The sequence below is a fragment of the Salvelinus fontinalis genome, chromosome 2, assembly GCF_029448725.1.
Source record: "Salvelinus fontinalis isolate EN_2023a chromosome 2, ASM2944872v1, whole genome shotgun sequence".
In the NCBI taxonomy this organism is placed as follows: domain Eukaryota; kingdom Metazoa; phylum Chordata; class Actinopteri; order Salmoniformes; family Salmonidae; genus Salvelinus; species Salvelinus fontinalis.
Genome location: NC_074666.1, coordinates 54,236,195 through 54,308,283, shown reverse-complemented (window position 1 = coordinate 54,308,283; position 72,089 = coordinate 54,236,195). Strand labels below are relative to the sequence as shown.

Here is a 72,089-nt window from a genome sequence, read left to right as displayed (position 1 = left end):
AAAGTATTCAGACCTTAAGAGGATCTGCAGAGAAGAACGGGAGAAACTCCACAAATACAGGTGTGCCAAGCTTGTAGCTTCCTACCCAAGAAGACCCGAGGCTGTAATCGCTGCCAAAGGTGGTTCAACAAAGTACTGAGTAAAGGGTCTGAATACAGTGCATTCGGAAAGTATTCAGACCCCTTGACTTTTTCCACATTTTGTTACGTTACAGCCTTATTCTAAAATTGATTAAATCATTTTTTCCCTCATTAATCTACACTCAAAGCCCCCTAATGATGAAGCAAAAAAAGGTTTTTAGAAATGTTTGCACGTTTATAAAAATAAAAAAACGAACTTATATCACATTGACAGAATTATTCAGCGTCGAGTCTTTTCACACAAGCGATTACAGCCTTGAGTCTTCTTGGCACACCTGTATTTGGAGAGATTCTTCCATTCTTCCCTGCAGATCCTATCAAGCTCTGTCAGGTTGTTTTCATCAAGGATCTCTCTGTACTTTGCTCCGGTAATCTTTGCATCGATACTTACTAGTCTCCCAGTTCCTGCCTCAGATAAACATCCCCACAGCATGATGCTGCCTCCACCATGCCTCACCGTAGAGATGGTGCCAGGTTTCCTCCAGACGAGACGCTTCAGGTCAAATAGTTCAATCTTGGTTTCATCAGACCAGAGAACCCTGTTTCTCATGGTCTGAAAGTCTTTAAGTGCCTTTTGGCAAACTCCAAGCGGGCTGTCATGTGCCTTTAACTGAGGAGTGGCTTCCGTCTGGTCACTCTTCCATAAAGGCCTGATTGGTGGAGTGCTGCAGAGATGGTTGTCCTTCTGGAAGTTTCTCCCATCTCCACAGAGGAACTATGGAGCTCTGTCAGAGTGACCATCGGGTTCTTGGTCACCTTCCTGACCAAGGCCCTTCTCGCCTGATTGCTTAGTTTGGCCGGGCGGCAAGCTCTAGGAAGAGTCTTGGTGGTTCCAAACCTCTTCCATTTAAGAATGATGGAGGCCACTGTGTTCTTGGGGACCTTCAATGCTACAGAAATGTTTTGGTAACCTTCCCCAGATCTGTGCCTCGACACAATCCTGTCTCGAAGCTCTACGGACAATTCCTTCGACCTCACGGCTTGGTTTTTGCTCTGACATGCACTGTCAACTGTGGGACCTTATATACTGTAGACAGGTGTGTGCCTTTCCAAATCATGTCCAATCAAATTAATTTACCACAGGTGGACTCCAATCAAATCAAATTGTATTTGTCACATACACATGGTGAGCAAATGTTAATGCGAGTGGAGCAAAATGCTTGTGCTTCTGGTTCCAACAGTGCAGTAAAATCTAACAAGTAATCTAACAGTTCCCCAACAACTACCTAATGCACACAAATCTAAAAGAGGTGAATGAGAATATGTACATATAAATATATGGATGAGCGATGGCCGAGTGGCATAGATGGTATAAAATACATTATATACATATGATATGAGTGATGTAAGATATGTAAACATTGTTAAAGTGGCATTATTTAAAGTGGCATTGTTTAAAGTGATTAGTGATCCATTTGTTAAAGTGGCCAGTGATTGTATATGTATGTAGCCATGCAGGCAGCAGCCTCTGAGTTAGTGATTGCTGTTTAGCAGTCTGATGGCCTTGAGATAGAAGCTGTACTTCAGTCACTCGGTCCCAGCTTTGATGCACCTGTACTGACCTCGCCTTCTGGAGGGTAACGGTGTGAACAGGCAGTGGCTCGGGTGGTTGTTGTCTTTGATGATATTTTTTGCCTTCCTGTGACATTGGGTGCTATATATGTCATGGAGGGCAGGTAGTTTGCCCCCGCAGACCGCACCACCCTCTGGACAGCCTTGCAGTTGAGGGGCGGAACAGTTGCCGTACCAGGCGGTGATACAGCATGACAGGATGCTCTCTCTCGATTGTGGATATGTAAAAGTTAGTCAGGGTTTTGGGTGACAAACCAAATTTCTTCAGCCTCCTGAGGTTGATGAGGCGCTGTTGCGCCTTCTTCACCACACTGTCTGTGTGGGTGGACCAATTCAGTTTGTCCGTGATGTGTACGCCGAGGAACTTAAAACTTTCCACTTTCTCCACTGCTGTCCCTTTGATGTGGATAAGGGGGTGCTCCCTCTGCTGTTTCCTGATGTCCACAATCATCTCCTTTGTTTTGTTGACGTTGAGTGAGACGTTGTTTTCCTGACACCACACTCCGAGTGGCCTCACCTCCTCCCTGTAGGCTGTTTGTCGTTGTTGGTAATTAAGCCCACTACTGTTGTGTCGTCTGCAAACTTGATGATTGAGTTGGAGGCATGCATGGCCATGCAGTTGTGGGTGAACAGGGAGTACAGGAGGGGGCTGAGCATGTACCCTTGTTGGGTCCAAGTGTTGAGGTTCAGCGAGGTGGAGATGTTGTTTCTTACCTTCACCACCTGGGGGCGGCCGTCAGAAAGTCCAGGACCCAATTGCACAGGGCAGGGTTGAGGCCCAGGGCCTCCAGCTTGCTGATGAGCTTGGAAGGCACTATGGTGTTGAATGCTGAGCTGTAGTCAATGAACAGCATTCTTACATAGGTATTCCTCTTGTCCAGATGGGATAGGGCAGTGTGCAGTGTGATGGCGATTGCATTGTCTGTGGACCTGTTAGGGCGGTGTGCAAACTGAAGTGGGTCTCGGGTGGCCGGTAAGATGGAGGTGATATGGTCCTTGATTAGTCTCTCAAAGCACTTCATGATGACAGAAGGGAATGCTATTGGGCAGTAATCATTTAGTTCAGTTATCTTTGCCTTCTTGGGTACGGGAACAATGGTGGCCATCTTGAAGCATGTGGGGACAGCAGCCTGGAATAGGTAGCGATTGAATATGTCCGTAAACACACCAGCCAGCTGGTCTGCGCCTGCTCTGAGGACGCGGCTGGGGATGCCGTCTGGGCCAGCAGCCTTGCGAGAGTTAACACGTTTAAATGTTTTACTCACGTCAGCCGCTGAGAAGGAGTGGGGGGGGGGGGGGGGGGGCGCAGTTCTTGTTACCGTGCCGCGACGGTTGCACTGTATTATCCTCAAATTGGGAAAATAAGGTGTTTAGTTTGTCTGGAAGCATGATGTCGGTGTCCGTGACGTGGCTGGTTTTCTTTTTGTAGTCCGTGATTTCCTATACACCCTGCCACATACGTCTCGTGTCTGAGCCGTTGAATTGCGACTCCACTTTGTCCCTGTACCGGCATTTCACTTGTTTGATTGCCTTGCGGAGAGAATAACTACACTGTTTAAATTCAGCCATATTCCCAGACCTATTTCCATGGTTTAATGTGGTGGTTCAAACTTTCAGTTTTGCGCGAATGCCACCATCCATTCACGGTTTCTGGTTAGGGTAGGTTTTAAAAGTCACAGTGGGTACAACATCTCTAATGCACTTCCTTATAAATTCACTCACAGAGTCAGCGCATAGGTTGATGTTATTCTCTGAGGCTGACCAGAATGAATGGTTCTAGTCACTGGTACATCCTGTTTTAGTTTCTGCCGATAAGACGGTAGGAGCAAGATGGCGTCATGGTCGGATTTGCTGAAAGGAGTGCGGGGGAGGGCTTTGTATGCATTGCAGAAGTTAGAGTAGCAGTGGTCGAGTGTATTACCCCAGCGCGTAGTGCAATCAATATGCTGATAGAATTTAGGTAACCTTGTTCTCAAATTTACTTTCTAAAAACCAAAATCCCCAGCTATAATAAATGCAGCCTCAGGATATATGCTTTCCAGTTTACTTAGAGTCCAGTGAAGTTCCTTTAGGACCATCTTGGTGTCTGCTTGAGGGGGAATGTACGCAGATGTGATGATAACTGATGAGTATTTTCTTGGAAGGTAATATGGCCTGCATTTGATTGTGCGGAATTCTAGGTCGGGTGAGCAAAAGGACTTGAGTTCCTGTATGTTGTTATGATTACACCATGAGTTGTTAATCATGAAGCATACACCCCCCGCGCTTCCTTTTCCCAGAGAGGTGTTTATCTCTGTTGGCGGGATGCATGGAGAAGCCCGGTGGCTGACCCGATTCCGGCAACATATCCCGAGAGAGCCATGTTTCCGTGAAACAGAGAATGTTACAATCTCTGACGTCTCGCTGGAAGGCAACCCTTGCTCGAATTTCATCTACCTTGTTGTCAAGAGATTGGACATTGGCGAGTAGTATACTCGGGAGTGGTGGGCGATGTGCATTTCTACGGAGCCTGAAAAGGAGGCCGCTCCGTCTGCCCTTTCTGCGGCGCCGTTGTCTTGGGTCGGCTTTTGGGATTAGATCAATTGTCCTGGGTAGGGGTCCAAACAGAGGATCCGCTTCGGGAAAGTCGTATTCCTGGTCGTAATGTTGGTAAGTTGACGTCGCTCTTATATGCAATAGTTTTTCCCGGCTGTATGTAATAAGACTTAAGATTTCCTGGGGTAATAATGTAAGAAATAATACATAAAAAAACAAAATACTGCATAGTTTCCTAAGGACTCAAAGCGAGGCGACCATCTCTGTTGGCACCATCTTACTCCAATCAAGTTGTAGAAACATCTAAAGGATGATCAATGAAAACAGGATGCACCTGACACCAATTACGAGTCTCATAGCAAAGGGTCTGCTAGTTGCTAGTTTTTTTGTTTAGAAATTTGCAAAAATAAAAAAAAACAGTTTTTGCTTTGTTATTATGGGCTATTGTGTCTAGATTGCTGAGGATTTTTATTTATTTAATACATTTTTGAATAAGGCTGTAACGGAAAGAAAATGAGGAAAAAGTCAAGGGGTCTGAATACTTTCCGAATGCACTGTATGTACATCAAATCAAATCAAACTTTATTTAACTTTATGCGCCAAATACAAGCCCTTAACCAACAGTGCAGTTCAAGAAGAGTTAAGATAATATTTACCAAATAGACTAAAGTAAAAAATTACAATAAAAAGTAACACAATAAGAATAACAATAACGAGGATATATACAGGGGGTACCTGTACCGAGTCAGTGTGCGGGGTAAAGCAGGGTAAAGTGACTAGGCACCAGGATAGAAAATAATAAGAGTAAAATAAAGAACAGAGTAGCAGCAGCATATGATGAGTGTGAAAGTGTGTGTATGTGTGCATGTGTGTTTGTATGTATGTCTGTGTGTTGTGTTGTGTCCGTATGCATGTGTGTGTTATGTGTGCGTGTAAGTATGTAGATAGTCTGGGTAATCATTTCAAATCCTGTGCGTCAATCTAATTCCCTTCAAAATTTGTCTGTTTGAACACAATCCATCCCAGCCGCCATCGGCCTTCCGCATCTGCAGTGGAAAGTGGCAGAGCTACAGCACTGTTTGTCAGACCAGTCTGTAGCTGAAAACGTCTGTAGCTGTAGCGTCCGAACGGTTTGGCCGACTAACTATTATGACACTCTACGGAAAGATGAGACTCACGAGCACGCTGGTGTTCTCCGTTTTGCTCTAGGACAACCACAAGTGTCACTGGGCTCGTCTGAAAATAACCCTTACAAACGAATGGAAGTATGCAGGTAGTTTTGTGCCAACAAAAGAAAGGGGTAAAAAAAATATATATATATATATATTTTCGGGGCTTTCTCATATCTCCTAGATATAGGAGAGAAACTATAAAACCTTATTCCTTAAGATTTTTGACTGTCTTTTTTGCCATTTATGAAAGTGTTATTCAGTGCATTTCTATATTTTATCAAATCATTTTACATACAGAGGTCCTAAAATTCAAAATCAAATAGCTTAATGATCCATTGTATGACCATCTTAAAATAATTCCATATGTTAGCTTAGTAGATAGCAAAGCCCTTCTTTCAACAGAAGTGTGTCACCAGTCCTCCACCTATAGAGGACTTTGTTCTGTTCAGGCCACATGTGCCCTACTGTAAGGCCACACCTTTCTGGAAGTCACAGAGAGAGAAAGCCACAGCCACAGCAGACACACAGTTGGACTGTCAAAACAGATCACCCTGTCCAACTTTGGCCACATAACATCCGTTGATCCTTCTCTTTTTTGGGGCTGTTTTCTTTGCTTGGTGTTTCTCATGTTCAGCAGCCATTTTGTGCAGCCAGTCAGTTCGTGCTGTGACTGGAACAGACCTGTCTGCACATTTCTCAAGTAAACTCATCCATGTTGATTTGGTTCAAGTAAATGTCCCCTTGCAGTTTGGATGACATATTGCAAAAGTCCTTTCCACATCTGGTGTAGTACTCATTCCCCTCTCTCCCTCCCCCTCCCCTCTCCTCCTCCCCTCTCTCTCCCACTCTCTACTAGTAGTGAATACAAATGACATGCACTAGAGAGAGAGAGTCAAACAAAGTGCCTCTGAATGATTTGTGAGGTCAGGGAATTGGAGGAGAGATCATTCTGGGTTTTCCTACGGGACATGTGCAGGTCTGCAGGAATGCACGCTCAGATGGGAGGAAATGGCAAGTGCACGCTGTTTGGAAATGTAACTTTGACATTTAGACCTGGAGATTGCAAAAGCCGTCCTGCACCATTCTTTTACTGGTATTCAGAGCCCAACGAACCAAGTGTGACAGGAAGACTTCAGCGCAAGAGAAACACACTTCAACACTGCAAGTGGGAGAGAAGAAATAGGGGAGCGAGTTGTGGAGAGAAAATGGAGGGAAATTGGGGCGAGAGCGCTGGGGGGGGGGGGGGGGGGGGGGGGGGTGCTGGAGGGAGATAGAGATAGAGAGAACGGGAGATGGAATTCAGAGTTGGCCAAAAGTTTCAGAGTGCACCAGCCAGACTCCTTCATTATCCGAACTCCATGGCATCTGACCAAGCAGCAACTTGAAACAAAGAGCTACTGTCTTGCATCATTTCCCCTTTCCCGAGGCTGGTCAGGCCAGCACTTCTTATCACCATTTATTGCCGCCCTGTATCAGAGCTTCCACTCTGCTAACACCCATTCCAAATGGATTTGCACTGCTCAAAACACAGACAGTTGTAAAACGCATAGCACTGGTGTCTTGCAAGAGCATTTCATCTTAGAAATATGTCCTCTTGTTCCCATTATATGATTTCTTCCATTCACTACTTTGTGCAGAAGGAAAACATTATACCAAGAAGGCCAACCGTTTCAATCAGTGTTTGTGTGCAAAGAGATGCAGCATATTCACACACAAAGCCTATAAACTGGTGGATCAAAGTCGTAGCTCAGTAAACTGGATTTTTTTCATCTTTTAAATGGCTCAAGGAATGGTAACAAAAGTGAATTGAGGTGAATGGTAGGGGACAGGAATCTTAATGAGGCTCTTCGGTCCACCACCATTATAAGTAGTCAGACCGTGTAGTTTAACAATTTAATACCTGATACTGTTGTATATGTCATGTGGATGAATCTTTCAACTTGAATGTCTTATGCCTGAGAGAAGGACATGTGTAAAAGAGCATTTCTGTGACACAAGCACACACACGCACAAGTGCACACACACACACACACACAAGTGCACACATAAGTGCACACACACGCACACACACACACACACACACACACACACACACACACACACACACACACACACACACACACACACACACACACACACACACACACACACACACACACACACACACACACACACACACACACACACACACTCATTCAGATACTCAAAACACACACACACAATTCTCCGGCCTATGCACTCTCTGTGCTGCGTGAATAACAGCTCTTCCATAGAGCGCAGCAGTCCCCCGAGGCGCCAGAGGGGCCAGAGCCAACCAAACTTGGCTTCCGACCCCACAGCGCTGACACGCCCACTTGGACTTAGCTGCAGTGAATTCTTTGTAAGCGCATTGTCAAAGCCCAACACTTCCTCTGGAGCTCAGCCAAAACAACCGCAATAACATTTCATACATTTATTTCTCACAGAGGACACTGTTGCAAAACCTTCCCTCTCCATGTCTCCTCTCTTCTCCTCCCCTCTCTCCTCTCCCTCCCACACCCAGTCCAACTCTCACTGACTTCTTCTTATGTTGATCCCAGGTGTTGTTTGTTCCATTGCTTTATGTTGCTAACTACTTTGAACCCATGTTTGGGAACATGTAAAAGGGGAGTGATGACACCAGTCTAGTGATTGTCAGTCTCTTGTCCTCTCTCAGTGCATTCCATAAGGATAAAGGAATTTAGTGTATGTACCTCGCTATATGATGCAAATCTGTTTTTTATTTAACCTTTCTTCCAGTACCGCTGCCCTGCAGATCTACCATAGTAGTAGGCTAGAGACTCCAAGGCCATAGACTCAGGAAGCTGCTTTCTCTAGGCCCTGAGGGAGTATGGGAAGTGTAGTTTTCCAGTTTGCCCTGAGGTCCTGTATACGAGGCCCATGAACAGAAGGATAACCAGTCAGACGATATGATCTGCTATTTATTCAGCCCTCAGTGGCTCCTCTACTCAGGCAGCCGGCAGCTGTACTATGGGTCCTCAGCCACATTGTCTTCACTACTAATGTTTCTTGCTCTCTATTGTGTTTCCTCTTTTTACCAAACCTGTCTGAGGAGGTGTAGCCTGGCTGCTGTGGTTGCATTGTGAACAGGACATAAAAGGGGAGGATTCCTGAGGTGAATGGTCAACATTGTTGTGTCTGTCCTCCTCACCTAGATAGATAGAGCTCTGCAGTTGGCTGAGATGTCTACTGCCGGGGGATAAGGAGGCGTTCTATGTGTCTGTGTGTGTGTACACACGAGTGTGTAATGTAAAACAGCTCAACTTCTCAATCAGTGGAGGCTCCTCAGAGGAGGAAGGGGAGGACCATCCTCCTCAGTGAATTTCATAAAAATAAAAATAGCGAAACATAAAAAAATGTGTCCGTTTTAAACTAAAAACTATAATAAATATATACACGTCACCAAATAATTGATTAAAAAAACTGTTTTGCAAGAAGGTCTACAGTAGCCTCAACAGCAGTCTGTAGGGTAGCACCATGGTGTAGCCGGAGGACAGCTAGTTTCTGTCCTCCTCTTGGTACATTGACTTCAATACAAAACCTGGGAGGCTCGTGGTTCTCACCCCCTTCCATAGACTTACACAGTAATTATGACAACTTCCGGAGGACGTCCTCCAAACTATCAGAGCTCTTAAACCATGAACTGACATGTTGTCGACCCAATCAAAGGATCAGATAATTAATCTAGTACTGAAAGCATAAGCTATAGCTATCTAGCACTCATTGCAAAATGTGGTGAGTAGTTGACTCAAAGAAAGAGAAAGACAATAGTTGAACAGTTTAGTAGGAATAAAGACTTACTAAAGTGCCAAAATTCAGCATTTTGACATGTCCCTGTGTCAGCCCTTCTAGGAATTTTAACACACTTAACCCCAAAATGTATGCAAGTTTTCACCATCATTGTAAAGCCGTAGTTATTTTGTTGCTTTGACAAAGTCGTTTCTGAAGATTAGTATTTATTTTATGTGATTAGTGATTTATTTACATCTGTCCCTCATTTTAAGAAAAAAAAGAAAAACCCTATCACTCATTTTAAGGTCAAACCTGTTATGTGAACTGAACTCTTGTTTTAATATGGTGAAAAGATTCATTCAAAAATATTTTTTCAAAAGATACATTGACCATCTAATAGTCAAATCAATGGCAATTTTCTGGCGTTTTGTGGTTGAAAACTGAGCGGATCGAGCATAACACGTCAACCCTGTTACCCATTGAAGCTTGCATTCAATTGCCACTCCCTGTTGCACACAACAAATTTGTTGTGTGCAACTGGCTGATTTAAGATTAAATCGTCAACCCTGTTACGGTCAACCCTTACTTTATTTGGTACTTAATAGGCACTTACTATAGTATTTGTTTTTATTTCATCTCTTGAGATGAGGAAATAACTTTTTTTTTATGAAGTTTAACATGTGCTCTTTGTTATAGAATGTACAATTAGGCTAAATCCAAAGTTTTCTTTTACCAAGTTACATTTCTTAAACGGCACCGAATTGGTGGAATGACCCAAATGCAAATGTGATTTTCACGTGTAAACATCTTTCACAAGTTGAAACTGCAATTCACATTTGAGGTGAAACCATTTTATTCTCCTAGCATGAAAAGGTGGTGTTAGCATATGAATTCTAATTGTAATACATGTGAAATTCATGCTGAACATGCGAATATGGCCATTTCACATGTGAAAACTTTTTTTGTAAGGGATACAAAGGGCCCTGTGGGTCCTGGTCAAAAGCAGTGCACTATAAAGTGAATAGGGTGACATTTAGGGTGCAGTAACTAGGTCCATGAGGTCAAATCTTCCTAGTCTTATAACATAAAATGTTGAAAAATACCCCCAGCCCTGTTTGAGGATGGGAGTGACCATGGCTCAGAGAGAGAGGGTGGTTGGTTCCCAGAGAACACAGAGAGGTTTGTAAATCCAGGATGTGAGTAGGGTAGGGTAGGTGGTGTGTGTTGCGTATGAGCGAGCGGTGGCCTGGTCTGGAGCTGGCCGGAGGGCGGCTGGCAGCGTGCTTCCCTGGCCTAAGCTGCTGCTCCTGCGGCTCCTAGCGTAGGATGTGGTGTGTGAAATGCTTACGAGACACATCCTTCAGCGCGCGTCCTGTCGTCCAGGAGCATCGGATATTGGATTAGTGTGTTAATCTCTCCCTTACTCTTTTCTCACGTTCTTTTTTCCTGTGTCTTTCTCTCTCTCTTCTTCCCTCCAATCCCCCCTCCCCTGATCCATCTTAAAACCTCTTAACCCATCCTCCGCTCTCTCTCTCTCTCTCTCTCTCTCTCTCTCTCTCTCTCTCTCTCTCTCTCTCTCTCTCTCTCTCTCTCTCTCTCTCTCTCTCTCTCTCTCTCTCTCTCTCTCTCTCTCTCTCTCTCTCTCTCTCCAATAATCCCCATCCCTCCCTCCCCCCCTTCTTCTTCTCCTCTCCTGGTATTAGGGTGCAGAGGGAGGAGAGGGGGGTCAGTTTAATAAAGTCCAGTTCATGTGCTTGAGGATTTCCTTTATTTGTGTGAGAGAGAGATGATCAATAATGCCCTTCCCGTCTGACGATCAGAGCGGCATCTCTCTCTTTCTCTCCTCTATTCTGTATCATACTCGCTCCATCTTTCTGTATAATTTCTCCATCTCTCTCTCTCCCTCCATCTCTCTCTATCCCATGGGAGAGGAGGGGGGCCAGCTGGGAGAGAGGGGGCTCTCATCCGCCCACCCGCACGGTTCTTTCCTGCCCCCGGGGGGCTGGATACAGGAGCTCCCCACAGCGAGAGGAGAGTGGGTAAGACAGCACCTGCTAGGCGACGGTGCCCCAGACAAAGGTACCTCTGTCCTGGCCTCACAATGGTGGCCCCTGCCTGCCTGCTCTGGCAGCCCCACAGCAAGCCATCCTTACAGTCCACATGTATACTCCCCTCCACAGCCCTTGCACAATGACTGACTGTTGTTCCCAGGGTCCCTCATATTTGGCCTGAAACCCTTCCTTTATAGCATCTCTGGTCGTGTGAATGGTTGGTGGTGTACCCCACACAGTTTGTCCAATGGGATGGTGCCCTGGGCCGGCGTGAGGGAGAGCTGATGGTCTGAGTGACTGGCAGAGAATGTGGAGCCGCAGCACTGACCACTACATCTCTCTGTCTCTGGCCCTCTGGCCTTTGTTTTGGATTCAAAGATGTCACTGGGCGGAAGCAGCCCAGGGAATTGATTTCTGGCCACTGGGTCTAGTGGAATGACTTCTTCTTGAGCAGCGGCTCCTAATAATGCATGAAGGAATTTTCACTCAGCCGAGGTCTGCCTCTCGCTGGAGTTCATGTTTAAGGTTTCATAACCCCCCCTCACACCTCGACATTCACACACAAACAAACACGGAGAGCCTGCTCAAATTTTAGACAGGATGTTGCTGTTTTTTACGGGCAAAAGTAGGCAGGTCACAATAGTCTTAGACCAATCCTCCATACAGAATCTTTCCAGATCCTTGATATCCTTTGTCTGCTCTTATGGGCTGTCCTCTTCAATTAAAACCACAGGTTTTCAATGGGGTTCAACTCCGGAGACTGAGATGGTCATTGCAAAATGTTGATTTTGTGGTTAGGTAACAATTTCTCTGTGGATTTTGATTTGTGCTTGGGGTTATTGTCTTGCTGGAAGATCCACTTGCTGCCAAGTGTCAGCTTCCTGGCAGAGGCAACCAGGTTTCTATCTAAAATGTCCTAGTACTTGGTAAAGTTCATGATGCTATTGACCTTAACAAGGGCCCCAACACCAGTGGAACAAAATAGCCCCATAACATCAAAGATCCACCACCATATTTTACCATACGTACGAGGAACCTTTCTGCACATGTTTCAATGTTTCAATGCCAAACCCACCAAAGAGCTCTATTTTCATGTCATCTGACCAGAGCACCGCCTGGAGTTTGCTCAACGGCATTGGCACTTGGATTGGAACCTGGAAGCTATGGTCGGCAGAAAAGTACTTCATACTAAACGGTAAAGTATGGTGGTGGATCTTTGATGTTATGGGTCCCTTGTTGAGATCAATGGCATCATGAACTTTACCCAGTACCAGTACATTTTAGATAGAAACTTGGTTGCCTCTGCCAGGAGGCTGAAACTTGGCCGCAAGTGGATTTTTCAGTAAGGCAATAACCGCAATAATCTAAAATTTGGTAGATTAAAAAAATATTCTGATCACGTATATTATTTAGGGTTAGGAAAGTATTAAGGCTCTACAGGTTTGTGGAGCCTTTACGCTCTAAATATATTGGTGAATCAAATATTGATTCATCCTGAATGTTGACATATTCAATTGTTCAGTCCATTAAATATTGGAAGGTGAGAAGTGTACAATAGGTGTTGAACAGTAGTCCTATAAATCTACCCTAATAATCCTCACTAATCATGGAACTGTGATGACAATGGTCCAGTCCTCGTCAACTGTCTGCCTTCCATAATGATTCAAATAGGCTACATGTCCAAAATTATTGCACAACTTGTAATACGTCAGCCTAATATGATCCACTTTTGCTAGCGATCCTCAGGAACAACAACACAGACGTCAGTGAGGAAAGAAAGGTAAACTAACGATGTAATGGAATGATGCAAAATGTAAGGAAACAAACACTAAAGTTACAGTTATAAATGTATTTGGGAATAATTAAGTGATAATGCCCGAGAAGCCGGGATTATGAGGATATATTGGCACGGGTGTTTTGCGGTCCGAGACAAAGTCAAAGTAAATGTTTAAAAGTATGAGAACAGCCATAATTCATATACATCGAAAGGGACCCATGAACATTTGTTTAAGATTTAAAAAAAATGTAAATGTGAAATATTGGCGTTTATCGCGTTTTGGAATTAAACCCATCGATTTCTCGCGTGATTTGTTCACGCGTGTCCAAAAACCATGTGTTTTTTAAAATGTTTTTTTTTTGTAAGGGTATACTCTGAGGGACTAACATTTCTCTGTCCTTGACTTTATGGTATGTTCCATTCATAATAATCCTCCCATAACAGTGCATGAAGTCGAGGCAAAGGCCAAACACATGCAGGAGGTCCAATAGGACCCTAATCCCTATTGCAGCACCTGTATATCACCAATTATTTCAATACGGTGGGCAGCCTTTCCTGCAAACAGAACCATGTCTGTCAATCAGCTTTGAGAGAGAGTCCTCCGAATGAATTAATGTTAGCGTCTCTCTCTTTGCTTTCCCCCTGAGCTGGGTAACACTGGGTATTACTCTCCCCCTGCCTGCTCAAATGGCACCCAGATGAGGTTCTGCTGGAAATGAATAGCGAACGGAAACAAGGAAGTGAACGTTACATGGACATGCCAGATGATTGGTTTAATTAGCGGAGGTGTATACAATGTGATTGCTAATCGGGGGAGGGATTGTAAGCAGCGCTTGATCCTGCCTGCTAATTATGCGCCTACTAGGTTTCCTAAACCGGTGCCTCTGTCTTTCATCCGACCCAGGGAAGAAGAGGAGGGGGCCGGGAGGGTGGGGAAGGGGGGAAGGGAGGGGTGGCTCTGGGAAGGCTCACATGCATCTATAAGCGTAAACATAGACCGTATGTACATAGCTTAGCTCACATGCACCGTCTCGTCTCCTATCATCAATAACATCGTCCCCAAAAAGACTATCCACACTGGTTGAAGGGGATGCACGCCATGCCAACACAAATGCGCAGTTTAGCCAATAAGCTAACGTTGGTCATGTTCTCTCTCTCTCTCTCTCTCTCTCTCTCTCTCTCTCTCTCTCTCTCTCTCTCTCTCAATGATGAAGGCGTTTAAAATTGTGTCTACATTGGCCTACTCGGGTTGGCGGTCAACCATGGTTGGCTAAATAATGTCTTGAAAGTGTTGCATAGCTCATTGGAGTTTGTGGACAGTTGAGGCTGATTTATATGCGAGTGTACAGTGTATCCGCAGTAATTTTTTTTTCTGTATGAAACCATAGTGCCTCGTGGAGCAGATATTATTTATGTGTGCCGATGTGGCCGTATGCGGTCTTGTTTTACATCAAGGACTTGGCCTGAGCTCTCAACAGGAGAGTGGAGGTATAATTCAATTATGAACACAGTACAACACAGTGTGAACGTAAGAGCACAGAGTGAGTAATGGGTCGTTGTGGTAGCGTGCGGGATGACAAATGAACAGTCATAGCTGTGCATGACTTCTGGCCCCCTCTCTGGAGTGTACACTACTGCACTTTCCCTCCGTCAGACTGGATCTGGTCCATGTAACAGAGGTGGTTCAGGGAAACTCGCTCGTGTGATGCATAATTTGCCTGAGACTTGAAGACTTGCGTTAGCTCCTCGGTGGGCTAGCACGGTCTTGTGGGGCACATTGTGCAGATACTCTTTTCCAGAGCAACTTACAGTCAGTGCATTAAACTGAGGTAGGTAAGACAACCACATATCACAGTCATTAAGTAAAACCTTGATGTGCTGAATGATAATGGCAGCATGGCTCGAGCTGTTCTCTCTTTCTCTCTGTGCTCTAGCTAGCTATCTGCAGTGATTCCCTGCAGAGTTTTCAGACTTGTCCGTCCGTCACACTAGAGCCTCTAGAGCTCACCGTATGGCACCACTGACTGATTAACCCATTGAATCTTATTTGCTGTTATTGCACACTGAGGGCTCTCTTTGAACGAGTCTATGGCTCAGTCAGTACAACCTATTGGATTAGAATACATTACCTTACGCCAGTCTCAATGGCTGTGTTTGTACTATAAAGGAAATGTGTTTGGTCTTAAGTGTGAAAAATGTTGCACCCGTTATGTTTGACCCAGTAAACATTGTCCAATTTATTAAATCACTTAAATGGGACTTGTATCCTTACTGATGCAGGATGTGATTTATCACTTGCTATGTTTAAATTCCAGCCTTTCCGTTGGACATAGGGGAGAGTGGGGTAAGTTGAACCATTTTTTACGTTCAGCATCACCCTGTCGAGGAAAATATAGTATTCTTTCTAACAAAGATATTTACATATGTTTCAGCATGTTGTGTATAACTGGAATTAATCAGAACTAATGCCAAACATTACAGTTTTGAAAACATAGCTTGTCCAAAAATGTAGTCTCTTGGAACGACTTACCCTGGGTATGGGGTAAGTTGAGCCAAGGGAAAGGGTCAATTAAGCCGCCTACACATTTCTGTACTGATTGAAATAATACCACTACCTTTTTAAAACCATGTCTATCTATATTTCCCAAACACAATCACAATCGCTTTTTTGTCTTTTAATCATTTTAAACATATTTTAAACACAGGCGTAACACCTAAAAAACACATTGTACCTTTTTTAACATAGGCCAGGCCCTGTTGTTACCTCATATCCCAGCGATAATGCCCTGCAGTACACTTGGGAAGAAGACACTTGTTATTGGCTCAACTTACTCCATGGCCATTGGCTCAACTTACCCCATGGACATTGGCTCAACTTACCCCATGGCCATTAGCTCAACTTACCCCATGGCCATTGGCTCAATTTACCCCATGGCCATTGGCTCAATTTACCCCAAGGCAAACATGTTGACTATATTATCCCACACAGCTACAAGGATGCACTTTCATGCTAGGTTTAGGACCTCATATTGAAGCTTATAGAGACCCCAACTGATGTACAGAACAATCTTAAAATGATCTACTTTGGTTTACATACAAGCATCGTGAAACCTCTAACACAAGACATTCATTTGACTTGGTGAAAATCTTTTTTTGGGGGGACCTAACTTGTTTACCATTTTTTCCCCATGTGGTTTCTTCCTTGACAGACTCCATTAAATGATGACATCTTCCTAAATATTTGGTGAAATGATTCCTTTTGTGTGTGGTTTCCCAGAAACAAGGGTAGCTCAAGTTACCCCACTGTTCCCTGTAGAGGAAAGTGAACAAATGTATATGAAGTGAAGATATGGATGAAGAACCTGTACAGTGTTTTCTTTACCTTTTGTGTTCTTGATTACCTTGTAAGAAGAAAGAAACTCTACTTCACTGATCCAATTAGCAGACATTTGCAGCTGCATGAAATACTGGGACACGAAGAGTCTTCTCAGCTTGTAATGTTTCCCTTCTAATGAGAAGAAAAAATAGTTTGAGCAATTTGGGCTGAGTTCTTTTTCCGTGCAGCGGCGTGGAGCGAGGGGTTGGGGGAGGGGGAGGGTTGAGGCTAGAGGTAAATGAACGTGATTGTGTTTATTTGCGGGCTGTGTGTGGGACACAGGAAGCCTCGGGGGCCTGGCCTCGCACTGTTTGTTATGAAGTGAGGAGGAAGCTGTTAGCGGTCTCTGTCCTCCATAACTGCTGGGAATGGAGCCTTTGTGGAGCCAGCCCAGTGCAGAGGCAGACACTGTTTTCTTCAAACACATGCGGCAAACACCAGACACTTTTAACCCTTCCTCAGTCCTTCCCGAAACACTTTATTTAACATGGCATGAAGATACAAGCTCCTATTCCATTTTTGTTATATTCAATCTAATTTTCCCCCACCTCAGTGTATCTCCTCTCTCGTCCCCTCTTGCTTACTTCTCCTCCACTGCTTTGAACAGCATGTTGTAAAATACAAACACGTTGGGCTTTTTTTTCGCTCGCCTGAGGTTTCCCTTTAGTTTCCTTTAGTAATTTGACATTTTCACCACATCCAGTTTGGTTTTCTTGCTGGTGTCCTGGCTGGGAGCAGCATGGCTTTTTCAGGAACATTCTCCCCCCTGCAATGCTCTCTTGTGTGGTTTCCTTATTGAGGGCCTCCAAAGCACATGGCTGTGGTCCCAGAGGAGGCCGGAGCAGGTTCTGAACCAGAGCAAACACGGTCAGACCAGCACAGCACAGAGCAGAGCTGAAGAGAGCAGAACAGGCCTCCCTCACTAGGCATAAACACCATGTAGCCAACACACACCAAGATATGTTTCATTGGGTAATTTTACTGTTCCCTTTTTAACTTTAAACTGTTTTTGCTACAGAAGGACAGAGAGAGGGGGGGAGAGGGGGAGGGAGAGGGACAGAGAGAGAAAACACTGGAGCTCTGTCCAAACAGGTCATCTCCTCTTTGCGCCATTCAATCCTTTCAGTGGGAACACAAGCAGAGCCAAGACGTCTCCTCTGGCAATCCCTCGCTCCCACAGCTTATATGAGAAAAATATGAGCATAAAACTCAAGTTTGTTAATGAATAATTTCCGCAGTCAGAATCTGGTCCCTGTAATTTGTCTTATTTTACATGCAGCAGAATGATGTCCAGAATTCCAGAGTTCAAATTATGATGTTTTGGGGCAAGAGGTAAAATATTAAATGGATTTGGGAAAATCAAAGCCAGGAGGTCATGCAGGGCAGATTGGAGTCAGGCCATTGTTCAGTCATTAAAGCCAGTTGTACATGAGTGGGTCTGATAAACACCAAGGGCCTGTTTCTCTCTTCCTGGGGATGAGGATTGGAACAGGTTTTGGGGGTGGTGTGGCAATCAGAAAGAACCCTCATTTAGCTGATGGATTGACAATTCAGTTGACAATTAAGCCCAAATAATTCACTGACATAATGTAAAATCCCCAGACTAGATCTATTAAACAGATTTCAAATGGACAAACATTTCAGCAATGCCTATCCAACAATGTTGGAGGAAGAGGGGGGGGGGGGGGGGGGGGGGGGGGGGGGGGGGGGGGAGCGGGGGTGAGGATAATTAAAATTAGGAGGAGTGGGGGAGGAGTATGCGGAGGGGAGAATGAGGAAGGAGAGGAGTCAGAGAGGGAGAGGAGGAGGAGGAGACAGCATCACTTAGCACTTAATGGATCATACTTCCTTCACACTAGCTAATTCCCAAATTTATTGGCACTGGAAAAGTGGCGCTGATTCCTGGAGCCGAGCCGCCGCTGAGCCTGCCCTCTACGCCTCACTGCATTTATCAGACTGGAGCACAGTGAGAGACTGTAAAAGGCAACATGACCCTTAATCTCTCAGCGAGAGAGAGAGAGGGAGAAAGAGAGAGAGAGAGAGAGAGAGAGAGAGAGAGAGAGAGAGAGAGAGAGAGAGAGAGAGAGAGAGAGAGAGAGAGAGAGAGAGAGAGAGACAGAGAGAGACAGAGAGAGAGAGAGAGATGGAGGAAGGGGCTAGTGGGAGAGATGGAGAGATGGAGAGGTGGAGAGAATGAGAGGGAGAGAGAAAGAGATATGGTGAGGAAGAGAGCGATGGATAAAAGAAAGGTGAATATAGAGAAAAGGTGGTAAGAGAGAAAGAGAGAGGGGTATAGAGGGAGAGAGAGAGAGAGCGAGAGAGAGAAGATTGTAGGGAAAAATTAACACAAGGAAATAATTAACCTAATCCAGGACCAGACCATGTATTTTATGGTCACCCAATAAAGTCAGCAGGATGTCTGGCTCAGGAGGCCATATATCCATTATTTATTTATTTGTTTATTCCTTTAATTACTTACTTTTCATGTCTCAATACTTTGTTTTATAAGACAGGGATAAAAGCATTGATTAATATATGTTCATTCTATGAAGGAAGTCAAGGGAGTGGGTTTTCGTAGATTTATTTTTACCACCATTTTTTTGTAGTTATTATAATGATTTTTATTAAACAAACATTAGTGATTGATGTGGCTTTTCTGCATGTGGTTGATATTTTGGGTTTTGCCATGGCTTTAATGACTATGTTGTAGCCCACTAATGTATGTGGAGAATAGCTAGTGCAAGACTAACGGTTGTGAAAGGGACTTTTGGCAGTTTGCTGCACTGAATTGAAAAATCTAAACTGCAACACAATCAAATGAATGAAGCTGTTTAAGTTACTGCACATACATTGAGGAGAGTACTTGGAAGGGAAGGTCTGGCTGTACTGGGAATGCCTGGATGTACACATCAGACAGCTAATTCTGACAGTGTAGAGGGACTTGAAGACATAGACATTGTGAACACATACAGAAATTAGGTGAGTAGTCACACCCAACATCCATGGAGACCAGATCACCCTAGGGTGATTCACCCCAATTCAGCTCTTTCCTCCAGCAGAGTAGCTGCGGTACCTTTGGTCTAACAGCATTCAAATCTGCACCCACCCAACTCTCCTACAAACTTCCAGAGACACCCACCCATCTCTCATACAGGCACGTCTCTCTGATTTGAGGACGAGGAGGGTTTAGTGGTGTCAGGGAGCAGGGAGGGAGCATTGGTCCTGGAGGACAAGGAAGAGGACAAGGAGGAGGAGGAGGAGGAGGGGAAGAGAGCTTGGTGGTGGCAGGCAGGGAGCAGCAAGAGACCAGGGAGGGAGCACTGTCCTGAGGACCTATAGCGAGGAGGATCACGAGTCGAAGACTTGTTTTTTTAATTGGCAGGCCAAGGAGGGAGAATTCCTCAATGACATGTCCTATCATATCCTAAGTGCAACCTCCTCTCTGCAGCATAAATAAAAAGGCCACCTGTGATCAGGGGGAGATAGATGATCCCCTCTCTTGGCTGAGGTGAGCCTCTGGTGACGTGTCTCGGCTCCCAGCAAGCTTTGCTCGCCGCGTGGAGAAGGGAGAGAGAAGGGCAGATAAATTCCCTGTTTGTTTTGTTTAACGTGACAGCAGGAAGGAGAGCAGATTAACAAGCGCCGGGCCCTAGGCACCCAGGCACATGTTGATTGCGCAACCAGGCAACTACTCTTATACACACTCGTGCGCACATATTCTCGCGTGCATACACACATACGCATACACTCACTCGCATACACCACAAGCGTTCACACGCACAAAAACACCCATGTGCACGCACACACACACACTTACGCACCTACTAATTTCAAATCCGTAGGAACACTTGCGTAGCAAGGAAACTCTCCAAACACCCACACCAGCACACTAGTCTCATTAGTCCCAAGCATGTTGTTGGTATACCATACGAAAGCGGTTATAATAGCTTTAGCTACATTGCGAAAGACATGGTCATTCGGTTGGAGTCAGAAGGCAACGATGAGCATTTGTGCATAAGGGTAACTAAGTGGAGTCAGACTCTGAGCAGGAAGGAGAGAGGGCTGCAGGGCTGCACCAGGCAACACAGACCAACATCTTCTCCAGGTGGAACGTCTGTTATTATATTCTGCTGCTCAAGGGTCCTGTGCTGAAATTTCCTCCCCGAGATTTATTGACCCAGAGGCCCCATGTGGAGAGGTGCTGGAGCTTGAGAGGTGAGTGGTGGAGAGAAAGAGAGAGAGCTGGAGAGAGAGAGAGAGAGAGAGAGAGAGAGAGAGAGAGAGAGAGAGAGAGAGAGAGAGAGAGAGATGGAGGGAGGGAGGGGCCCTTACAGTACCATGTGCTGAGCATTCACATAATATTACACACACATCTCCTATTATGGTGGTTCTGCCCTGCTCACTATCATGCATCTTATTTTGAAAGAGACTTAGCAAGAGACTACAATATTTTACATATCATCCAGAAAAGCCCATTCCTTTATTTCTGACTACTGGGTTTGTCAATCCCTCATACTTCATCCTTGTACAGTGTCTTGGGCAGGGGCGCAGCTTTGGTTTCAGAAGTGGGGTGGACATTGTTTATTTCTTATTACAATTTTTTGAATCCGGTCTGATAAACACTCTAAACAGCCTACCTGAGGCATCCCCATGGCCCTAAAGCACACCATTTCCTCGTTTTGCATCACATTCCAATTATAAAACTGGGGGGGACAAAAATGCAATTTCCAGTTTACAGTGGAACCTGGGTTTTGACATGTGTTGATTGGAGAGCACATACTGTACGTACACTGTGTGTATGGGGAGGTTGAGGGCTTGTTCATGGTCATGAGGACCAGCCAAGCAGAAAGGACCCCCATTTTACCCATTAACATGCTGCGACCACTCACCTATGACCCCTGATCTGCCAGAATGGAGTTTTAATGGAGGACAGACGGTAACGCCAAATAGGCAGGAGGGGTGGGGACGCTCAGCTCGGCCCTGTGGACAACTCACCACTGTCTTGGGACTCTGCCTTCGCTCACTCATTTTCCCTCAGGAGCAAGCCTACTGAGGGTCTGAGAGAATGACAGGGAGAGAGAGTGAGAGAGTGAGAGAGAGAGAGAGAGAGAGAGAGAGAGAGAGAGAGAGAGAAAGAGAGAGAGCGAAAGAGAGAGCGAAAGAGAGAGCGAGAGAGAGAAGACTCAGGAGAGGAAGTTTACACAGCCAACTTTGGAGTGCTGCAGGAATATGGCTATTTATAAAGCTTGCATTCCCTTGCTAAAAAACGAATAAATATGCACAATTGAAGGCATCCTGTTATTTTACGGTGAGGACTGAGGAAGTTAGTTTGTGGTACACTGATAACGTGGGTTAGAACACCAGGCTATAAATACTCTCAGTGCTGCTCCCTCACTCCAAATGAAAAAAATGTTGTTGGACAACAGCAAAAAAAAAGCATCAAGCGGGTCATAAAAAAATATATAATGTTTACAACTGAGCTCCGTCAATCTCCATTCGTGTCAGATTCACTGTCACAACTCTGCTCTGTAAGACCCCACCATGGCATTGCGAACACATGTTGTCACTATACGAGGCCTGCCAAGAAATTCTTTCAAGGGCATGTTAATATTCCAGATGCTTTTGCATATAAACAATGGCAAATCGCACAGCGGAAATTTGATTTGGAAGCAGTGCAGCGTAGCAATAAAGCGATGTCTATCACATCAACAGCCTGCCACCAGATCTCTGTGGTTGCTCAGCCCGGCTAGTCTCTCACTGTTTGTTCAGGATAAGGTCCATGTTTGGCCACTAGCTAGAGTCTCTGGGGGACATGTTTTTAGATAGAGCACTAGTTTATAATGCCTCAGTTCAACAGAGGGTCCCTCCCTCCCTCCCTCCTCCCCAGCAGTACTTAGCCATTTAGCCACCCCACTGGCCGTCTGTCTCCAGTCTACACACTGTGAGACCCAGACACACTCCCAGAGTTCACAGGCTCCAGGAGTAAACTGAGGGCAGCATGCCCCTCTGAAAACAGCGAGTCCAGGGAAGGGGAGAGAAGGGAACACAAATGAGCTCTAACCCTAGTTTGGGAATGTTAACAACAACATATGTTTAATGACTAGGTTATTGGGCAAGGAGTCTTTCCTGATTATGTGACTGACCTGACCAGGAAAAACTCTGGCTATACCCTATAGTAAGGGCCCAGAGTTTTTTGTATCAGGTCACACATGGTCAGGAAAAAACTCCTCAGGAATGACAGCCTGTGATTCAAACCTGGATCTAAGTTCATCGGAGGTCGTTATCATTAACAGAGATTACACTGTTGAGCTCCCTCTCATGAACCCATCTCTCCTACAGTCCCCTTAAAGATAGATTTTCCACTGCACCGCAGGTGGCAGCCTTCATTTTCCATGGTGAGGCAGACAGACGTCCACGCAGACTTTAACTACCGGCAGTGGCTTTAGGAGGTCCACCCAGCTGGAACATTAGCACCCTTCCCCATCCCTCCCGTCCCCCTGTCCCTGCCCCCGGCAGCCTATGCAGCAGCGGGTAGCCTAGCCGCCATGACCCCGGCCTGTTGCCGTGGGATATGAGCTGGAGCCAGCCAGGCTTGTTTAAGCCTTGTTTATGGCCTCTGAGCGTCAGGAAGTGCCGTGAGGGATTCCTGTTGAACCTGTCTTGTCGTTAATTTTACTGCCACTTTTTATTTACTGATAGTTGCGCTGGGGCCATGTCATTCAGTAAGAAACAAGCAAGTCCTTTTTAACCCCCTCCACCCTTTTTAACCCCCTCCGCCCTTTTTAACCCCCTCCTTCTCCCTCCCCCCTCCGTCTGCGGAGGAGGATGATAGTGGGAAAGCCGGTCGGGTCAGAGGGAGATGCTGGTATCATTCGTTTCAATCAGCGGGTTTTGTCCTGGGAGTTATCCCCGGGCATCGGAACTCTCTGTTTATTCCTCTCACAATATGTTTAATTCACTGGGGGACATCTTGATTAGCCAAAAGGTCTGTTTTTCATTCAAGACGTAAGATGGGAAAGAGAAAAGGCTAACCCCCCAAAAAATCATGTCGTATATGCTTTTGTAATGTCTGCTTAAGCACGAAAGTAAAGCTTGACTAATCAAGGTTACATTAAGCTATGGACTAAAGGTTGAATAACAGTTCACATCTACAAAGCTGCTGCTGCTGTAAAAATTGAAATCAATGACACAGTGGCTTACTTTATTTCCCCTCACAATACAGATGTTGATTTTCGACATAAATATCAACGTTTGTTTGTGTTTACGCCCTGTGAAGGACATGCGCGTGCGTGTAAGATGTAAGCGTCAATCAACTCGGTCCAAGAGGCTTTGCAGAGAGCGGATTTCCAGTGTTCACGTGGCGTCCGGCGCTATCCCAGGGTGCCCCACTCAAGGGCCATGTTTATGTGACTGGGCCGCACTCACGTGACAGATAAAGACTGGCAGCGTAAACAGGAGTGGAGATACTGTACTGATAGAGTGTTCCCATGCTTCCGCTACCTTCTATTTACCATCTGATGAAGTGGACAATAAGCCACGGCGAGGTGTGTGCTGTGTGTTGTGTGTGTGTGGGCATGCATTCATGTGTGTGTATGCCTTTGTGCGTGTGTGTGTGTGTGTGTGCGTGCGTGCGTGCGTGCGTGCGTGCGTGTGTGTGTGTCTATGCGTGGGCCTGTATTTGTGTGCAGTGTTGTGTGCACTGGCCTGTTGGAGCAGAATGCCTGCTGCAACAAAAGCCCATTTCAACCTGGAGTGCAAGTACTGTCCGATGGGCATCAAAATTAGGGCCAGTGTCAGACGGTGGCACTCGGTGGAATTCCCCTTTCCACTCCTCTCGTCTCCTTCCCTTCCCTCCCCTGCTCTCATCTGCCCCCCCCCCCCCCCCCCCCCCCCACAAGTTGAACATGTGTCCCGGGGAGACAGACGCGGATCCCCGTCCCACAAGGTAATCAATCTCAATGAAAGCACAGCCCAACACAGTTATCCTCATGTCCAAAGAAAATAGCAATTAGCAGCCCAGAGTTGAACCGAGGGCAAATATCCGGTAGCACCTCCGTCCTCCTCCCACACGTGCTTTAATGATCACCTGAGAGCTGCTGCTGCTGCTGCCGAGGCACGTGGAGGGCTGGAGTGAGGCAGTAGTCAAAAACACCAGCCTTATTGAAGGCTAAGGTTATCTCATCCACAGAGTCTCCTAAATGCACTCTGGCTTTTGGGTATGGAGGGGTCTTGACTTGTCTGATGCTTGAGGGATCTGAACAACATAGATCATTCCTCTTAGCTCATACCTCAGACTGTTGATGTCTTTCGCATTCCTGACTTATGCAGGTAACTGCCAAAATAAAGGAAACATTTGAGTTTTTTGAGTTGCTGTGGTGTGGGGGGCATTTTCCTGGCATGGGTTAGGTCCACTCAACCCCTTAGAGGGCAAGGTATAAATAGCAAGAAATAAAACAGCCATTCCGAGTGATCACCTTCAACCTGTGGTGAAGCATTCCTGTCATGATGGGAGTGGTCTCTTCCAGGATGACAACGCCCCCATCCACAGGGCACGAGCGGTCACTGAATGGTTTGATGAACCAAGCGTGTGGAACATCAACAAAGCACCAAATCATGGAATTTCTCGAGGACGAATGGTGTCGCATCCCTCCAACAGAGCTCTAGACACTTGTAGACTCTATGCCAAGTTGCATTGAAGCTGTTCATGTGGCTCGTGGTGGACCAATGCCTTATTAAGACATTACTTGTTGGTGTTTCCTTTATTTTGGCAGTTACCTGTATATTAACCCCATTGGCTACAGCAACGTCAATGGAGACAGATCCTATTCCCTGTATAGTGCACTGCTTTTAACCAGGGCCCATAGGGAAAATAGCGCACCATATAAGGAATAGGGTGCCATTTGGGATGCCCTCTGATAGGAAGAGCACTTGCACCACAATCCCAGTAGCCGGCGTCTCCATCATCGCAGCACTCTGTGTCGCCACATTCCATCCCCAGGCACCGGTGCATGAAGAGCCACGGCGTGAAAGAGGAGGGCTACCAGACAAAAACTTTCACAATCCATCACCAGGGACACCTTGTGTTCTCCAGGGACACCCTGTGTTCTCTCAGACCATGGGAATAGTCAATGTGCATAGCGACTTCTTTGGGGGTTGTGATAAAGAAGAGAGCACATGTTGTACTTGTTTTTGTCATTTCCGCAGTGGGAATATTGCTGTAGACGAGATAATGACACATTATAAACCTTGAATTAAGCAAACAACGGAACAAATGAAACAACCCACGACTGAATGGAGGTGTACAGCCTCAGTGGGAAAATAGAAATTCCTCATGTCTTGAAGGGCCGATGAAAGGCCTTTCTAAGGAAGTGGTTGACTGGGGCTGGCTGTGTAAGAGCATACAGGCAGGCAGGCATGCAGGAATACAGGGAGGGAGGGCCTTATTACAAACAGGATGCATGTTTTGGAATATTTTTATTCTGTACAGGCGTCCTTCTTTTCACTCTGTCATTTAGGTGTCGTTGATCCATCCCCAGTTTTCTCCTGTCACAGCCATTAAACTCTGAAACTGTTTTACAGTCACCATTGGCCTGAAATCCCTGAGAGGTTTCCTTCCTCTCTGTCAACTGAGATAGGAAAGACGCCTGTATCATTGTAGTGACTGGGTGTAGAGATACACCATCCAAAGTGTAATTAATAACTTCACCATGCTCAAAGGGATATTAATGTCTGTTTCTTTTTTTACCCATCTACCAACAGGTACCCTTCTTTGTGAGACATTGGAAAACCTACCTGGTCTGTGTGGTTGAAGGAGTGTGGCAAAGCCGGGTAGGATACCCGAGCCAACTCCCCGTGCTTACCGTGGAGGTAGTAGGCGTCGTACTGGTAAGACACCGTGTTATGCGGTAAAGCGCACGGTGTCCCCAGTACGCGTGCTTAGCCCAGTGCGGGCTATTCCACCTTGCCGCACTGGGAGGGCTAAGTTGGGCATCGAGCCGGATGTCATGAAGCCGGCCCGAGGAGACGTACTGGAGGCCAGATACGTTGGGCCGGCTTCATGACATCCGGCTCGATGCCCAGGCGTACATGGCACCAGCCTTACAGGTGGTGTCCCCGGTTCGCCTGCATAGCCCAGTGCGGGCTATTCCACCTCGCCGCACTGGCAGGGCTACGGGGAAATTCAACCTGGTAGGGTTGGGGAGGCTCGGTGCTCAAGAGCACGTGTCCTCCTTCACGGTCCGGTAGACCCGGTGCCACCTCCATGTACCAGTCCTCCGGTGGCAGCCCCCCGTACCAGGCTGTCTCTCCGGGTTCTCTCTCCTGCTGTTTCCTCCTCTCCAGCGCAGCCAGTGCCTAGACCACGCACCAGGCTGTCTCTCCTTCTCCTCCCTACAGAGCCGTCCTGCCATGACCAGCCAGAGCCGTCCTGCCATGACCAGCCAGAGCCGTCCTGCCATGACCAGCCAGAGCCGCCCTGCCATGACCAGCCAGAGCCGCCCTGCCATGACCAGCCAGAGCCGCCCTGCCATGACCAGCCAGAGCCGTCCTGCCATGACCAGCCAGAGCCGTCCTGCCATGACCAGCCAGAGCCGTCCTGCCATGACCAGCCAGAGCCGTCCTGCCATGACCAGCCAGAGCCGTCCTGCCATGACCAGCCAGAGCCGTCCTGCCATGACCAGCCAGAGCCGTCCAGCCAGGGCCTGCCAGAGCCGTCCAGCCAGGGCCTGCCAGAGCCGTCCAGCCAGGGCCTGCCAGAGCCGTCCAGCCAGGGCCTGCCAGAGCCGTCCAGCCAGGGCCTGCCAGAGCCGTCCAGCCAGGGCCTGCCAGAGTCCCTCAGCCAGGATCTGCCAGAGTCCCTCAGCCAGGATCTGCCAGAGTCCCTCAGCCAGGATCTGCCAGAGTCCCTCAGCCAGGATCTGCCAGAGTCCCTCAGCCAGGATCTGCCAGAGTCCCTCAGCCAGGATCTGCCAGAGTATCTCAGCCGGGACCTGCCCCTTGTCCCGGTGCTGCCCCTTATCCCGGTGCTGCCCCTTATCCCGGTGATGCCCCTTGTCCCGGTGCTGCCCCTTGTCCCGGTGCTGCCCCTTGTCCCGGTGCTGCCCCTTGTCCCGGTGCTGCCCCTTGTCCCGGTGCTGGCCGTTTATTTAGGGGATGTTAGTTTTAGGGTGGTCATTGGGAGGGGAAGACAGAAGCGGGGAGTGACTATGGTGGTGTGGGGACAGCGTCCAGAGCCGGAGCCACCACCGTGGTCAACTGCCCACCCAGACCCTCCCCTGGACTTTGTGCTGGTGCGCCCGGCGTTCACACCTTGAGGGGGGGGTTCTGTAACGGTCCTGACCTGTTTTATGTTGTTTTTGTATGTGTTTATGGTCAGGGCATGTGTTTTGGGTGGGCAGTCTATGTTATCTGTTTCTATGTTGGTTTTGGTTGCCTGGTATGGCTCTTAATTAGAGGCAGGTGTTTTGCGTTCTCCTCTAATTAAGAGTCATATTTAGGTAGGGTGTTCTCACTGTTTGTTTGTGGGTGATTGTCTTCCGTATCTGTGTTATGTCTTGCACCATACGGGACTGTTCGGTTGTTCGTTTCGATGTAGTCTGTTTCCTGTCCGTAAGTGTTACGTTTAGTTATGTAAGTTTATGTTCACGTTTCGTCTACGTCGTTTTGTATTTTTGAAAGTGTTTTGTTTTTTCGTGTTGCCATCGTCGTGTTAAATAAAAGATGGCTTATTTCCTTAATGCTGCATTTTGGTCTGATGATCCTTCTCTCCTCTCCTCGTCCGAGGATGAGGAGAGCGACAGCCCTAACAGAATCTGTGTTTGAAATGCACTGCTCAACTGAGGCACCTTACATATGAGGGAATACATTAGAATTATTTTTGTTGTATTAATGCTATTTAATCTCTCCTCAGACTAATATTATTCTGTTTGTCCTGTGGGTACCTTTGCCACTGTTCCAACCCTTGTGTATTGCGCTGTCATGGTGTATTTGTAATGTGAGGGGTACAGAGATGTAGTCATTCAAAAATCATGTTAAACACCATTATTACAAACACTATTATTGCACAAAGAGTGAGTCCATGCAACTTATCATCTGACTTAAGCAAATATTTACTCCTGAACTTATTTAGGCTTGCCATAACAACAGGGTTGAGTACTTATTGACTCAAGACATTTCAACTTTTCATTTTTAATGAATTTGTAAACATTTCTAAAAACATAATTCCAATTTAACATTGTGGGGTATTGTGTGTAGTAGTGTGAATACTTTCCGAATGCACTGTAACAGAACAGGTCATAGGGGCACACAGACACACTGTGGCTGGAGTAGGGTTGGCGCATGGGGTTTAAAGGCCTTGTTCTGTCCGATCCCCCAAAAAAAGAGAAAAAGAAAAAAAGACAGACAAAGCTCTGCCCAACCCAGCCACCTGCCACATTCCCCAGCAAGGACAGAGCCAGCGGAAGGAGCCATTATTCAGGAAGCCCAGGCGGCTCAGGAGATCCTCTTAAACCCATTACCAGCGAGAGAGCCAGCACGCTTGACTTGAGCGTTTCAAAGCAGGAAAGAGCTAGCCGCCACCGTGCACATTTAAGGGGGAGGTAGGAGGGTAGGTAGGGGTAGAGGGCAGGGGTGGGGGGAAGACACAAATGGATTAAAAACAACCATTAACCTCGCCGGCAAGCTCCCACACCTGCCTCACCTCAGAGATAGCGGGCGGGGGGCGGTTTGGGTTTGGGCAGACTCCCTTACGGCCTACGAAATAGGAGAAATCCCTTCTCTTAGTGTTTGCGAGGGAGCAGAGACAAACTTTATCGGAAGAGAGGAATTCTGCGGAAAACTTGATAGTATTATCAATCCAAGACATTGACCGCTCACAGAACGGTCATTTCCTCAAATGTCTTATGTGATGAATAATAGGAAATTGTTCTGATCATTTTTGTCATCTTTATCCTCTTCTTAGGCAAAGAGCCAGACACAGGCCCTCTGGTTTATTCACACATACACATACACATCCCAATCCAAACCCACAACTTAAGCAAGAGATGTGATATTGGTTAGTATACCCAGCCATAACGCTGAATGGTCATTCCCCACTGGTGAAAAACTGGTTAAATCAACGTTGTTTAAATGTAATGTGTCAACGTATTGTGATGTGGAATCTATGTGGAAAATACATTGGATTTTTAAAAAAAGAATCAACTGTTATAACTGTTGTTATGTCCACCATAGACTGGGCAGCACCTCCTACTGGAGAGTTGATGTATTTACAGCTATTCAGTTGGTCTCCCGTTCAGGGTTTTGACAAAGCCCAGTTTAGCATTGATATTTGTCACTGACTACTACCAATGTCCTATAATGAGAATGAATATTGAGATACCTCTTAATAACTAAATAGATTCACTGTTGCTATCGAAGTCATTCCAAAAGGTAGGTTTACCAGAGCAAATAAAATGTGCATTTAACTTAGATGTTTGGTTTCAAACCAGGGTTCAACTAAAAATAGGCAATACATATAGGGCTAGGGGTTCAAGCTTGAGTTGATTTCAAATGTAATCTTTAAGTTAATCATTAATATGTTGGATTCATGTCAACCAAAAATCTAAATTAAAGACTAAATCAAATCACACTTTATTTAAAGTGCATTGAAGAACAGATTAACTACTATTCTTTAACCTAGGTTTTTGGTTGAGATGGAGACGTGAATCCAACATATCAATAATAAATTATAAATATGTAGACAAACTGGATATTGAATTGTGTTTGGTTGTCAACGCAACCAAATATCAACATTTGAAGGAGATGTCTCTTCTGATTGGATAGTTCCACCTGTGCCACTGACTAAGTCTGGCTTTAATTCCAGTTTGTCTACAAATTAATAATTGATATGTTGGATTCACTTCTCCATCGCAACCAAACATCTAAGTTAAAGAATAGGACTAAATCAAATCAAACTTTAAATGCACTTTACAGAAAGTTTGATTTGAGTCTTGGTTGAGATGGAGATGTGAATCCAACATATTAATTATTAATTTGTAGACACACTGGAATTAAAGCCAGACTTAGTCAGTGGCACAAATTATACATCTCCTACACCTATGTGTTAACAACCAAACACAATTCAATATACATTTTTTCAATACAGAAAATACCCTATCAACTTCTCGGCATGTTAACAGATTATACGTTGGATTCATGTCTCCAAACAAACCAAAAATAAAAGCTAAAGAATATGATTAAGTCAACGAAACTATCCAAGCATTACCTATCCTTTACATGTTAATACTTGGTTGCGTTGTCAACCAAACACAATTCAATATTACTCTAGTAAAACAGTAAATAGCCTGAAGTTAAGGCTACCTTACAAACGAATGAAACAGTATTTATTTAACCTTAAAATGAGTAACACATCCATGGCCCATTTTAAGGTTAACCTACCAGTAACTATACAGTGAAGGTCTTCGTATGTAATCGTAGAAGGCATGCATGTTCAAGATAGCATGCAAAGGTTGCAGGACTGTGGAGAGCGTCACAAATGCTTGAATAATCTGTGCAGGATCTCAAACAGCATTGATCACATGCGCTATGTACTTTTAATGTAATCTCAACTGCAATCCAGGTCATTTGGTTGTGCTATTAGATGAAGCACAGTGATAACACATTTAAGTTGTTGTATAAATACAGAATATCTGACATTGTATTCCCATTTGAATTTGATTGTGCTTTTAAATGGATGAAAGCACAGTGATAACACATTTAGATGACAACTAAAACCAAAAATATGACATTGTTTTCCATTGGAATTTGGTTGTGCTTTTTGACGGTTGAAAGCATAGTGATGAAGCACCGGGAACTCAACAAACGTCTGGCTGTCTTTTTGAGTGGGTGAATAAAGGCTGAAAACTCATTGTCTCAAACAAATGTTACCCACATTTCCACGCTGAAATGGCGTGGTGTGCCCAGTGGGGTGAGGAATGCCGGGTTATCAGTATCACCATGAATGCAGAGCCCTCTGATTTATTAACAAGGATTTCCATTGCCTATACATTTAAGAAGTAATAAAATCCACCTCTCCTCTCCGTGTAGCGTATATGAATGACTTACATACACAGCTAAATTAAAACACCACCATTCAACAAGCCTTGGGAGGCAGCAGGGAAACGTGAAAACAGTGCCTGTGTCTATATGTTTAAAGATGCAGTCTGGGATCTTAAGCACTTTCAAATTCGTTACATATTTTTCCGAATTGCAAGTATAATTGTTTGTTTTTGCAGGACGTAACATATCATACGAAATGACGCAGTACACAATTGTGCACAATTTTCAGGGACAAGTTTTCGGCTCGTGAACACTACTTTCAAAACTCGACAAAATCTCTGGAGCATCTCTTAAACAATGCTCTTTTTCCTGCATGTTTTCTCAGTCATTTGGGCTGATTTAAGACCCTTAAAGGCCACTCAAAGACTCCAGCTTAATAACCACTTAAGATTAGGACCTCTCCCATTTCCCATCGTTATCCCCCACATCAAGCAGCACAACAGGACAGTCAGGCCCACCCTCTGTGCAAGACGGGGATCCATAAAATGACCCTGTTTTCAAGTGAGGTCACTGCCAATTAGGGCCCAGCCCTGGGCCTCAACCCAGAAGGGGCTCAGCAACAAAAACCACGGCCCTAACTCTCGCACTGACAAAACCTCGCTGCACTCTCTTTTCACACCCAGCCTGCATGGAGTGTACCTCCAGCCCCCAGCCTCCCACGCCCTGCCTCGCAAGTTCTCCCCTTGTCCCTGCACTCCACACCAGTTCAGCTTCAGCCCTCGCACTCTAACCCCGCCTCCAGCACCTGTGCCCCTCCGGAGGGGGAGTTCCGGAGAGGAAGCCCTCCAGGCACCTCACAGATGGTTCCCAAATTACACCTTCATTATCCTTCCTGGCCCTCCGCCTCACCCTCCTCCTCCAGCCAGCACTTCCTCTCAACACCGCAACACTTCACAATGACTGTTACTCCAACACCTCAGCCGCTGACAGCTCACTGGGGGCACAGAGCAGGCAGGCTGTGGTGGACAGCCTCCCATCTACCACTCTCCCACCCTGCTGGCCCAAACACAACAACAACCCACTGTGGTGACTGGCGTCTATCAATCGGATGATTTAATTACAGGCTCATTAGAATGATATTTCCTTGGGTTTGATTCCTTAGGCCTTTTTAGGCCAGTGGAGATATCAAAAGGACACAACACTCCTGATGCCATGAGAGTGGAATGTGAGTATGGAGAAATAAAACAACATACACTTATGGCTGGCTATTCATTGTGTCAGATTGTAAATGTGGATCTCGCTTCATCTCGCTGTTCTGTGAAGGGAGTAGTACACAGCGTTGTACGAGATCTTCAGTTTCTTGGAAATTTCTCGCATGGAAAAGCCTTCATTTCTCAGAACAAAAATAGACTGACGAGTTTCAGAACAAAGTATTTTGTTTCTGGTCATTTTGAGGCTGTAATCGAACTCACAAATGCTGATGCTCCAGATACTCAACTAGTCAAAAGAAGGCCAGTTTTCTTGCTTCTTTAATCAGAACAACAGTTTTCAGCTGTGCTAACATAATTGCAAAAGGGTTTTCTAATGATCAATTAGCCTTTTAAAATTATATTGGATTAGCTAACACAATGTGCCATGGATGCTGATAATGGGCCTCTGTACGCCTATTTATTTATTTCACCTTTATTTAAGTAGGCTAGTTGTGAACAAGTTCTCATTTACAACTGCGACCTGGCCAAGATAAAGCAAAGCAGTTCAACACATACTGTCACGTTCCTGACCTGTTTTCTCTTGTTTTATATGTCTTTATTGGTCAGGGCGTGAGTGTTGGGTGGGCAGTCTATGTTTTCTATTTCTATGTGGGGTTTTGTGTTCGGCCTGGTATGATTCTCAATTAGAGACAGGTGTGTATCGTTTGTCTCTGATTGAGAGTCATACTAAGGCAGCCAGGGTTTCACTGGTGTTTTGTGGGTGTTTGTTTCCTGTGTTAGCGTTTGGGCCACACAGGACTGTTGCAGGTTAGTCACGTTTGTTGGTTTGTTAATTTGTAGTGTTTGTTGGTTTGCCATTAAAATCATGAATACCTCCTACTCCGCATCTTGGTCCGATCCATGCTCCTCCTCGTCTGAGGAGGAGAACGACATTGACAACCTTTACACATACAACAACAAAGAGTTACAGATGGAATAAATAAACATACAGTCAATAATACACTAGAAAAAAAAGTATATATACAGTGTGTGCAACTGAGGTAAGATAATGGAGGTAAGGCAATAAATAGGCCATAGTGGCGAGGTAATTACGATAGCAATTAAACACCGGAGTGATAGATTTGCAGAACCTGAATGTGCAAGTAGAGATACTGGGGTGCAAAGCCAGCAGCATACCACCCTGCATACCACTGCTGGCTTGCTTCTGAAGCTAAGCAGGGTTGGTCCTGGTCAGTCCCTGGATGGGAGACCAGATGCTGCTGGAAGTGGTGTTGGAGGGCCAGTAGGAGGCACTCTTTCCTCTGGTCTAAAAAAAAAAAAAAATATCCCAATGCCCCAGGGCAGTGATTGGGGACACTGCCCTGTGTAGGGTGCCGTCTTTCGGATGGGACGTTAAACGGGTGTCCTGACTCTCTGAGGTCATTAAAGATCCCATGGCACTTATCGTAAGAGTAGGGGTGTTAACCCCGGTGTCCTGGCTAAATTCCCAATCTGGCCCTCAAACCATCATGGTCACCTAATAATCCCCAGTTTACAATTGGCTCATTCATCCCCCTCCTCTCCCCTGTAACTATTCCCCAGGTCGTTGCTGCAAATGAGAACGTGTTCTCAGTCAACTTACCTGGTAAAATAAATAAATAAATAAAAAAGGAGCAAAATAAATAAATAAAGACAGTATGGAGATGAGGTAGTTGGATGGGCTATTTACAGATGAGCTATGTACAGGTACAATGATCTGTGAGCTGCTCTGACAGCTGGTGCTTGAAGTTAGTGAGGGTGATATGAGTCTCCAGCTTCAGTGATTTTTGCAGTTCGTTCCAGTCATTGGCAGCAGAGAACTGTCAGGAAAGGCGTCCAAAGGAGGAATTGGCTTTGGGATTGACCAGTGACATACAACTGCTTTGGCGCGTGCTGCGGGTGGGTGCTGCTATGGTGACCAGTGAACTGAGATATGGCGGGACTTTACCTAGCAAAGACTTGTAGATGACCTGGAGCCAGTGGGTTTGGCGACGAGTATGAAGCGAGGGCCAGCCAACGAGAACGTACAGGTCGCAGGGGTGGGTAGTACTGTATATGGGGCTTTGGTGACAAAACGGATGGCACTGTGATAGACTGCATCCAATTTGTTGAGTAGAGTGTTGGAGGCTATTTTGTAAAGGATATCGCCGAAGTCGAGGATCGGTAGGATTGTCAGTTTTACGAGGGTATGTTTGGCAGCATGAATAAAGGATGCTTTGTTGCGAAATAGGAAACCGATTCTAGATCTAATTTTGGGTTGGAGATGCTTAATGTGAGTCTGGAAGGAGAATTTACAGTCTAACCAGACAACTAGGTATTTGTAGTTGTCCACATATTCTAGGTCAGAACCGTCCAGAGTAGTGATGCTGGACGGGTGGGCAGGTGCGGGCAGCGATCAGTTGAAGAGCATGCATATATTTTTTACTTGCATTTAAAAGCAGTTGGAGGCCACGGAAGGCGAGTTGTATGGCATTGAAGCTCGTCTGGAGGTTAGTTAGCACAGTGTCCAAAGAAGGGCCAGAAGTATACAGAATGGTGTCGTCTGCGTAGAGGTGGATCAGAGAATCACCAGCAGCAAGAGCGACATCATTGACGTATACAGAGAAGAGAGTCGGCCCGAGAATTGAACCCTGTGTCACCCCATAGAGACTTCCAGAGGCCCGGACAACAGGCCCTCCGATTTGACACACTGAACTCTATCAGAGAAGCAGTTAGTGAACCAGGCGAGGCAGTCATTTGAGAAACCAAGGCTGTTGAGTCTGCCGATAAGAATATGGTGATTGACAGAGTCGAAAGCCTTGGCCAGGGCGATGAATACGGCTGCACAGTATTGTCTCTTATCGATGGCAGCCTATGTAGATATTCCATTAAAAAATCTGCCATTTCCAGCTACAATAGTAATTTACAACATTAACAATGTCTACACTTGTTTTTCTGATAAATTTTATGTTATTTTAATTGACAAAACAAGGACATTTCTAAGTGACCCCAAACCTTTGAAAGGTAGTATACATACATACATACTAGTGGTTCTGTAGTGTACAAGTAAAGAGGTGTAGACTAACAGTGTTAGCGTCTATGAAATACTCCTGAAGTAATTACAACATTATGGTTGCTATATATATCGTCAGAGTGAGGGACATATAAAGATCAGAGATCTTTGACACAGTACAATTGAGGCCCAAATAATAGGACAGTCATTGCTTATGACATTCCAAACTGCAGCTGAGCTTGCTCTCAAGAGACTCCCACCTACAAGCTCTATATCCACCCTGCCCCTCACACAAATGCACTTCCTCTTCCCCATCCCCTTCATCTCTCTCTCTTTTCTCTTCTTTCTCCAGCTCTCTATAGCAGTGGTTTTCAAACCTCTCCTCTTGGACCCCCAGACGTTTCACTATTGTGTTGTAGCCCTGAACTAACTCACCTGATTCACCTAGTCAAGGGCTTGATGGTAAGCTTACTATTTGAATCAGGTGTGCTAGCTGCAGAATAGTTCAAATGCATGGATCGGCTGGGGGTCCCTGATGCGAGGTTTGAGAACTTCTGCATCCAAAATGATTTGGTTAGATCATCGCAAGACAATAAGCTATGCAGGCAGCTAATAATAGGCCACGCTGTGGAGCGGAGCGCCGGATGTGACAGCATGCAGCGTTAGTGTCAGTGCGTGTGCGTGCGTTTGGCCAGGCTTACAGCAGGAGATCCAATCCTAGCCCCTCCCACAGAGCACTGCAGCACTGACTCATACACGATCAAGGCAGAGACGGCCAGGGTCTGCTGACTGACAATGAGCACACGCAAATACATTCCTCTATCAGCATCACACAGGCACAAATGCGTGGGCACAGACACACACACACGCACACACACAGCCTCACAGCCTACTGAGCACAGCTGGTTATCCAGGGAAAGCTCCAAAATACATTAACGTAATTGTATCAGCAATTCATTGACGAAAATGCTACACGCTAAACTGTTATGAATGAACGTTATGTGCATTCTAGAATTCTAGACTCTTTAACTAGACCGATTTTCCTTTCGGTCAATGCCGCACGTGCATGCAGGTTGCAGCAGGTACTGGACAAAAGTCACGGTGGCAGATCTTCACATACATGCAAGACAACCAATATCCACAGGCATTTCAGTATGAATGAATAAGGACAACTCTCATTCACAAATACTGTACACACACACATCTACGTAGGCGGCAATGGATGAGATCAGGATACAACTCATTTCAGAGCTATTCAGCCCGGCTACAGTGGGAGCTCTAGCTTGCCTTCTTTTTTATTTGTGAATGTGTGACGCTTTGCTGCTTGGCTCCTTGTCTTCCCCCCCTCCCCTCTCCTCCTCTCCCCCTCCCCCCAGTGAAAGGAGAGCGGTCCATTCATGCATTCAGTCAGCCAGCCAGTCAGTCAGCTGGGAGAGAGAGAGGAAGCGGGGGAGGGCTGTGACGAATAGGTCACCTGGATTACATCACTGCTAGAGCAACCAAGCGATGGAAGCAGTGGGGGAGGGAGAGGGATAGGAGGAAAGAGCAGACCCCCTTCCCCTCCTCCCCTCTCCCTGCTACTCTTCCCCCTCCTCCCCTCTCCCTGCTCCTCCTCCCCCTCCTCTCCTGACGGTATGAGTCAGAGGCAGCCCAGTTCCCTTGATGCACTGCGGAAGCCTAGTGTGACGTCTCCCCAGCCATGCAGCCCCCCCACTCTCCTCTCCCAGGCTCTGTCCGGTGCCTACACAGACCTGAGGACCGACTCAGCACTCTCTCTCACACATACTAACACCACAGACCAAGTATCATTCACAAATACATTATCCTTACAAGTGAAATGACAAATGAGACGCAGAAGACAAGGGAGGCGACAATCCAAAGCACTTCATTCATGAGCTACATTCAGATATGTCCTGCCAAGTTTAGCCCAGAGATGAGAAAAAGGCATGATTCACCATAACAATGTAAGCCTTTTTTTTTAGTGATGCCACTGGAGAGGAGGAGTGAGTCAGAGTGGTGAGGATGAGGAGCGGGTGGGGATGAAGATGAAAGCGAGGCTGAGAGGGTGTGCTGAGCGGAGCGAGCATGTGGGGGGTAGGGAAGCTCTGGGCTGAACTACCTGCTGTCTGCCCCATGGCAACGGCAGCCCGACGATGAGTCACCACTGCTCATCCGTCACCCCCGGCAACCAGCCTTCCCTCCTCCCTCCTGCCACCAGCCAGTGTGAGCTAACATCCTATCCTCTCTTCTCCGCCCACTGTCAGGCTGACCTTATCAGTACAGAGTCAGCCCCATACACAGCCCCTGCCTCCCATCCCCCAACAAACTCTCACACACACACATGCACACACACACACCAAATTACTCATATGAAGGGCAGGGAAGGGAGGAGAGGAGCGATGGGGAGGGCCAGCATGATGTCAGTAGCGACTGGCAACACCCCCTCCTCCACACACAAACCTGCTCGCTACACCCCTCCCCCTGAATACTCTGTTTAAGTTTTACAATCAGGTGATCGGCCTGCAATTTACTTGAGGCTGAATTTATTAAATGTTTTATTTTACCTTAATGCTTATTTACAATGACGGCCTACCCTGGCCAATCCCGGACGACACTGGGCCAATTGTGCGCCACCCTATGGGACTCCAAATCACGGCCGGATGTGATACAGCCTGGATTCGACGCCTCTTGCACTGAGATGCAATACCTTAGACCGCTGCACCACTCGGGAGCCCAATGTGGGTTGACGATCAATAGCAGGGTCGTTCCACGAAATGGGTGCCTTTGCGTCCCTTTGATATTTTAAGTAGAAATTGTGCAACAACATATAATTTTAAAATACTTTTAAGTTCTCTTTAATATAGACCACATGGAGAATTACATGAATCATAAAAATTCTGCATGTCCCTCCATTAACCATTAACCTGTGTCACTTCTAGGAAGATTTCAACCCACTTAATCAAACCATTTCTCCATGTTTCACCATTATAGTTATTTTGCTGCTTATTGCACAGGGTTGGGGAGTAACGGATTACATGTAGTCAATTACGTGTAAGGGATTACAAAAAAAACGGTAACTGTAATCCGTTACATTACCTGTAAAAAAAAATGTAATCGGATTACAGATACTTTTGAAAAACTACACGATTACTTTGAGGTTTACTTTTACAGTCAGAGAGGATATATATAGAAATCTTTGACACTTCTCTGTTTTCTCAATGACATTCAAATCAGGCTTGAAAAAGGTGCTAATGTAAATTTGTTCCAACTGAGCGAGTTCGACCACAAGTCAGAGACCACTCTGATGACACACCAAATGTGTTTGATGGATCGTGGGAAAAGAGCAGGAATAGACTTTTTTAGGCTACAGTCCAAGCTATGTCTTCCAATGGTGTGACTGCTGTCGGCATACAAAGATTATCCAACTGGAATAAATGCTTGGAGGTAAGGATGACAGCAGTGGTGCAGTCTATGGCGATACAGATATATCACTTATTATTGATATCTACATAGCGCATTGATGTAAATCACACTGCTGCTCACTCATTTAGCTATTTGCGTCTTACGGATAGCGGTTGTTGTGGATGGCTGTTCACAAATCTAAATGTGTATTTGAACCCAATAATGGTTGAATTCGAGAAGTTTAAGCTTCCTATCAATCATTTTTTTTAACCAGTGGACAGACAGTGAAAAATGCATTCCTGCAACAGCTGCATAGTGCGGATCCCAGTCTATGGAATAAAAGTGAGGCTTTTATTGCTCAATCTAATTCATGGTGATATTTTTTTAATCCATAGTCCTAATGGACACATGCTCAAACTTGCACACAATCTGTTGTTGCTACACCCATTTTTTGACTTATAAATTATATATATATATATATATATATGTGTATTTATTTTATTATTTAACCTTTATTTAACTAGGCAAGTCAGTTAAGAACACATTCTTATTTACAATGACAGCCTACCGGAGAACAATGGGTTAACTGCCTTGTTCAGGGTCAGAAAGACAGATTTTTACCTTGTCAGCTCGGTTACTGGCCCAACGCTCTAACCACTAGGCTACATGCCCCCATTGCTTTCATTGATTCTTGAAGAATATAACTTAGAAATGGCTCATGAGCTTAGTTCAACTGTCACACTCCATGAGAACATTAAATATAAGCTTGTTTTTCTCCAATGTTTGTAAACATTGTAAATGTAAACAAACACCGTATAGCCTCATAACATGGTTAAAACAATAATTTTGATGTAATGGATGGTCTGTCCTTGCATGCATAGCTCTGTCTATTAATCTGAGAGTGGTTACATTTCTTCAGGCAATCCCTCAGCTTTTTACCAAAACAGAGGTGGGGCAACCATTTTGTTATTGTTTCATCTGTGGACTTGCCTTTTAAACAGCTGCATATTATCAAGATATCAAAGTGCCAACAAAAAGGTAAACAATGGGCCTATAGCAAATGCAGCATATGGCATTCATTTTTCACATGTAAATAGCACTTTTCAGTAGAGCTCAAAGCATGCCATTCCATGAGAGCAGCATTTATTTTTCAACTCAAATCAATGAGCCCAATCAATCCTCCATGGCAACAAAATAAACAACAGAGTAGGGCTGGCTAATAAGTCCTTAGTTTTGGGGTTATACTCAAGTAAAACAATTAGGATAATCTATACTTCCATATTTCCAAGTCCTATTCTTGAAGATCAAGGGGTATAACATTTATTGGAATGACTGGAATTCTGATAGACTTTGGTTTTTAATGTAAAGATATAATTGAATCGTATTATTATATGTAGTAGAAAGCGGTGGGTTAGAAGAAGCCTAAATAAATAACCCATAAAGTAAAATTTAACATTGATTTGTCCTGCAATAGATGTTGTTCAATTGGTAACATACATTTTTGTCTTCTTCTAATGCCTCTTAAGGGGAAAGTAATCTAAAAGTAACCGAATGTAATCAGATTACGTTACGGATTTTTTTTTTTTATTGGACAGGTAACTTGTAACGGATTACATTCAGAAAGTAACCTAGCCAACTCTGTTAGTGCATGCTCTGCAAGCAATACAATGGATGAAGGCATGGTAAGAGCGTGGTGAACGGATAGACGTGGTTATGGGCAGCAAGGAAGAAATTAAGGAGCTGAGTGCAGATGTTAGATGTGTTTTGAGGAAGAATGGCGCCAAGTACAAACCACACTCTGCTGTCTCTGATAGCTTTGAAATTTAACCTGACAAGAGTGAGGATGAATTACCTGTGGTTGTAGGTGTGGTGAAGGTTAAATGAAAAAATAAATAAAAAAGATTGCAAGCCTTGGAATGCAAAGGATGAATGCAAAGGATGAATTTGGCCCGGTGGGAGTGGTATTTTTGGAGAAAGAGGATCCCTGCCTTTTGGCTGGCCCATATGTAGTATCAGGCTGGGTAGAAAATAAGTTGGGTACTGTTAAATCGGTGAAGGTAGTTCGAAGTGGTCTTGTGATGATTTTCGGTGTTTCTTCCGCACAGAGGGAGCGGGCACTTTGCGTCACGTGCCTTGGGACAAAACCTGTGACTTGCTTTGCTTTCAGGAGCAAGGCGCCTTTGAAGGAGTGATTACTGGGGTGGCGTTAAGTGTTGCGGAACAACTGAAATTGAAGATTTCCTGTGTCTGTGACGCCCGCCGTTTAGTGCAACGCAGACCCAGTGGCGAGTGTGGTGAAACTGAAAACCCACTGTCTGTAATTTTTTGAGTTTTGAAGCAGAGTATTTACCTGACAAAGTAATGTTAGGATATGTCAGTTATCCCATGAGAGCTTTTGTGCCAAACCCACTAAGGTGTTTTAGATGCCAAGCTTATGGTCATATTGCAGCAGTATGTAGGCGGGAGATTTCGAGATTTGAGAAGTGTGCAGGAGGGCATGGGACAAAGGAATGTGTAGCATCGGTGGGAAAAATGGTGTCAATTGTGAAGGTGCCCATGTTGGTGGGGATCAGAAGTGCCCAGTGTGAGATAGACAGGTTGAGGTTGCCAGAGTCAGAGGGATACAGGCTGAGATTGCCAGGGTCAGAGTAGAACAGAAGGTGTCGTGTGCTGAGGCAGTAAAGAGAGTAGAGGATGATGGGGTGAGTATTAGGCCTAGACTAACACAGAATGATACGATTTTGTGCTTCAGTAAGGTTGGCTTCTTAGCATTCATTGCCATGGTTATCAACTGTACTGTAGAAATGGATGGTAAATCACAGAAAATAGATGTTGTGGTGGCAGCTGCAGAAAATTGCTTGGGTGAAGAAGGGTCACTTTTGATGAAATAGTGATATATAGGTGTAGGGTTAGTTGGTGGTGCAATATTTTCCTTTCCCGCTTCCTTTTTATCTTTGTATCAGAATGTAACATGATCGACCACACACTACCGCACAGGTGGCAGCATGCACAAACACAAACAAATGCCATGATACCAAATAATAATAATAATAAGAAGAAGAGATCAATTGGGTTAGGATTTCTAAAACTAGATCCTGTCCAGAAATTTTCCATACGCACAAAAACTTATTTCTCTCAAATGTTTTGCAAAAATGTGATTACATCCCAGTTAGTGAGCATTTCTCCTTTGCCAAGACAATCCATCCACCTGACAGGTGTGTCATATCAAGGAGCTGATTAAACAGCATGATCGTTACACAGTTGCACCTTGTGCTGGGGGCAATGAAAGGCCACTCTAAAATGTGCAGTTTTGTCACACAACACAATGCCACAAATGTCTCAAGTTTAGGGAGTGTGCAATTGGTATGCTGACTGCAGGAATGTCCACCAGAGCTGTTGCCAGAGAACATAATGTTGATGTTTCTACCAGAAGCCACCTCCAATGTCGTTTTAGAGAATTTGGCAGTACGTTCAACTGGCCTCACAACCGCAGACCACGTTTAATCACGCTAGCCCAGGATCTCCACATCCGGCTTCTTCACCTGCGTCCTCATCTGAGACCAGCCACCCAGACAGCTGATGGAACTGTGGGTTTGCACAGCCGAATAAGTTCTGCACGAACTGTCAGAAACCATCTCAGGGAACCTCATCTGCGTGCTCATCGTCCTCATCTGGATCTTGACCTGACTGCAGTTCTTCGTCATAACCGACGTCAGTGGGCAAATGCTCACCTTTGATAGCCACTGGCACCCTGAATGGAGAAGTGTGCTCTTCACGGATTAATCCCGGTTTCAACTGTACCGGGCAGATGGCAGACAACGTGTACGGCATCGTGTGGGTTTGCTGATGTCAACATTGTGAACGGAGTGCCCCATGGTGGGGTTAGGATATGAGTGGGCATAATCTACGGACAACGAACACAATTGCATTTTATCGATGGCAATTTGAATGCAGATACCATGATGAGATCCTGAGGCCCATTGTTGTGCCATTCATCCACCCTCATCACCTCATGTTTCAGCATGATAATACACGGCCCCATGTCACAAGGATCTGTAATCAATTCCTGGAAGCTGAAAATGTGTCAGTTCTTCCATGGCCTGCATACTCACCAGATGTCACCCATAGAGCATGTTTGGGATGCTCTGGATCGACGTGTACGACAACGTGTTTCAGTTCCCGCCAATATTCAGCAACTTTTCACAGCCATTGAATAGGAGTGGGACAACATTCCACAGGCCACAATCAACAGCCTGATCAACTCTATGAGAAGGAGATGTGTTGCGCTGCACGAACCAGTTTCATCATAGTGCTTGATGGTTTTGCGACTGCACTTGAAGAAACTTTCAAAGTTCTTGACATTTTCCAGATTGACTGACCTTCATGTCATTAAAGTAATGATGGACAGTCGTTTCTCTTTGCTTATTTGAGCCGTTCTTGCCATAATATGGACTTGGTCATTTACCAAATAGGGCTATCTTCTGTATACCACCCCTACCTTGTCACAACACAACTGATTGGCTTCAACACATTAAGAAATTCCAGAAATTAACATTTAACAAGGCACACCTGTTAATTGAAATGCATTCCTGGTGACTACCTCATGAAGCTGGTTGGGAGAATGCCAAGAGTGTGCAAAGCTGTCAAGGCAAAGAGTGGCTATTTGAAGAATCTCAAATATAAAATATATTTTGATTTGTTTAACACTTTTTTGGTTACTACATGATTCCATGTGTTATTTCATAGTTTTGATGTCTTCACTATTATTCTACAATGTAGAATTCAACACCTCTTGCACTGAGATGCAATGCCTTAGACCACCGCGCCACTTGGGAGCCCAATGTGGGTTGACTATCAATAGCAGCGTCGTTCCACGAAATGGGTGCCTTTGCGTCCCTTTGATATTTTAAGTAGAAATTGTGCAACAACTTATCATTTTAAAAGCATTTTAAGTTCTCTTTAATATAGACCACATGGAGAATTACATGAATCATAAAAATTCAGCATTTTGACATGTCCCTCCATTAACCTGTGTCACTTCTAGGAAGATTTCAACCCACTTAATCAAACCATTTCTCCATGTTTCACCGTTATAGTTATTTTTTCTGCTTAGTGCACAGGGTTGGGGAATAAGGGATTACATGTAGTCAATTACATGTAAGGGATTACAAAAAAAACGATAACTGTAATCAGTTACATTACCTGCAAAAATATTGTAATCAGATTAGATACTTTTGAAACACAATATTACTTTGAGGATTACATTTACATTCAGAAAGGATGTTTGCGAAAAAACATCTTTGACACTTCCTTTTCACATGATTCCATGTTTTATTTCATCGTTTTGATGTCTTCACTATTATTCTACAATGTTGAAAATAGTCAAAATAAAGAAAACCCCTTTAATGAGTAGGTGTCCAAACTTTTGACTGGTACTGTATCTGTGACCAACAGATGCATATCTGTATTCCGAGTCATGTGAATTCCATAGATTAGGGTCTAACGAATATATGTCAATTGACTGATTTACTTACACAAACCGTAACTCACAAAAAAAATTGTTGTATGATGCTTTTAGATATTTTTGTTCCGTGTAAATGAACAGTTATCTTAGCCAATTTGCCTGGGATTCTCCTTGAAATGTCTGAAATGCACTGACAAACCCTAGCTACAAGGTTCCAGTGCATTCCTCTACCACTGTATTGACTAGGATTTCCAGAGTAAAAATTAAGCTTGAATACAAAATCATTCTGTTTTCTCCACATTGAAGGCTACATCTTGAAAAGACTAACTTTAATAGCATTATCATACACATCAAGAACATCAATAGATTTCACTCAATGCTCCTATTCAGACATAACTCCATGGGTAGTTCCACAGGGTCAGCATAGAGCCGAGCTGTCTCCATATCAAACACTTTGAAAGAGGACAGAAAAAAGACAAAGACTGCCCCCTATTGTTTAACAGGAACAGTACATGCCATTGTTAAACAGATAATACAAATGATATAAATCAAATCAAATTTTATTTTCTCACATGCGCCAAATACAACAGGTGTAGACGTACCGTGAAATGCTTACTTACAAGCCCTTAACAATGCAGTTAAGAAAATATTTACTAAATAAACTAAAGTACAAAATAATAATTAAAAAATAAAACAATAAAATAACTATACTGAGGCTATATACAGGGGGTACCGGTACCGAGTCAATGTGCGGGGGTACAGGTTAGTCTAAGCATTATTTATACGTCACAGACTTGATTGCAATCAGCACTTGAAATAAACCACTAATGATTGAATAGTTACAGAATTGTCAGCTTCCACTAGTTTACATCAAGAGACAGAAATTATTTTGTCCAATTTATCGGCAGCAAAACAAGAGGTGTTTCCTCCCTGTTTTTCGTGATGGAGTTGAGGCCAGATAGCAAACTTTTCTAAAGAAGAGCTCATATTACCCCTTTTAGTAGATGAAAAGGACTCTGGTTCGCGAGAGACTAGAAAACGAGTCTGCCATTTTACGGATCTTGGCGTAGTTGATGAATCCTCTGAGGAAGAGCAAGAATCCTGGAGGACAGAGAATACAGTAGATTGGGGCAATAAGGGTCACTGTTATTTTAGCAGGATTTAACAGTAGTTATTTTCTTTTTCAATAATGTTTTTTGGGTTAGCACTTCCCAACTCCCAGCACCACAAACAAGATAGTGTGTGTTAAAGGTGCACTATGCCGAAATCGCTCTGCCATTTCCTGGTTGATAAAATTTGAATAGTTCGCCTAATTTCAGTTTGTGACAAAACCCACCACAGCCAGTGTATAGAACCATTGTACTAGCTGAACCACTGTGACATATCTTCTCCAGAAACAAAAATATTGTATATTTAGCTGTTAGAAGCTGGTGTACAAAACTGAAAAGTAAAAGACGAAAAAACAAAACTTAAGAACGAGAAGCATAGAAATAGTGCACATAGAACACATATGAACACATAGAACACATATTCTTTGACTTGCTTTCAATGAGAATGACGTATCTATAACACACATTTCTATGTGAGTCTCCCAAAAAGTTACATATCGCAGCTTTAACTCTTCTATAAGGGTCACTGTCATAATGTATTGGATTTATGCACACTATCCATTGAATAGATACCTTTACACCAATGCTACAATGTTTCTGTATTTACATGTCTAGTACTACAAATGAGAAAGACAGAACTGGTTGTACTTACCCAGTACCAGGAACACCCACCACAGCCAGTACTGCCCATCAAAGTACCCAGGGAAATAGGTGGAGAACTGGGGAGATAAATAAATAAATAACAATCACACAAACATAAAAGATAAGTGGACTGGTCATAGTAACCATGAATGTGATCTTGGGCTCTGGAAAAGGGAAACCTACACCAAACTGAAGTGCTTTGCCATCAGATCCCTGCCACTAGATGCTTCTTATGTTAAGGAACCACAATCTACTCTGACCAAAATATCATTACATATCATTTTAATAAAGTATTTATTTGTTGTAAATAAATATCAGGGAAACCTTTGTATACCACCTTTACATCTCAGAGAGGGTTGGTAGGGAAATCTTACCCGGACAATGAGGATCCACTTGATGAGTGACAGGCCGAAGCCAGAGATGGCCCCGTAGCGGCCTGCTGCCGAGGTGGTCAGACAGAAGGACAGGAAGAAACCGATCCAGTTGAAAAGGAATGCCACTAAAGTGGAGGAAGAGGGGGAAAGAGGCTGTGTATATGGTCTACTAGGATGGGCTTTCTCCTCACAATATAACATTCTACGATCACATCAAATATCCATCAAATACTTTTATTGTGAAATAAATACATCACATGACTCTTCTTCATTTCGCTGTTGTGTACCAACCCCAGTCCCAACCAAGGAGAAGATTTTACTTCAAGAGGTGACTTACTAAAAAAGGTCAACATGAAAATGCGATCGTTCCCTATCCGCAGCTGTTGTGCATCCTCAAAGTCATCCCTGGCTACAAAGTCTTCATCCTGCAGAGATAGAGATAAACATACGGTAGAGATCATTATCAAGTCATTTTATGATGGAAATCCTATTAAAAAGGCTATATCAACCAAGAAAGGAAACATTCACGCTACAAAGTACAACTCCTTCTCTTCATTGACCCTTCGCTTTACATTTCTCTAATGTCGTGGACGGAGAAGGCATTTAGCTGGAAAGCTGCTTCAATTTAGTTGAAAGAATAACATTTGATGTGCCATCAGGAAATGCGCCACTAATACGCTACAGGTCGACAGACAGGTCTCTGCAAATGGCTGCCACATCTTTGCCTAACGGTACTATTCCATTCCACACACTTCCACCCCATTACTGTACCTCCAGTGCACAGAAAGTTCATCAAAAGTCCCCAGTTGTTCCCTGTGCTGTACGCAAGGCAAGCAGTATGTGGCAAAGAAACACAGACCAGTCATTTAAATGGGATGACAAGGTATGGCAAAACATTTCCCACTAGAGGGCATAGATGAGCAGTCTCAATATCTGACAGTGATTATTAGGGTGTCTGCCGACAATGTATGACTCACCATTTCAATACACTATACTGAGTACAGTATATCTACGCACACAACCATAGTTAAACAGGTTTGCTTTGATATTATATGCAATTAGATGCAATGGGGTTCATGGTGTTATATTCAGAAACTAGCCTACCTCCAGCTCTAAATGTAAACAGTACACAAAACAGAAGTGAGGTTGGTTGGGGAGATCGGACACACCTTTAAAAAAAAAATATATAATATATAATATAGTCTAGCAAAACCACAAGGGAGGATTACGTGGAGTTTGTAACGGTGTAACTCACCCTTCCAGCCACCAAGGGAACATGAGCTTCCGCCTTGGTTCTCTCCGCCTCGTCATAGGAAGGGAGCGTTGTGGCCACATTGTATGATGGTGGATTGGGGAAACCCCCATTTTCTTTGTTGTCAAAATAAGCTAAGAGAGATAAATAAGTGAAATTGCGGCGCATAAACTGCTGTGTTACACTTCAGTGATATCTATCCCCAAATGGTGGGCTAATTGCTGTAACAGCATAGGTAAACCTAACGCTAGTAGGGATATCTCCTCTGTGTCCTAACAAAGATACTTGATGGTCATCGTCTAGTTCTGGACTGTGTAATGTCCAATGTCTCTTGGAGTAAAGGTAAGGACATTGATTCCCAGGCCAAACCATAGCGCTGCACTGTGATGTGTGCGTGTGTGTGTGTATTGTGCTTTTACCTGCATTTTCTTCTGCAATGCTGCTGTAAGGGGGTGGGGCATCGGCTGCCACCTGGAGAGCCTCCTCTGGCTCCTCTTCATTGGGCAGCTGCATGGGGGAGGAGTCAATACACTGGTTAGGCCTAGATGACCGTGAAAACGTCAACATGACATAGAGAAGAAATCAGTCCAAGCACTATTGAGATGTAGCCTAAGGAAAACAAGCTAGCCTTAGCTACAGGGTCAGGCGACTCCATATTGTAGCAGACTTATGGACAAGACACACCATAACGAACACCGGCCGTGTGCAATATATCACCTGCTGGGTGTCAATGAACGATGGCAATTCAGCATGTAGAATCGTCAGGAAATGAACTGAAAATGAAGGCCAATGTTCGGTGGTCAGATGAGATAGGACGGTTGCCCGCTGCACAAGGTCGAAGTTGAGATGGCATTTTCCCTCTTACAGGGTCACACTAGGATTCAGCCAAAGATAGTGGATAAATAAGAATGTCTTACTCAGGCTGTTTATCATTGAAGAAATGTTCAAGTTCTGGTCTGCTTAACGGGGTGGTTCTCCCATAGCCCCAATGCAATAGCAGATGGGTCTGGTCTGCTTAGTTAATTGACTTTCATTGAACCAGAAAACATGAGCAAGTGGGATGTTTTACTTCCTCTTCCGTCTCTGGTTCAGCATTACTCTTTGATCAGACCTCACATGACCTAGCTACTCATGTAACAAAATGGCAAGCAGACACCCACTGTTCTCCATTTTGGTTGTATAACAGAGATTGTTGTCCTCTTCAACCCCCCAATAAATGTTTATAGTATTTTGTATCAGTATGCAGGCCCATCAGTTGTCATGTGAACTCATTACTAACTTCCAAGAGGATTAGGCTCCAGAATATTGGTGAGTTCAGGCAGAGAAATACAGTCCATAGATGGGGCCAGCTGTCAGCTACACTGTATAAAATGGTAGAAATCGCACCAAAGAATGTCACTTGTGATAATGAGCTAATATTGTTGATAAGGGCAGTCATCAGTTTCCTACTTACACTAAACCTAGCTGTAATGGGAGATAAAGGGATCAAATTCATGGCTAATATTGCACTAGCCCTCAATAGACTTCACCTAGCTACCTAGTCCATTCACAGACACCAACTACCTTTACCGCTTATTGATGAAGGCATCTTTTTAATTTGCGCCCTCTAAAACATTAACACCCATCACTTGCGGTACGGTTTTGGAAACATAAGGAATGACCAAAAGTATGTGGACATCTGCTCGTCGAACATCTCATTCCAAAATCATGGAGTCGGTCCCCCCTTTGCTGCTATAACAGCCTCCACTCTTCTGGGAAGGCTTTCCACTAGATGTTGGAACATTGCATTCCATTCAGCCACAAGAGCATTAGTGAGGTTGGGCACTGATGGCGATTAGGCCTGGCTCGCAGTCGGCGTTCCAATTCATCCCAAAAGTGTTTGATGGGGTTGAGGTCAGGGCTTTGTGCAGGCCAGTCAAGTTCTTCCACACCAATCTAGACAAACCATTTCTGTATGGACCTAGCTTTGTGCACGGGGGCATTGTCATGCTGAAACAGGAAAGGGCCTGCCCCAAACTGTTGCTACAACGTATGCTGTAGCGTTAAGATTCCCCTACACTGGAACTAAGGGGCATAGCCCGAACTATGAAAAACAGCCCCAGACCAAACTTTACAGTTGGCACTATGAATTGGGGCAGGTAGCGTTCTCCTGGCATCCACCAAACCCAGATTTGTCTGTCAGACTGCCAGATGGTGAAGCGGGATTCATCACTCCACAGAGTGCGTTTCCAATGTTCCAGAGTCCAATGGCGGCGAGCTTTACACCACTCCAGCCAACCGACGCTTGGCATTGTGCATGGTGATCTTAGGCTTGTGTGCGGCGGCTCGGCCATGGAAAGCCATTTCATGAAGCTCCAGACGAACAGTTCTTATGCTGACATTGCTTCCGGAGGCAGTTTGGAACTCGGTAGTGCGTGTTGCAACCAAGGTCAGACAATGAATACGCTCTACGCGCTTCAGCAGTCGGCGGTCCCGTTCTGTGAGCTTCTGTAGCCTCCCAATTTGCGGCTGAGCTGTTGTTGCTCCTAGACGTTTCCAGTTCACAAAAACAGCATTTACAGTTGACCGGGCAGATCTAGCAGGGCAGAAATTTTACAAACTGACTTGTTGGAAAGGTGGCATCCTATGACGGTGACACATTGAAAGTCACAGCTCTTCAGTAAGGCCAATTCTACTGCCAATGTTTGTCTATGGAGATTTCATGGCTGTGTGCTTGATTTTTATACACCTGTCAGTAACGGGTGTGGCTGAAATAGCCGAATCCACTAATTTGAAGGCATGTCCACATACTTTTTTGTGTGTATATATGTATGGGCAGGCATAGGCTATGGACAACCAACCCAATTGCATGTTATCAACCGCAATTTGAATGCACAGAAATACCATGATGAGATCCTGAGGCCCATAGTGAGGCCCATTTCTTTGAAGGTATCTGTGACCAACAGATGCATATCTGCATTCCCAGTCCATAGATTAGACTTAAATGTATTTCAATTGACAGATTATTTGTGTTAGAGTTAGCTAGAATGCTTTAAATTGTAACAATCACATTAGCCCCTGCTAATTCAGTTATTCCCATGCTAACAGACGAATCACGGATCTACAGTGTCATGACTGGCCTGTTCGGGTCAGTTTACCGTGGACCATAATCCTACAGAGATATCTCTCACACCCACCAGCGGGGGAGAGATCGAGAGGTATGGAGGCGGGGGGGGGGGGGGGGGGGGTCGTTATGACAACTCCCGCCCATTGTTAATCTTAAAATCCCTTTTGTCCTCTCAGTATGGAATGGAATGGAATGTATGATGGGCCTATATGGAGAATCTACCTCTGAACAGTAACATACAATAAATGGACTTTAGGACAATATGTTTCGTCAATCAAAATGGTAGTAGTGACGATAGATGGAACATGGAAATGAATGTCGTTTTTGTTATGTTATTAAAAGTTTAATGACGACATTACAATGAAAACATTGTAACTTGAAGAGTTTTCACACTATGTACTTGATGTTTGCATACTGTACGTTGTGTGGAAAATTTCCAGATCAAAGAGAATGTTTTTGTAAAGACGAAATGTGAAGATAGTTGTCTAAATTGGATCTGAGTAAAATCCAGACCTTGCCTCGTAACTAGTTACGCCCAGAGAACTTGTCCTAAAGCCGGAAACGCCCATTTCTGACCCAAGGGTATAAAACATGTGAGTTAAGAATTAACATAGCAGACTAATACCCGGACTACACCGCTTGCGTCGCGTGCGTTGCAAAATAAATTTAGAAATCTATATAATTCAATTATTGCGCGCGCCAACTAGTGTCTGCGTTACCAAGGGCTAAAATAGAAGTCAGTTCTATTTGTGACACAGATCGTGCTGGAAGTCCTGCCTCTCTCATCTCCTCATTGGTTTATAGAAGCAGGTACCCATGTGCCATTTCCTCATTGGTTATACACACGTGGGTGACAAAAGACGAACGAGGTCAGTGGCGGTAATGCACCTAATTTATGAAACTTGCCAATCGCAATATAAAGTCCAGAGAAGAAAAAGCCTGGAAGGAGGATGACTAGATTCGGTTGACCGTTTTATGTGTGGATTAATTGTCGGAGTAGACGACCTTGTGCATTTCAGGTAAAATAACAACTCAATGTTTATATCCCAGGACAAATTAGCTAGCAACAGCAAGCTAGCTAAATAGGACAAATTAGCTAGCGATTGCAAGCTACATCTACACAGCTGATTAGCTGTCCTCCAAAGAACCCTTAAGGACACTGACATCGTGAGGACAAACAGAGCTACACCCGGTAACCGAACCGAAGACGTGCCGTCATCAGAGAAGTCGGAACCAGATCCACGAAGAGACACCCCATCGGAGACCTTCAACATGTAATTACATCATTATATTCTGACCCATAAGAGCGGCAGTTCGGAGCAAGGTTAGGGTTCAAAATTGCATAGTTGACAAACGTACCCAAGTGTGCTTTTCTCTCGTTCTCTTACTCCCGCTTTTGAAATCCCCATTTTGTGTAACATGTGTCATATTCTGTTGGCCCGCTAGGGACCTGTTTCATTATACTAAGTTCTAATCAACAGCCTAGACTATGTGTTTGTGTATCTTATATTATCATTTTAGCTTGTTAGTAAATAAATAATCAACTCAATTGGTGTAGAACGGACTTATTTAGTGGGACTCGGGTTTGTGCAGATTCCCGGATTATGCGACATTCAGAATGAGACTGTAGAGAAACTTAATTAATTAGCGACTGTTGTAAAACAAAATTTAAAAAAATTGATATTCTGATATTCTTTGAGTTCATTTGGGAAATAGAAACTCAATAAAGCCAAAACTTTTGCATGGTGCTCCAGGTTAATTTGTTAATAATTACCTGATTCATTTAATCACGTAATTGTAAACTGTTAATCATTCGATGAGTAGCAATCGTCACATTAAACAATACAACGTTACGACAACAGCCATCAACATAGACTGAGTGTACAAAACATTAGGTACACTTGGTCTTTCCATGACAACCTGACCAGGTAAATCCAGGTGAAAGCTATGATCCCTTATTGATTTACTTGTTAAATCCACTTCAATCAGTTTAGATGAAGGGTAGAAGACAGTTTAAAGAAGGATTTTTAAGCCTTGAGACAACTGAGACATGGATTATCTATATGTGCCATTCAGAGGGTGAATCGGTAAGACAAAAGATTTAAGTGCCTTTGAATGGGTTATGGCAGTAGGTGCCAGGTGCACCGGTTTGAGTGTGTCAAGAACTGAAACGCTGCTGGGTTTTTCACGCTCAAGTTCCCTGTGTTTATTAAGAATGGTTCACCACCCAAAGGACATCCAGCCAACTGTGGGAAGCATTGGAGTCAACATGGGACAGCATCCCTGTGGAAAGCTTTTGACACCTTGTAGAGTCCATGCCCCGACGAACTGAAGCAGTTCTAAGGGAAAAAGGGGAGCAACTCATTATTAGGAAGGTGTTTCTAATGTTTTGTACACTTAATGTAATGTTGTCCTGCACATCTAATGTGCGTCCTTGTGTCAATCGTCAGATACTAACATGTATTGTATTTTATACTATTTTTGTCATTATTATGTTTGATTACAAAAGACCCAGTCTGATATTTACATTCAAGTATGAATCACGAATCTACAGCCACTGTCAGAATAAACACCAATTAACTGTGGTCGCTGGCTGAGTAGTTATTTCTTTAAAAACACAACACAAGAGACTTACAAAATACGATTACATAGTTAGACTGGTGCCGAGACCAGTCTTGTCTTCGTGGGACATCTGTTACACTAGCTGACTAAATCTCAACATCACGATTTACGATGGAGTTGAGCGGCGACTAGTGTCGGCGGATTTGAGCTCCGAGGTCACATATAATTAAGTTTTTCTCATAAACGAACTACGGATTTCTGCACTTAAAGAGTAACCCCTAACCAGCAATTACACAGAACGTCATGTGTAATATTGGGTTCTTTTTACGTGCCGAAATGAGTCGTTTTTGATAAAAACATATTGTTATGCGATGTCTGCGGTCCAGTTCTGTCAGCACACACTAGTCGCCGCTCAACTCCATCGTAAATCGTGGAGTTGAGGATCGCCTATTGAGTAGCTAGCTAGTGCAGGGCTCTCCAACCATAATCTAGCACACCTGATTCTAATAAGGAACTGGTTGACAAAATAAACCAGGTTAGTTACAACTGGAGTTGGAGCAAAAACCTACAGGAGGGTAACGTAAACTCACGTAAACTCGTACATCGCCTTGGTCCGTACAATTTCCCTTATTTTAGCGCCCCAAAAACCTAATACTCCAGGATCAACTGTAATGTCAATACCATTGTAAAGAACAATTTCTCCCCTTTCCAACATGATCAATTATATGACCTAAACGCTGGCAGTTTCTGCATAATTCAAGCAGGCACTGAGCCCCGACGGGTCTTTTTAAAAATGGCGGGTGGGGAAGCGAAACTAATGCGTGATAGTGAGAAGGAGAGATGTTGTGTGGGAAAATTGCTTTTTTTCACTCGATCTGTCCAACTTATCACCTTATCGCATCTAAAATGTAAATAAAACACTATAAAGAGTTTATATAATGTGTCATTACATACCTATTTGAAGGTTTGTGTCGAATTTGAATCGGGTTTTTAGGGTGGTGCTAAAGTGATCTTAGAAGTAAACAGCGGCTTTGAGAATGATGATCGCATGCAATGATGACGCAAAAAATGACTAGGTATCCCCACCTTACCCGTCACTGTCCATTTCTTGTTTTTAAACGATGAGAGAAGTGCTACACCTGGGGGAGAGAGATTGTAAGACAGAAATAGTTGCTTTATGCGTGCTGTACGTTACGACATGACACGTCACGATGTAACGCAGGGTCCGTTTTTTCAACTTTTCTCCAATACTATAGAACCATTACCATGTCGATCAACGCTTGAGTAGAAACCTAGTTCACACCCCCGATGTTGAAGTCAACACGGTCCCATTAGTTTTCTTTGTAGCCTCGTTTGAAAGTTGCGGTTGCGCACATTTGTACGGGATGGGGTGAGTTTACGTTAGCTTTCCAAGGACAGGGTTGAAGAAGCGAATGTGTACAGTAGTTAGCAAGTCAAAACATCACCTACAAATATTGACCAAGTTAAATAAAATGTATTGCTAACCAACAAAAATGACTAGCATTTTAATTTAGCTATAAAGCATCATGACGTGTTGATATGAACTTGTAAACTGACGTTGCAGTCATGGTGCCATCACAAAACAATGAGGCCTAGATCCAACCCATTACCAGTGTTTCTTAGTTAACAAACTACAGTTAGCTAATGCTTGCTAGCTGAAACAAACTCACCTGCTGATATCGAGCACACGGCTCAGCCATCCTAATATGAACAGACTCAAATCTTTGAATTTAAACAAGCGATTGTCAATGTATTCAATACAGAACGTATAACGGTAACATAAACTATTGGGACGCTATCTGCTCAAGTCCCTCCCCTCTTTCTCTGCGAGCATGTTACGTCAATACTCCAAAACTAGGTCACGCATCCGCTCTTTACTCTACTGCCCCCACAAAAACACAGGCATTGACAGTAAAATAATAACCATCCATTTTCCAGTTATTGTACATTTTGGCTTAGAGTGGCAATACTATGTGTAGCCTACTCACTGTATTCCACTATTCAAAAACTAGAAAGGTGAAATAATAGAGGTTACCTCTGAAGATTACATGCTGTGCTGCCAGGTCTTCTAGTTGAGCAATAATGAATACAGCAACATAACACTTAGTCTTGTAAGATGTATTGTATCTTTATTTAAAATAAAAAAAAGACTAAAACAATACTCATGACACTTGGGTGAGAGTGTATTTGAGTCCTGTTTGATTATTTTTTTTGTTTTTTTTGTTCATTTTGATATTTCACAAGAACAGGGTAAGTTGTGCCGATATGCTTCTGGTTGTAGTGGTGACAGACAATATCCACCTCATAGATACTGAAGAACACTTTGACACGCTCATTGGGTGAGACCAGGAAACACAGGGTATAAAGGGCAAACTCAAATTCAGGACTGACGCCAACGAAGATGCTGCCTTTGGGTTTTATTCCATTCTTCCAACTGAACTGTAGCGCCAGGATATGCTTGTTCTCGTCAGGCTGGTTTTGAAATAAAAGAGAGAAGAGAGAGACAACAATAAAGACATACAGGCCTACACCCATGGGACTGTCATTCAGTAGGTTTGAAATTTCTCACATAATTTCCAAAGAAATGCCCTGGAATTGTTAACTACCATCTCATCACAGTCACACAACTGATTCAACATGATAATCAAAACATACATTTATAATTTCAGTATTTTTTATCTAACCTGAGGGGAATTTGCGTTCACACTGTAGCCTTTGTAATCAATGTGTCCCAGCTTCTCTTGCAAATACAACTGAATCCAGTTATGAAAGCCGATGACTGTGCGGCCCCCTCTGGTCTCTCCGACAAAGACATGCTCAAACCCTGAGGAGTCTGGCCTGGAGGAACATGGGAGAACATCATGAGGCTGGAACATAGACTACTGATTTTACACCCTCTTTCTGAAGGGATGATATTGGGCAGGTCTAATGGAAGCTCATCCACCACTTGCGTGGTGGTGCACATGATGAAATTACAGCACAATCTGCGTGTTAACATACAGTATGAGTGTTACCTACTAAAAATAATAGACTACTCTCTTTCTCCTCCTAGGAATACACAAAGCTAAGTGCAAATCAAGTCCAAGTCGTGCATTGTAATCTCAAATCAAGTCCAAGTCATGCATTGTAATCTCAAATCAAGTCCAAACCATGTATTGTAATCTCAAATCAAGTCCAAATCATGCATTGTAATCTCAAATCAATTCCAAATCATGCATAGTAATCTCAAATCAAGTCAAGTCGAGTAACAAGTGTTTTTTCCCCAAGTCTCTAGCCTGAGTTTCATTTGGTAATTTTTCCCCCTAGATATAATGACTAATGTTCAAGTAGCTGTCTTTCGTCTACTCATTGAATGAAATAGCGGCCAGCCATTTTCATTTGTCTCATACAGTAAAATAAGATATCAAATTCTGACAAAGCGGTACAGAAACAGCCATTTTTAAACAATCCTTTGGAGTCATCAGTCTCAAGTCAAAATCGAGTCCCGAGTCTTAAGGCTCCAAGTCCAAGTCAAGTTTCAAGTTCTTTCCTGCCAAGTCAAGTCTCAAATAATCAAATGTGTGCCTTGAGTCAGACTCGAGTCCAATCTTGAGCTGCAAGTCCACACTCTTTGCCATTTGAATAGACTGGCATAAAGACAAAGGAAAAGAGAGTCTGAGGTGATGATACAGCTTTCTCTAATTGTGAATGGATTTTATATTGACTGAGCCTAACCCTAACCAGGAAAGAGAAAACATTTAGCAGCCTAATGATGAATTATTTTGACATCTGAAAAGTAACAGTTACGTAGAGGAGAGTTCCACCCACTTGCTAGCTCCTCGTCTGGCGTACAGCTCAAACCAGATACGGTAGAGCTGCTTCTTGAATTCCGGTAATCCCTCTGGGGAGAGCTGTTTCTCTACTAGGTACTTATGTGCAATCTAAATATGAGAGAAACATATGAAGACAATTTCAATCATGGGATGTTGATTGACTCACTTTCGCTGTTGACGTTCCAACTTGGCCATGGTTCTCCCTGTGAATTGATGTCACACATTTTTTTTTTTACTTTTTCTGATCACATTTATCTGTGATTTGACTTATGTTCCTTTTCATCTGATCAAATAAATACAGTTTTCTTTTTATCGACCTCTCCACCATATGTTTTAACTGGTACCTTCATGGTGGGCGTTCGAAGCATGCAGTCCAGAAACTTGTGGTTTTCTGCTTCCTCCTCTGGGGTTACAATCTCAGGCTCACCCGTATCACTTTCATAGTTATCCAGTAGAGAGATAAAGGCTGGAAGAAGACATCCAGTTTAGTTTAGAGTGTAGCGTGTGTTCTGATCTAGTAAGATCCCAGCAAACATGACCCCATTGGCCACATGTGGGTATTTGGTGGGCAAGGTGGGCAGGGGCTAGCCCACACCTAGCCCAAATCAGCCCAACATGGGCTAGCCCACAACAAGCCCAACGCGGGCTAGCCCACAACAAGCCCAACACGGCCTAGCCCACAACAAGCCCAACACGGCCTAGCCCACACTAAGTCTAAACCAGCCCGACACGGGCTAGCCTACACCAACCCAGCAAACTAGTGGACACCAGCCCAACATGGGCCACCCCACACCATAACCAACATGGGCTAGCCTACACCAAGCCCAGCACAGGCTAGTCTACACCAAGCCCAGCACAGGCAAGCCCACACCCTAATGTAGAGGTGGGGGCTCATTAGAATATTTGCAGGCATGGTGTACAAATAACCCCATTTCATGTTGTTAAGTAAAAAATAATACAAGATAAAAATGGCTAACACCATTCAAACCAATGAGGGTTCAGAACTTTACAGCCAACTATCTTTTAATTCTATTTTTTTCAGATATTAACGTATAGTTATAAGTTCACAAGTTATTTTTGTGCAACCTTTACTGAGTGTCACTCCAGTTTAAGTGTTCTGTTGTGTGAAATCAACAAAAAATGTATATTGTACACTGCCAGTGATGAAGTGGCTGTGTTTACACAGGCAGACCAATTCTGATCTTGCTTTCACTAATTGGTCATCTGACCAATCAGATCAGCTCAGAAAAAGATCTGATGTGAAAAGATCTGTTGTGATTAGTCAAAAGACTAATTGGTGGAAAAAAGATAACGATTGGACTACCTGTGTAAACGCAGCCTTAGATAAGTGCATATGACATAAGATAAACTTAAATTTTTTTCTGGTAAAAATATGTATGACAGTAACAACTTTGTTATCTTTCTGATACAATGTAACTGGCAGCCGATCCAAAAGGGTGGGCTTATTTCAAGTGAGTTGAGGGCTGCCCTTGCGCCCACCTGCCCTGGGGCCAATGTGGAGTGTATGGGTAAAAGGCACATCGGCCCAATGTGGGCAGCCTACATGGGGCCAATATTTTAGCCCGCATTGGGCCTACATTGTGCCAATGTGGACATGTTTGCTGACAGGACTAGTTTGTTTTGTCTATCCACTCCCACTGACGCCAGTACACATCCTGTTTGTATCGTGTTCAATCAGTGGTGACCCATCATTCAGGTAGGGCTGAGCCCCACCTGTTTTATTGCCTGTTTTGCATGTTATTTTGGCATTAGTACGTGTCACATATCAGTTCGCAAACAATATAAAAAAATACATAATTTAGTTAATAAAGCTGCATACAGACATGGTCTCTTTTTTGCTTTCTTGAGTAAGGCAGCTCCAAAATGCAGGTGTTTGAGCCTAGCTCAGTGCTTTCTGTGGTTGTGGGGCAGCCAGTGGAAAATACAGAGTGTAGGGGTTGGTAATGTCCTCTAGTTACGCCATAATTGTCGTCACTGCAAAATCTACAGGGGAGAGCTCGAAAATTCACAAGCCCCTTGGGTGCTGCATAGATTTACATTAGAAGTGCCTATCCAAGAAGGCTTAAGGTCATTGGCCACATTATAAAATGATGTCAGCTCACGTTATATCTACCGGTAGCTTTGATTGGACTGATCATGTCAACATCATACCTTCAAAATCTTGATTCATGATGATGACTGCTTGTCTAGCTTGCTAGCTAAGCAAGCTAGACAAGCAGTCATCATCATGAATCAAGTTGACAATCTAATGGCAAATTCTTTTCAATCCTTGTCATATGAAGAGAAATTATAGATATATCGTATCGGTGCTCATCGGCCATTGGAAATAAACATTATACAACAAGTCGGAAATCGCAAATCCAACATTGAATGTTTTGGAAGGAATCGGTGGCTAACTGCAAGCGTTGCAAAACAATCACTAGCCTTCTATTCAGTGGAGAGGGTTTGTGGTCCAAGTCTGGGTTTAAGGGTCTCTTTTCCAAGCTTAAAAGGATAAACATTCACATGCAACACCATGGGCCAGAAAAAGTTGAATACAGTGGCCATGCTGTTAATCCAAGTGACTTCTGCCGCGTTCAAAACAACTGGAAACTCAGAAATCTCGGACTTCAGTGAGTTCAAGACAACTGGGAACTCTGACAAAAACTAGCCCCGACTGGTGAAATACGTTTTGAACAGTCATCCAACTCGGAATTCCAAGTCGGGAACTTGGCCTTCTTCTACAGTAGAGCTTCGACCTGAAGATCACTGACGTCATGTTTTGACCTTGTTTTTTTCAGAGTTCCCAGTTGTCTTGAAAGCACCATGAATCCAGAGAATGCCAGACTATGATGACAAAGTGGGATGACAAAATTTGCCCACAAGAAGGACTGCCACCCCACCTTCCTGTTCAGGTGAGCACCGCACAACAAGGTGAGTCCAAAAATGTATTATATGCTGCTGCATAAATTATGTAATATGCCAGGGAGATACATATACTATAGCTAAGAAAGTAATACTAGGTGTATGTTGTGTAGTAAGCTGTTAGTGGCCCATGTACGTCACCCTAATAATTTTGTCCCTTTCCCCCTCATAACTTAGCCTACTGTTCTGACTTGGTGGTGCACATGTAGCCTATAGCCTGTTTTAGAGAAATATCATAATTTAATATTGTAAGAGCTTTCATTGTTTGCTTATATGCCCCCTTTATTTATCCTATGGTTCTGACTTGGTGTACAGGGAGAATACTGTGAGAACAGCCCATGTTCGGAATTCTGTCGCTTACATTTCAAAAGTGCTGAACACATATTTATATTGACTACGTCCGTCTTAGCTTGCTCATTAATGTCTTAATCGAAATTACGGATTGCCTCTTATACGCTCATCGTTCCCTTATGCAATAGTTTGTACATCTTAATTGTCAGTAGAACCCACATTTGTTTAAGCAAGTCAGCCATATCAGCTATGTTTTTTTAAAAAGGCAGTAGACAAGTCTAAATTAACTGTTTTGCTGCCAGACAAGGCTATGCCGATAGCCAGGTGTAGCAGTGGTAAGGATTCACTCCATGGTGTTGGAAATAAAGCTCTGCTGTTGGGACAGCTTTATGTAGGCCCTAACAATTTGTGGGCACTGTTTGTCACTGTTATAGTGCAATTCATGTATTGTTTAGTGTTGTGGCTTTGCTGGCATGCATACATTTGTTTTGTTGAGTTTGCTTCACCAAGATTTTCATGCTAAAATCGCCACTTGTTCAATTATACTTGAACTCCTGCTACTCTCTGCTTATGTAATACATTGCAGATATGACAGAATTTCCAAAGGAAAATAATGATAACACACAGGAAACTGCACGGTTGAAGGCAAAAGTTGATCCCAAAGCTCTAACCCTCACACGTCAGACCCTTACCTAAGAAAGACTCCTTTTTGAAAATGCGTTCATCGACAAATGAGAACAGAGGATATCCGGCTCCATCATTGTCATCATTCATGTCATCATTCATGTCAGCATTCACAGGCCCAGCTTTCCCCTGCACAAAGCACAGCAGAGGAGGAAGAGCAAACCAGTTACATACAGTATTCCAAATGTCTAAGCATTCCCGCCAATGATCCAGGAATACATATCTTTTTTTTTACATGGTAACCCCTTGATGGATAAAAAAAAACATGACCCAGTGCCCTATAAAGCTGCAACTCCAGTGTTTTGTTTATGAGAGCCAGGAAATTCTAACAACAGCAGCATGTTTTCCCTTGACTTGCATTCTCTCTCTCTCTCTCTCTCTCTCTCTCTCTCTCTCTCTCTCTCTCTCTCTGTCTCTCCTCTCTCTCTCTCTGCTCTCCTCTCTCTCTCTCTGCTCTCCTCTCTCTCTCTCTCTCTCTCTCTCTCTCTGTCTCTCTATCTCTCTCTCTCTCTCTCTCTCTCTCTCTCTCTCTCTCTCTCTCTCTCTCTCTCTCTCTCTCTCTCTCTCTCTCTCTCTCTCTCTCTCTGTCTGTCTGTCTGTGGCAGCTCTCTGTCTGTGGCACAGTGTCTAACATGCTATTGTGTCCTTTAGAAAGACACCACAGAGCAACAATCTAGAGCATTTTAGGGGTCTAGGTTTGTTCAGTGTGCTCTGACCTTCCTGATCAAACAATGCTTGTGGCCTCATGATGTTGTGCAAAAACATCCATTAGTTCATTTGGGGTAAAATGCATCTGTACAATTTGTCACGGGAATGATGTGTATAAACAAAACATTCACATACAGTAGTGCAATTTGGATCGTTTTCAGTTTTGCTACCTGCAGAGAGATCCGGTAGTCTGTCCCTGGTTTCAGTCTGTTGACGTCTTTATCCCATATATCCTGCACCATGGCTGATAGCTCTCGGTCAGCTTCAATCATGATGTGACTGGTTGGTCCCTCTGTACTCTGCAGGCTACAGCTGACTGTGTCAGGTTCCTCTGGTGTGAAGAAATATCACGGCATGTACAGTGACTCCTATGCTTACGTTGCTATACAACAACTCTAAATGGTGTTGTCAATCCTGCATTCCAACATCTGTACATTATACATCTTCTCAATGTATAAATTACACATAGGCCTACTAAGTGTGGTAAATATCAAAATATATTTTTTTATACCATCCATAAAATTGATATAACACATTTATTGGTCAATCAAGTTATCACGGAGGGAAATTATTCTGTGTTCATCAAGGTAAACAGTTTAAGTGTATGATAATTAGCTACATAATACAATTTCCAGACATGTTATCACTGAATCATTCAGTGAACTGATAATCAACACACCAAAAAAAGAGCCAATTACAAGCTAAAATTATTACATTAACAATTTTTGTTCAACATTCAGGTTTTGATTGACACTGTCATCTAATCAGCATCCCGCCATCGACGCAAGCTACTCATCATATATTACTGACCTTGTTCAGCTTTGGCCTGCTCACTGGTGTATAAAGAGAAGTGGTCTGTGGGTTTGGAGCAGCTAAGGGGATTCAGTCCTGTGGGCCGGATTTGTGCGTGTGGAACTGGCCTGTTTGAAAGCACAAATCTTTACTAACATGCTGGGAGGTGCTCCTATACCACGAGGCATGACAGGGGGCATTTTAAAGGGTTATCCACTGTCAGCAACTTTAGCCAAAGGGATTAAACTGTGTTGTACTGACTGCTTTTGAATCACTTGCTACAACATGGACTCTCTTTGTTTCTTTAGTACTGTTTTGTTCTTCTCCTGTCTCTGTCTCTGTGTCCTGTCCATCCATCACCCTGTCCCCTTCCCAAGTGGAAACACATGGTAATAGTGTGTATAAATAAGATACATTATTGTGTGTAATAAATAAGGTCCCTTGATAGGCATGGAGACCAGGGAAGCTGTGTTCCTGCTGAAGGACAGATTATAAGGGCCAGTTGAATCAAAGACAACAGTTACATTGTAGTCTGTGTCTGTAATATCATGACAGTTAAAACAATGCTCTCAATTCTCTAACATTTTGTAGATGAGTGGCATAAATCCAAAACATGTTTTAATACACATGTATTATTATTTTCATGACAGGAAATTAAAATATGTTTGCATTCTAAAATTGAAGGTTGACTTCAATAAAAGAAAGGCTGATTAAGTGATCAGGATTTAATCGAAGTCAGAACCTTCGATTTCAGAATGTGACCATAATCAGCAACGTGTCAAAAACCTCTTCATGTTAGTTCAGTAATTTTGGACCAACAATCATTCTTGGTTTCCTCTGCCACCTGTTTGACTCAGCAATGCCTTCTGTGTTAAAGACAATGACAGCACAGCCCTTGCACACTCTCGTGGAAGGAAAAGGCATTGTATGTTCTCGTTGGAAAGGTTGCGTCCTTTGGATGGGTCTCATCTCATCCCTAATTCAGCAGTCAGCTTTTCAGCAAAGCCAACAGTTAACTTACAAGGGAGGCAATATAACTAAAATGAGTAAGTACTTTGATTAAAACAATGCCAAAAGGCAGAATTTCTACCAGCAGATGGGTGCGACTATGGGACAAGATATAAGGAACTATAGTTGCATGCAGCGGTATCAAGGTACAAGCACTTTTGCAAGTTACAGGAATGGACTGGAAGTGATTCTGTTATCACATGTTCACTCTTAATACGGTGTGACAAAATAAACAAGGGAGTACATTTGAGTAACTTCATAAAACATGTATTGAGAAAAGGAACACATGAAGAATGTCCTAAAACCCCTAACATGGGAATGAACACTAAAACCAAAGGGTTATTTATGTATGTTTATGGTTATTACAACATTTTTTTTAAATTCAGGACTACTGCAAATATCAAAGACTGTCCCCCTATAACATTAACAGATAAAAGTGAAAGCACAATATAACTATTTTAAGAGCAGGACATGTATTTTGAATGTGATTTACATTGATGTCCATTTCCAAATCAGCCTCACTTTCTGAAAAGTTTCGATGAAGATCATAATGTGAGTAGGTAGTAACTAGCAAATGTCAGGGTGGTTATGGACATATCTTTTGTACTGAAACAATGACATATTTAACCTAATCAACAATGTGCGTCAGAGGAGGCTGGTGGGAGGAGCAATAGGAGAACGGGCACATTGTAATAGCTGGAATAGAGTAAATGGAATTGTATCAAACATGCATCAACCCATGTTGTATAAATTCCATTCCAGCCATTACAATGAGCCCTTAATCCTATAACTCCTCCCACCAGCCTCCTCCTGAGTATGTCCCATTCAAACAAATCATGTTACATGATAAATAAAGTGTACCTATTTGTGAAAAAGGAACAAAAACATACAGAAAAGGACAGTGTGTCTAAAAATCATTTTCCAGAAACATAAATCATATTTCTTGATGGCCATTGGATGAATGTCACATTTAGCAAAGCTTTATTCACCCTTTTTTTTTTTTAACATCAAGCTGTGAGCTCATGGTTTGGATGGTATCCGGGTATACAGAGAGTTAACTCATGATTAAAGTGGTTCTAAAGGACAGACATTCAATTGTATAAACATTATCCCAAAATGTTGTCCTCTGTTCTTGATTGTAAGATTTCACCCCCGTATCCCTGAATTTCCTTTTTTATATTGAGATTGATAAAACATACCAACATTATCTGTTCAAATCATCTAAACAAACTAACCCATTCGTTTTTGGTACACTCGCTCACACTCTCTTCACAAGTATTCCTTCAGAAAAATACTGGCCCTGAGTATTTGACTGCTGTATGGAGTAAGGTAATGTGCCTACTTCTAACTGGAATTGCTCTCCGCTAGCCATTCAACCATCAGAAATGACTGATATATTTTGGGTAAGTAAATGCCTGATCAATGATGGTGAGAAATTGTATTGCTAAATCCATGGGCGGTTAAAGTGCATACAAATGAAGCACGCATGGGAGGTATTGCACATCAGTCCTCTTCATCACTCCAAAAGGCATCATCTTCATCAATATCCACACCTTGGAACAGCCTATAAAATAACAACAAAGAAACACAAGAAATTAGTAATTTTTACTCATTAATTAAGAAGCCAATAAAAAAAAAAGGTTAGATAGACATTCTATGGGGCCGATTCAGACTTTGGAAATGTACGCCTTTCAAACGAACTTCTCAGTAGTTGGTATTTAAAATTACCTTATGGAGGTGCATAACGAGGTTTGCGGGCGTGGTTCCCTTGCGCGCACTAAATTCATTTAATTCAACCCCAGAAAACACAATTTGATCAGTGAGTTTTTGTTCAATTAGTTTCTATTAATTTATCTAAAGCAATATCTTTAAATACGGTGTTCATTTAATTTGATCGGCCCAAGACTTGAATGTATGGAGAACGCGTTCAGAATATACAAAGATAGCCATGAAAATATGCATATTTGTCTCCGTTTCAGAACCCATGGATAGATTTAAAAGCAAAAAAAATATTACATAAATGCTCCCGAGTGGCGCAGCGGTCTAAGGCGTCACTACAGCCCCTGGTTCGATTCCAGGCTGTATAACATTCTGCCGTGATAGGCAGTCCCATAGGGCGGCGCACAATTGGAAAGGGAAAGGGGGATACCTAGTCAGTTGTACAACTGAATGCATTCAACTGAAATGTGTCTTCCACACTTAACCCAACCCCTCTGAATCAGTTGCGGGGGGCTGCCATAATCAACATCCATGTCTTCGGCGCCCGGGGAACAGTGGGTTAACTGCCTTGCTCAGAGGCAAATTGTTACCAGATTGTTACCTTGTCAGCTCAGGGATTCGATCCAGCAAGCTTTCGGTTACTGGCCCAATGCTCTAACCACTAGGCTACCTGCCCCAGCGTCGTCCGGGTTTGGCGGGGGGAAGGCAGTCATTGTAAATAATAATTTGTTCTTAACTGACTTGCCTAGTTAAATAAAAAAATATATACATATGGATTTCACTCCCTAGGAGTCACTAGAGTGCGATGAGCCAAGTAAAGCTCTGTTAAATATATGTGGCTTTTACTTACGGTTGCTACCGATAGTGGTTAATAATATTTAACATACACTATAGCCTACAAATTTAAGGAAACAGGAAAAGTCGGGGTCATATGATTAAAACATTATAGTGAATAAAAACTGTAAATTTGGCACGACTCTGTCTTGTCATCCAATTTGGCTTGTGTCTCCAAATTGAATCCCTGCAAGTTATAAGGCCATCCAATAAAAATTCGGTATAAATGGCACAGCATTTCATACTTCACTGTGGGAAAGGGGCATAAATAGGCCTAACTGTCATGTTGATATGCTGATATGATATTCAGTTTCCTGCCATACCGTATGATTATTTTCACATCAATCTCTAGCGATCACAAGGTAAAATTGTAAACATAGATAATATAGCATATCGCCTTATCTATATTAATAATCCCATTATCCAAACAAATTATTAATTTACCTAGCTCTTTTAACAATTTATAAATTACAGTACATGGAGAATACCGTTTTTTTATATTGGAAAAAATTAAGTAGATGCTTTTTCCACTTGGAACCGGCAGGTTCGCTCAACTGTATTCACCGTTTCCTCGTGCGTAAAAGTGGTGTAATTATTAGGGAATTAAGTCCAGGTTAGAATAGGATGCATCTGTAGACACACCTCTGCCACACCTGTTTCTTTGATCTCCACCCTAAACGCTTACCTTGCTGGCACTGGTAATTTCCCCATGCTTAAATTCAAGTTCAGATTACGCATAGAGAGAAAAGTGAAATTTAAATTGATGCACGTGTAACTCGCATCTGAATTTCCCCCTATGTGCATAATCCTTATGTATCCTACATCTCAAAAGGTCACAGAGCCAATTGTCACTGACAACTGCTGAAAAAGGAGGACAATAGCAAAGCCCCTCACTGGTTGTAGCAAGGCGAGGAGGGGTTGTTGAAGTGGCTGTAGGGGTTGACACGTGTGAGCTGGCCCAGACACAACCAGCAGAAGTACTGCTTACACGAGGTGCAAGTCATCTTGTTGCAGCCATCAACCTTCTACACATAAAGACAGAACAGAGAAGATGATAGATCAAAATCATGTAGGAGCAGCAAAACATATGCATACTAACTAGTTATAAAGCTTTGTAGTGCGGAGAGCAACATACCTGTATATTAGTGCCACAGCGAGGGCAGCCTTTACAGTTCTCATTAAGCCAATCCCTGCTGAAGGATTCCTCCACAGCACGCTGGATGACCCGCTTCCCAAAGCGCTGCTCCATGAACTTCTTCCCCTCGGCACTGGCAGATATATACTCATCCCGCAGGCCTCGCAGCTCATCTACAAGGCAGGAGGTAGAGACCACTCTCAATACCATAATACTCTAACCTACATTTAGATTGACCATCTTTAGTGTATAGACTGTGCACAGTATATAACTCATTAATTGTCAGGTAATATACTATATAAACTATGTAATACAATGTAAACTATTTCCTTTACCTGCTGTGACCTTGCAGTGGGACAGGCCGTGGTATCCCCGTTTGCAGAGGGTGCAGAAGGCGTACTGGCAGGCAGGGCAAATGCCCATGGTGGTGTCTGGCTCCACCATCACAGCCTGGCAGCAGGACTGGCGAGGGCAGTACACCACATCAGCCATCAGATCCAGGCTGGACTGAAGCAGAAGGCGGTCATAACGCGCAAACAACTCCTCCCCGACAAGGAGCTTGACCTGTAAAAGGGGCAGTGCATTAGTCAGTGCTCATAAGATTGTCACAAGAGCTCATTAATGTCACAAGAGTCAAAGTTACCTGTGAGGGTGTAGCCAAGGAGGTGCACTTGGGCTCGGGGCAGTTAAGGCACTGAACGTTGCCGTCGCGGATCTGAATCTGGAAGTATTCCGTCATGCAGGTCTTGCAGTACACGTGCTGGCATTCCTTAAAGCACAGGCAGCCCGAGCCCAGCTTCTCCATGAAGCAGATACCACAGCAGAACGCCTTGGCGTCAAACACCTTCTGCCGCTGAGCTTCATCAAAGTCCAGGAGCTGAGGTAGGATATCAGTACGGGGGTCAACCACCAGGACAGCACGGGGGTCCGGCTCCAGCAGGGGCTCCAGTTTGTCCTTCTCCCCGGTTAGACTCCCCGCCCGCTTCACACCAGCCTCACTCCTCTTCCACTCCACCGGAGCGTTGCCCCCCTTGACCACTTCCAGGGGAGACTTGACGTCGAGGAAGGCAAAGGCCTCCTCCTTAAGGAACTGGATCCATGTGAAGAGAACAACACAGCCCTGGTTCTCCTCCCACAGCCCATCCAGGCGCTTGCATAGAGAAGTCATCTGAGGGGGAGAAAGAGAAGGGTTGGTGAGGAGCCTGTAGACCCGACGTTGAATTCTACATCGGGCATAAGTGAGCGTTTGGATCAGGAAAGTTTCCTCTCACAGCATCTACAAACCAGAATGTTGAATAAAATGATATTTTAACTTACTTTACCCGTTGTCCGTGCGGTTGGTCCTTTTGCAGGTAGGAATGTGAGAATATATCCACAGGAAAGTATAATTATATAAACTTTTCAAAGCACTGGTAGTGCTTTCCGATTTTTATCACCAGAAGCATGCATAGAAGCATGTAAACACGTACACGAGCTTGGCAAGTATGCATGCATCTCGTGCATGTATTTTCATCTTGTGCGCATGCTTCACATGATAGAAACCTGAATGCACTGCCAGCGCTTTGAAAGGTTTATGTAATTATACTTTCCTGTGGATATATTGTCTGACGTTCCTACCTTCAACAGGACCAACTGCTCAGACAACAGGTAAAGTAAGTTAAAATATAATTGTATTCAACATTCTGGCTTGTAGAGGTCATGTGAGGGACAACTTTCCATATCCAAACGCTCATTTATGCCCAACGTAGAATTCAATGAAATTCAAAGTTGGGTTTCCAAGCTAGAGGACAAGGGGAATATTGTTGAAACATGTTATGTGATTTCTTGTCATGTTGATGGGTCTACCTCACCTGGTCCCTTGACAGCCATTTGGAACTTAGTGTATAGACCGGAGATGAGGAAGAAGGGTAGTCAGCAGGAAGTTCAAAGTTAAGCACCAGAGGAGGTAGGAAAGATATGTCATATTCGGTCTGCTTGTTTCCTGTCAGAAACATACAACACATTTGATTGTTCAGGTTTTAATGCTGATTGACAGTTGATTCATTTTAAAAGGGACACTCAGTATTAATGGAGAGGAAGGTAAACAGCCTTACCATTGACTATCAACTTGAAACTAGGAGGAAGTTCAAGGCATAGCTGTATCTCACCGCCCTGTGCAGATCTGGCTCTGTGAAACTCCTCTTCATCGTAAATACTCGCTAGAGCAAGCAACTCATCCTCCTGGGCTTCCTGGTCCTCCGACATTTACATTCCTGTGCGGCAACAATAGTAAAACCCGTGAGGCTCTGCGTGATAGCCAATCTCATATTGATTGGTAGTATATTGGCCCTGTCGTGTAATTGGTTTCCAAGCCAATTACAATCTGTAGCTAGCTAAGTATTGCTTTAATAATACAGAGAAGTATAACACCAGCAAATACACACAGCATTAAAGCTAAAGTGAGAGGTAACAAGGTTAAAAAAACTAGCTCTTACAACGTTTCAGGATAGAGCAGCATCATCATCATAATAATAATAATGCATGGGTATTAGGTAAGTTAGCTAGCAGGCTGATTAGAGAGTCGTCTAACGTTAGCTAACTAACAGTTACCTAGCTAACGTTATATAGTTTCAACTAGAGAACCATGTTCTAAAGTGACTATGTAACAAATCTAGCTAGGCCCTGATCTCAAGGGCTGACGACATTAACGTAACGTTTAGCTAACTTTAGCTGGCGAAGTGCCTCTTTAATACTTAGCTATCTATCATGACTAATCAGTCACTGGCGGAGATATATAAAATGACTATTACAACTAGCTATCATTTTCTTAGATCATGTTGTGTTATTTACCTTTTGCTTCAGCCCCCACAAATTACGTTTTGGTTTTCCCTAGTTAACACAGCCACAAAGTCATAAACTCCGCCTATTTCTACAATTTATCTTCTTAAAATCTGATTTTAAACCAAACCTTAACCACACTGCTAACATTTTTGTTTTCATAAATGTTTACGATATTTGTCTTTGTGGCTGTGTTATCTAGAGGAAACCCAGTTTTTGGATGACCACTGAGGTATAACTAAGAAAACGTATATTTTTTATTAACAACAAATCAATACAGGAAGTACATGTGGGAACACAAGTATATATAAATAATATACATTACACAAGGACCTTAAGGGACATACACTTATAATTCTAATAGCTTTTTTGTTAGTAGAGTATTTAATTGTCTTAAAGTGTCTTACAGTTCAATTAATTTTTGTAAGGTAAGAAAATGTGGTGTTTTGTTTGTAAATGTACATTTGTGAATATGAAATTTAACGCCCATTGCGTACGTTGTCGACGTGTCGTCCCTGGGCCGCGGGGTGCATTCTGGGCGATACTGGGACAAGGACCGCTGTCAAGGAGTGAATGGGAGTCAATTGGTATGGGGTCAATTTCACGCCATATGTATTGAATTCAAAATTTAAAAAATCATGAACATGAAAAATAAAGATGAGAATGTAAACTTTATATTTTCGAGGACGGGTGAAATAATGGATGTTGAAATCAAAAGCCAAAAAAATGAAAGCAAAATGTATAGAATTGTAAACAAAAATAAGACAGCAAAAGCAAAAACAAAAAACTTGTAATCAAATAATTTTAAAGTGAGAGCAAAACACTATGACAATTGATTTTAAACAATATTTGAAAAAGAATGCAAAAATCGTTTTCGGTTCAACTTTCCCAGCAACCAATATTGAATACATTTTGCCTACCTCTTTATAAATTGTATATACACTGCTCAAAAAAATAAAGGGAACACTAAAATAACACATCCTAGATCTGAATGAATGAAATATTCTTATTAAATACTTTTTTCTTTACATAGTTGAATGTGCTGACAACAAAATCACACAAAAATGATCAATGGAAATCAAATTTATCAACCCATGGAGGTCTGGTTTTGGAGTCACACTCAAAATTAAAGTGGAAACCACACTACAGGCTGATCCAACTTTGATGTAATGTCCTTAAAACAAGTTTAAATGAGGCTCAGTAGTGTGTGTGGCATCCACGTGCCTGTATGACCTCCCTACAACGCCTGCGCATGCTCCTGATGAGGTGGCGGATGGTCTCCTGAGGGATCTCCTCCCAGACCTTGACTAAAGCATCCGCCAACTCCTGGACAGTCTGTGGTGCAATGTGGCTTTGGTGGATGGAGCGAGACATGATGTCCCAGATGTGCTCAATTGGATTCAGGTCTGGGGAACGGGCGGGCCAGTCCATAGCATCAATGCCTTCATCTTGCAGGAACTGCTGACACACTCCAGCCACATGAGGTCTTGCATTGTCTTGCATTAGGAGGAACCCAGGGCCAACCGCACCAGCATATGGTCTCACAAGGGGTCTGAGGATCTCATCTCGGTACCTAATGGCAGTCAGGCTACCTCTGGCGAGCACATGGAGGGCTGTGCGGCCCCCCAAAGAAATGCCACCCGACACCATGACTGACCCACCGCCAAACCGGTCATGCTGGAGGATGTTGCAGGCAGCAGAATGTTCTCCACGGCGTCTCCAGACTCTGTCACATGTGCTCAGTGTGAACCTGCTTTCATCTGTGAAGAGCACAGGGCGCCAGC

At 43.7% G+C, this 72,089-nt stretch overlaps 3 protein-coding genes across 3 annotated transcripts; all 3 read right to left on the bottom strand.

Moving 5' to 3' along the window:
- Positions 1–44,814: 44,814 nt before the first annotated feature.
- LOC129821230 (NEDD4 family-interacting protein 1-like) lies at positions 44,815–55,418 on the bottom strand. The gene is made up of 7 exons (XM_055878653.1): positions 55,251–55,418; positions 48,311–48,398; positions 47,895–48,025; positions 46,977–47,064; positions 46,640–46,764; positions 46,276–46,342; positions 44,815–45,615 (listed from the first exon to the last, which is right to left on the bottom strand). Exons 1-7 carry the CDS (start codon positions 55,278–55,280, stop codon positions 45,512–45,514), a joined length of 633 nt encoding a protein of 210 aa, XP_055734628.1. The 5' UTR covers positions 55,281–55,418; the 3' UTR covers positions 44,815–45,511.
- A 269-nt stretch (positions 55,419–55,687) lies between these two features.
- On the bottom strand, positions 55,688–63,946 carry LOC129821228 (uridylate-specific endoribonuclease B-like). Its single transcript, XM_055878638.1, is given in 8 exon segments — positions 55,688–56,052; positions 56,265–56,418; positions 57,388–57,500; positions 57,737–57,858; positions 61,301–61,421; positions 62,171–62,331; positions 62,811–62,892; positions 62,894–63,946. Coding segments are annotated over 8 exon segments (1,122 nt in total). The 5' UTR covers positions 62,993–63,946; the 3' UTR covers positions 55,688–55,782.
- A 193-nt stretch (positions 63,947–64,139) lies between these two features.
- LOC129821224 (E3 ubiquitin-protein ligase RNF14-like) lies at positions 64,140–70,524 on the bottom strand. Its single transcript, XM_055878623.1, has 8 exons — positions 70,318–70,524; positions 69,582–69,740; positions 69,339–69,469; positions 68,132–68,656; positions 67,824–68,052; positions 67,489–67,661; positions 67,248–67,378; positions 64,140–65,364 (listed from the first exon to the last, which is right to left on the bottom strand). Exons 2-8 carry the CDS (start codon positions 69,730–69,732, stop codon positions 65,304–65,306), a joined length of 1,401 nt encoding a protein of 466 aa, XP_055734598.1. The 5' UTR covers positions 69,733–69,740; positions 70,318–70,524; the 3' UTR covers positions 64,140–65,303.
- Between the last annotated feature and the right edge of the window lie 1,565 nt (positions 70,525–72,089).

What these genes read in the sequence shown, in the direction of transcription:
- LOC129821224 (XM_055878623.1), bottom strand. Translation starts at nt 69,732, where the DNA reads ATGTCGGAGGACCAGGAAGCCCAGGAGGATGAGTTGCTTGCTCTAGCG. An exon ending in TTTCAAGTTGATAGTCAATG is followed by an intron (nt 69,470 to 69,581) that starts GTAAGGCTGTTT and finishes TGTTTCTGACAG; the next exon opens with GAAACAAGCAGACCGAATAT. An exon ending in CCTTGGCTACACCCTCACAG is followed by an intron (nt 68,053 to 68,131) that starts GTAACTTTGACT and finishes CCCCTTTTACAG; the next exon opens with GTCAAGCTCCTTGTCGGGGA.
- LOC129821230 (XM_055878653.1), bottom strand. Translation starts at nt 55,280, where the DNA reads ATGGCTGAGCCGTGTGCTCGATATCAGCAG. An exon ending in CGTGTGCTCGATATCAGCAG is followed by an intron (nt 48,399 to 55,250) that starts GTGAGTTTGTTT and finishes TCCCCCATGCAG; the next exon opens with CTGCCCAATGAAGAGGAGCC. An exon ending in TTTCATGTTGACCTTTTTTA is followed by an intron (nt 46,765 to 46,976) that starts GTAAGTCACCTC and finishes CCTCCACTTTAG; the next exon opens with TGGCATTCCTTTTCAACTGG.